Below are 55,439 nucleotides of genomic sequence, written 5' to 3'. Positions count from 1 at the left end.
TTGTCCTTAGAAACACCCACTTGACCATGATGTAGAAAGTCTGAGCCAGAGTTTGACTGATTCTGCTTAAATAAAGCGGATGGCATTACTGCTGAGTCCACTATCATCATGGAATCCTAGTGGTCCGTCTTTTTCTTTATTCTCTCTTTGCACTGACTCCACGCACCCTTTGCGAGTTCCGAACCTCGGCTGGAGCTGGACTCCGGCACTGAGCCATCTTCTTCTGCTTTCCCAGGCCATAAGCAGGGGACTGGATGGGAAGTGGAGCCGCTGTGGCATAAACTAGTACCCATAAGGAATGCCAGTGCCACGGGGTGGAGGATTATCATGCTGAGCCACTGCACCAAGCCGTAAATGTGTTTTTACAGGTGTCTTGGAGAAGCCTCAACACAGGGTCATGAAGTATGAGCCTAAGGCAAGACTCTTGCCTGAGCCTTCATATAAGCCTCAGAAGACTAACAGCTAAAACACTGGCTGAGGTAAGTGGTGGGGCCACAGGAAGAGATGTGGCATTTGATGACAATCTTGTCTCAGTTCCCTTCTGCAATGTGTGTTCATTTATCATGCTTAATCCCACACGGAAGCCTCCTTCCAAATGGTGGCTCTGGTTCTTCCTGACTTGGTGAAACCTCTTCTATACATCTGCAATGCTCCTCCCCTTCCTGGCAATCAAGACCTGTAACCCAGCATGTTACTGTTGCAGGGATGGACACCACACAAAGATCATGGAGAATCCTGCAGTGTGGGGCTATTACTACATTCACTCTCCAGTTCTACCTGTACCAGTTACCAAAGACCTGGCATTGTGGTTGGCTTTGGGTTCAGAACAGGGGCTGCTTCTTGAAGCGCAATTTCAAGCATATATCTGTTGACCACTCAGCTAAGTCATTAGCACTCCCGTGCTGTTTTGGTCTGGCTGCTTCTGAGTGATACAGTGCGTGATAGGACCAGTGGATCCCCTTGTTTGCCCTATAATTGAACCCTTGGAGACTTTGGAGACATGTGAAAATAGCACATGATCTGAGGACACATTCTCTAAGTCCTTGGATGGTGGGATGGCAAAGGCAGCATGCATCTGGAGTAGTAATGTTTCTGCTAAGGTTGGATTCTTTTCCAATGCTGGGAATCCCAGGTCATCAGCTGTCTCCCTGCCTTTTCTGCTTGGGGAAGGTGGTGTCCCAAGACTGGACACTTAATGGCCCTGGTTGGGAGCCACCCCAGAATCTCCTTCCTTGCCCTCTGGACACAATGCTGTGGGGGCTGAGGTGGTTGGTATTCACCGACAGTCATCGTGCCATGTGCTCATGTCCCTGTCTTGCAATGTCTACCCTGCATTGGCTTCCAAGCCCATTTGATGAAGAGCTCTTCTCTACTCAGTTGCATGTGCCGCCACTCAGCAGGTTGTGCTTGTGTGAAGCTGGACAGAGCCTGGGCACAGCTGGTTGCCACAGCAGCAGAGCAGGAGATGGGGATGCTAGCCTGAAAGTGGGGTACAGAGGTGTCTGACTGACTTATTGGATACATATCTGTTCAGCAAAAGGAAACATGAAGAAGTGAATGTCTGATTTCACAACATACTGGCATTTCTTGACCTCTCCCAAATAGGAAACAATTGGCTACTCCCTGAGTCTTTTTTGTTCACTCTTCCTTCCCTGAACTGACAAGATTCCATGGTGACACTTAGTGATCAGGTCAGCTCTATTTGTCACTTAGCTCAGCATAACCAAGGGAGGGCTTTGTGCCTTCACAGGGCTGCCCTCCCACCCCACACCAGAGGTCTTCTGATGCTGCTAACAACAGCTAGTGTTTGCAGGGCACTTTGCACATTCCAGGAACTTGTGAACACCTTCTTACCGCTCTTCATGAGGCATTTAGGGTGGCCTGACTGCTACCTCAGCCCTGCACTTCTCTGTGGTAGTAATCTCATTTCCTTCTCACTGGGCTATATCCCATATGTGCATGTCCCTGACTAGTCATAAAGCCTTAGAACTTGATACTCTCTAGTTTTCAAAGCACCACAACTGATACCACTTTAAGATCAAGCAGTTGGAGAATCCTGCCCTTGGGCACATTGCTTTAGAGGACTCTTCACATCCCAGATATGCATGAGATGGATTTATCAGGAGCACACAGGTGCCTTTGTCTCTTGGAAGACAGCACCCAGAGCTGGCCTGCTTGGCTTACAGCCCTGTCATTCACTCTTGGGAAGAACACTGTATGTGCCTTGCGGAAGTTGTGTCTCCATCTCTCTGGCCTCATGTCCTTCAAATGAGACACACCTGAGTCCACATCCTGGGGAAACTCTCTGGTGGTGCTACCGCCACCCTGGGATACACACAAACTCCTTTGAGCTCCAAGGAGCGTCTGAGCAGCAGAAGTGTCCAGCATCTAGGCAAAGCAAGTCAGTTAACTTGCTGAAATCTTTCCTCCCTGATAGTGTGAACACAACACATTCTTGCAGTAAAAAGGGCTGCTCTACCATTCACTGCTCCTTTTCTCATTTCCTTTTTCCTGTTTCATCTGTGCAGTGAAACTCACAAAGCAGGCTTGCACTCAAAAATGCGCTAGTTGCACACAGTTGCTATGTTGAACATCTCCTTGTGCTTGTAAATGTGTTTTCAAGCTTTGTTTCTAGGCTTAAAATATTGGCATACCTGACAGGGTCTCCTTTTGGTCTCTTTCTGGGTGACTAGAGACAGTGTGGCTAATGAGAGTGGGGTGTCCCTGAGTTGTATCATCTTCAGCTTGCTTCTGCCATAAATATCTCTAATTGAAAATAATTTTCTGTGTCTTTTCCTCATGCATGATCTTAGATGGTTGACTATTGCATGAGAAAATTTTTCTTTTGAAATAATGAGGGAGAATAACAAAGCAGAATCTTCTTGCTTGTGCTGATGTCTATAGGCTAGGCCAGACCTTCCTTAGAGAAACAAAGCAAATCCAAGCATTAGCCCTTTAAAGAGGCATAGCTGGGTCCAATACTGTAGCACAGCAGCCTCCAGCTCTAACATCCCATATGAGCACCTGTTCCAGTCCCTTTGCTCCCAATCCAGTTACCTGTTGATGTGTCTAGGAAAGGAACAAAAGACAGCCCAAGTGCTTGGGCTGTCTTAGGTGATCTGGATGGAATTCCAGCCTCCTGCCTTTGGCCTAGTCTAGCTCTAGCCACTGTGGCCATTAGGGGGAGTGAACCAGCAGATGGACAATCTCTGTCACTCCCTCTCTTTGTAACTTTGTCTTTCAAATTAATAATTATTTTTTTTTCCAAAAAAGGCCCCAGCTAAAGTCTATGTAGTGCCATGCAGTGGAAGTTGCTCTGGGGTTGCTATGGATGCAGTCCCTCAAATGTCTTCTGATTGTTGTTGCAATACCTGTGTCCTGGGCAATTCCAAGTCAAAGAAAGATTTCAAATTTTCATTGAATGTTTGTACAGACTGAAAGAGCTCATGCATTTCTCCTAACTCAACCTGCCTATTTGAAATTAGGCCTTGATTTAAATACTTAACCGAATATATATTGTTGACAAAGCTAGCACAGTAGCTTGTTCTACCCAGCATGCATCCTCTTGGGAAGTCCCTTTTCATCCTGAGACTGGCACAAAAGGACTGGCCCCCTCTTGCCACTGAGTACCAAGTGGGTACTGCCTGAAGGCAGAGAAACCACATGGAGAGAGAGAGAGGTTTCCAGATATTTCAGTTGGAAGGTCATGCAGAACGTTCTCTCGACTCTCAGACTTGCTCAGTTTTTGAAGAATAATAGATGCTTGTTGTGTGGGGCCATTACACTTTGGGGTGATTTGTCATGCAAATAATGGTAAACTGACAGCTCTGGGTCACAAGGATGGAATCATCATCTATGCAAATTTCCTGAGAGCAAAGTAGTATTTCCCCAGGTAAAAAGAGGTTTGGTGATTTTTTTTTTAAATGTCAGAAATCTAGTTTCCTTTTTTACTTGAAAGGCAGAGAAAGAGGAGTAGAAAAAGAAAGGATGAAGGAAAGGGAAAAAGATAAGGGGAAGAAGAAGAAGGGAGAGAGAATTCTATCCAGCAGTTTATGCCCCAAATGCTCAGGCATTGTTGAATTGAGCCGAGGCCAAAGCCAGAAGGTTAGAACTGAATCTGGATCTCCTACATGGATCACAGGGACCCACATGTTTGAGCCACCATTTGCTACCTCCCAAGGGTTTGCATCAGCAGCAAACTGGATCAGAAGAAGGAGCCAGTACTTGAACCAGGTACTCTGATGTGGGTTGCAGGTATCCCTGGTGATTATGTAACTAGTGCACCAGCATCTGTCCTGGCTTGTTGCTTTAAAATCAACCAGCACTTGTTGCATAAGAACAGCATAAACATTAGTAACCATGCTATATTCTAGTTAGGGTGGAAATAGAGGACTGAGGAGAATAGGTTCTGTTTTTTAAAAAAATAAATGAATTTATTTGAAAGGCAAAATTACAGGGAGACTTTTCATCCATTGGCTTACTCCACGAATGGCTACCAAGACCAGGGCTGGACTAGGCCATGGGTGACAGGGGACCAAGAACTTTGGCTATCCTCTGCTGTTTTCCCAGACACCTCAGCATGGAGCTGAATTGAAAGAGCAGTTGGGACTAGAACTGGGGCCCATTTGGGATGCTGGTGTTGCGAGGTAGTTTAACCTGCTATGCCACAATGCCAGCATCTTTGTGTCCCATTTTTCGTAATGTAAAGAAGTCTTGATTTCTCTGGAATAAATATTCAGGAATGCAGTTATCATGCAGCTTTCAGAGGAGGACATATAAATCCTTTTGGATTGTGTTAAGCTCTTGGGTCTCTTGGGTTAAGTCAGTTGTGCTAGGGTTCAAAGATAAATTCAGAGAATAGCATTTGAAATTGGCCTCAGAAATTGGAGGAAGACTCTCTATTAATTTGAAATGCAGAGAAAGGAGGAACATCCTTGTCAGATGTAACTGCAATAATAGAAATAATAGGTACAATGAGACTCGAACCACCTGGTGTTCTGTGTATTTTTTTAAAGATTTTATTTATTTATTTTTTTTTTGAAAGACAACCCATGGTGACTTCCCCTTCTCCTACAAAACCCCCTCCTCTAGGGAAACTGTCCCACTCACGCAGGCGGGGCGACTGCCAGGCAGGTGCCTGCTGCTTTGCCACAGGTGTGCATTCACACCCTAGGCAGATAACTGTGACCTTCCCAGGACTTTGGAGATCACAACCAAGGGAAGAGCAGCTGCAGGACACATAAAACTCACAGCAGATTCAGTCGCTTGCCCTGGGGCTGGTTTGCTCTGAACTTGCCCATGCCAGGCTTGTGAGACACATGAACCAGTGAATAGGTTTTGATTTCGTGTGAGCTTTCTGTCCTGAGAGACTGGGAGCAAAGGATCTTCCTCGCTCCTGGACTCTCCTTTGCTCCCTGCTCAGGGTGCTGTCCACTCCTGTGGTGCTGAGATCCCGACGGTCAGGGCCCTCAGGTTTCTGGCATGTCCAACACTGTTTTCACGTGACACCTCCTGTCTTCCCACCAAGGCTGATGCCACAGCTACCCAGGGGCCTAGGTCCAGAAGGCTGAGAGCTGGTCACAGCTTGGGAAGAGAATGACTTTCTGCTTGTAGAGTAGATCTCAGAGCAAGGGGCTGAGTTAATTCAGAGCAGGGCAACTCCCCAGGCCTGGATGGGGGTGGTGGCAGTGTCCTGGGCTCTGCTGTTGCTGCTCCCTGAGCTGGAATGCCCCCAGGGGCAATACGGTTATGTGCTCTGAGCTCCAGCCAGGGCTAGTGGTCTAAGCATGAGTCACAGAGGGGAGTCCCACAGGGCCCCACTCTGGGTTTCATGCTCTGCTGTGGGCGTCATATTGAAATTCTTAGTAGCTGTGAAACCAAGGATTCCCAGTTTGATTTTCCATGAGGTCCTACTCTGGGACAAAGTGCAGTCATGAACACAGGCTATGTGAGGGTGGCATGGCTATCTGCCCTTTGGACCTGAAGCTGAGTGGTAAAAGGCAGGGGATTGGGAGTTGAACCTCCATTCAGATTCCAGCCTTCTTGGTGAAATTCTAGAAATTTCTGCCTTGGGGCAAGTCTCCCCCAGGGCCCCAGGAAGTCCTGCCTGAGTGGGTTCCAAGTCTTTCAGGGAACCACCATCATTTCTTCCTTAGACTTGACCTTCTCTGCCCTTTGGATCCACTTCCCCTCTTCTCCCTGCAACCTCAGCCTAGTCCAAAAGGCACCCAACCTCCCAGTGTGAAAACCTGACAGGTATTCTGAAGTATGCTTCTCCCATGGAAAGTACCCAGCCCTCCTGCTCCTGTCCAGGTCCTGCTCATTACTGACCACACCTGAGGCCACCTGAGATCACCTGACACTAACCCTCTGATTGTCCTCTGTATTTTGCTCATTTTCCTGGTTTGTTCTTGATATGATAGTACCTACCTTAGTTAAGAGTTAGGACTTACTACATGCTTACTGTGTGCAGGATGGGACCAGGGTGCATTAAGTGAGGCACTGCCCTTGGGTACAAAACTCAAGGGGATGAGGCTTGCAGCAGGTTAAGGTGCCACCTGCAACAGCACCCACATCCTGTATCAAAGTGCTGATTCTAGCTGTTCTATTCTTATTTAGCTTCCTGCTATTATTCCTGGGAAGGCAGCAGAAGATGGCCCTTTATACTTGAGCCCCTGCCACCCATGTGGGAGATCTGGATGGGGTTCCTGTCCCTGGCTCTAGGCTGGCGCAGTCCTGGCTGCTGTGGCCATCTATGGGGAAGATCTTTCTTTTTGTCTCTTCTTCCTCTGCTATCCTGCCTTTCAGAACAAAATAAAATTTAAGGGAGTACCAAAACACTTAGTAGTCAAGATGAATAATAATATTTCAACAAAATATTTTAAGAAAAAAAATCCAAATTGCTATCAGAAATCCACAATGCAAACATAAACTAAACACAGAATTACAGCAGTGCCATGGCAAGCCAAATTGGGACCCAAAGTGAAAAGAAACACTGGGGAGAGGTGTTTAGGGCAGCAGTAAAGAGTCCGCTTGGGACACTACATTCTGTATCATAGTGCCTGTCGTCCAGTTCCACTGGTAGCTACCTGCTGCTTCTCCAACTCCTTGATCATGCTCATCCTGGAAGGCAGTATGTAATGATTCAAACCTTTGGGTCCTTGCTTTCCAAATAGGAGACCCAGACTGAGTTCCTGGCTCCAAACTTTGACCTGGCTCTGCCCCACCTATTGTAGGCATTTGGGGAGTAAAGCCACAGAACAAAGATGTCTCACTGTCTCTCTCTCTCTGTCTCTCTCTGCCTGTTAAATAAATGAAAAAAGGGAAAAATCAAAGGGAGCTTCCTTCTAGAATATCCATCTGTCTGTCCATCCATTCACCCATCCGTCTAATACAAATGACCAAGTATCTAGCATGTGCCAGTCATTCTGCTCAGCACCAAGACTAGCACACAGGGAGCCAAAAAGATTATGTGCCTTTTCTTCAAGTTGACAAACGTGAGTTAATCATGTAACTAAAAATGTGTTTATACACTGTAAAAGACAATGCCTCTTGCAGAAAGCCATTTCTCAAGTGAGCATGCAATAAGCAGTGTTCACTAAGATGATGCATGAGATAAAGGGAAATACCAGGAGGGCAAAGGATTTGTGTCAAGGTCGTGAGGCAGGAAGTCCTAGCTCATAGCAGGAACTGGCTGGAATTGCCTGAGAACAACTGCAAATCACAGTATTTGGTAAATTCCACCCTTGACTAAAGTTATACCAGAAGCAGAGGAAGATCTGCCCTCATAATTATAAACACATCGAGCAGAAGCTGCTGATTTGCTCTCTGAGCTGTGCTGGCTCAGCATATCAGTGACGTGCACACAGAATGCTCTTATCTGTGCACATCACATGCCTCTTTTTTTCCCCTGAGTAGAGTAGGGTGTTTTCCTGAAACTCAGGGGTGGTCCCTATGGAGGCCTCCTTGAGGGTTGTTCCTGGGTCTGCAGTGGACAGAGAAGCCACTTTCAATGCCCCTGAGACCCTTCTTTGGGCTCATTTCCTTACGGGTGTTAGCATCACCTGTAACAGCGATAAGCCTCAAGACCTTTTGATTTCCAACTAATCTTTTCTTTTTAAAGATTTGTTTTTATTTGAAAGGCAGATTTTACAGAGTGTGAAGGAGAAACAGAGAGAGGAAGAGAGAGATCTTTCCACTGGTTCATTCCCCAAACGGCCACAATGGCCAGAGCTGAATTAATCTGAAGCCAGGAGCTGGGAACTTCTTCCGGATCCCTCACATAGATTCAGGGACCTAAGGCTTTGAGCTGTCCTCCACTGCTTTCCCAGACGACCAGCAGGAGTTGGATAGGAAGTGGAGTGGCTAGCACACAAACTGGCACCTTTATGGGATCCCAGCACTAGGAGGTGCCACTGCATCAGCCCCAACTGACCTTTTTTTTCTCCTTCTTTTGTCTCAGTATTTGCCAACATGCCTTCTGTGTTTGAACCTCAAAGAGGAACAGAGTGGAGTCCTTGACTCACTGAGCCCACCCTGTCCTGCCCAGGAATTGGTCATCTCTGGTCCTATGACAACTGGGTAGAGAGTAATAAACGTCTCCTGCTAGGAAGACACATGATTGAATTAGTGCTTCTGCTTTTCCCAAAGCCATAGAATCAAAGCCGAGCCTAGGGATCGGGGGCCAGAAGGGAGGAACAGGTCAACTTCTATGATCTGTACTTTCCCTTTGGCAACTAGGCAGGATATGGGGGAAGAGAGTTCTAAATGGAAAAGGCATGCCTCAAGCATGCTAGAAGGAAGTTGGTGACCACCAGGTGGCCAGGAGTTGGGGACTGCACAGCCTCTGCCCCAGTCTGACTTCAGCTAGGGATAGAATCCACAAAGTGTGCCTGAGTCTCTGCCATACCAGGCCATGAGGGACAGATGACCAATGAGGGGCCCTTCCATCCCTTAACATGCTTGCATTCATCGATAAGTTAGTTTTTTTCTAAAGAATGTATTCGTGGTCTGCTGCCTGCTCTCCACTTTCATGGCTACCACCTCAGCTCATTCTTCTGCGGGGACTGTTGTGGTCTCCTTGCTTCCTCCAAATAACTCTCCATTCTGAAGCCAGGGTGCCCTTTCCAAACTCCCAGATTAGGACTGTCTACTGAGAATCCTTGACCTATGAGGCTCTCAGGAATCTGACACTGACCATCCCCTCTGACCTTCCAGGCCACACTAGCCATTCTGGACCAAGCTTAAAGATATTTACTAAATTGATTGTTACAACAAACCTATGAGATAGGTGCCTCGTATTGTCTTCATTTTTGGCAACCAAGGTGTAGCATGATTAACCAACTGGTCAACACCACATGAGCAGTTAAATGATACCACTGCAGTTTAAGAGCCTTATTTCCACACCAAGCTCCCAATTGTCCTTCCTAGAGTGTCTTTTGCCTTGTGTTTCCAAAGAGGAGCAGCCTGCGGACTTGCCCCTCCTACCCCTGATGGTTTTGGGGGGCTGTTTTCTCAGATCACTTTGCTTCCCTGCCCTGTCTTTGGAACCCTTGTGTCTCCCATAGGGAGCATTTTGGAATTGTCCAATACTAAAGTGCAACTTTGTGACCCCACTCACTGATTTGGGAAGTCTCCCTCCTCAACCTGGGTCTGTCTGACCTACTGGAGCCTTGGACTGCGTTGGCTGGGACAGAGCCAAGGGCTGTGGTCGGGGTATCCCTTGGGAGTTGCTTCGCAGGAGCTCACCAGGTGCACTAACACCGTGAGTTCTCTCACCATTGCCTTTGGCGACAACTTCATAACTTCCTTTTTTGATGTTTTTTCACTTGATCTTAGGTGATGAGTTGTACGAAAACAGATGGTCTTCTATGGGTCCTGGCTGTTGACACCCAAATTATAAAAGTCACGAGTTAAGGAGGGTGAGGGTTCAAGAATGGCTCCAGGTCTTGCCCGAGCAATCACAGGGAGGCAAAATTTTATACCCCAGTGGGGAGATGGAGTAGGAGTCTAGCCAGACTCATGGACAGCAAGTGAACTAGGCCTAAAGCAGCTACTGCCTGTTCGTCACTGAAAGTCTCTATTTTACACGTTGCCCAAGAAATGTTTTCCTTGCTTGTCATAGTTAATTTCCATGCCTGAAGGAAAAATAGGTGCTTAGGTTTTTATAGGTTAGGTATTTTGCAGACATTGTAACCCTGCAAGTTAGGGTCATATTTTACAAGGAAGGAAATCTAGAGGATTGATTTGTTTCTCATTCAAAAAGGAGAGTAAATGGCATGGTTAAATGGGAAACCAGGATGCGTGGCTGTTTGGCCTATCACTTGAATATCTACACTAATGTTACAAATTGGATGGTATTAAGGCAAGGCACCTAACTGCTCTAAAGATTATCTATACTTGTAAGTGAAATAATAATCTCTATCATGCTGAATTTAATTAATGTACTGTACCTAGTGCTTTAATATGTTCTCTCGAGGTCCTGGCTCTCTTAATACCATTCCCTAGGTAGCTACTGGGCTAAGACCCCTATGTGTGGTTTCTGGAGCCTTTTTTTCATGCCTGTTTTCCAGATCTTCTGTAACTCATTCGTTTAAATTTGAAAAGAGATGTTTGATACACACATTCCTGCCCAGCTAATATACGCCTATGAAAAAGTATCAGAAAAGGAGTTATATACCCCTAAAAGTGATAGGATAACAATGGGAAACTTCATTTGTACTGCATTTCCTGTATAATACAAATTTAATGTCTTCTGAGGAGTAGTCCAGAAGCCTCCATTATACCCCCATTTGATGGTTCCCCAGTGAAGCACCAGAGTTACTAACTTTTTCTCTTCTTTCTTGATTACTTGTTGGGGGAGGGATAGGAAGGCACACACCCAGCAATTTACTGTGCAGGCACAAAGCTAGGTCTATGGACAAAAAACTTAGAGCATTTCCCCAAGGTCCCCTCATGCCGTGGCAGGATCAGGGGCCAGGAGAGATGCCCTTCTATACTTCACAGAACAACATACATTGTCCTCCCAGAGCACCTGGCTTGTTGGACTGGCCTTATTTACCCCATTCAAAAGAGAAATGTGAGGTGGCAGAAGGAGACTTGGGGAAGATAAGGGATCAAGGTTTCCTTTTTTTTTTTTTTTTTTTTTTTTTTAAAGATTTTATTATTATTGGAAAGCCGGATATACAGAGAGGAGGAGAGACAGAGAGGAAGATCTTCCATCCGATGTTTCACTCCCCAAGTGAGCCGCAACGGACCGGTGCGCGCCAATCCGATGCCGGGAACCTGGAACCTCTTCCGGGTCTCCCACGTGGGTGCAGTGTCCCAATGCATTGGGCCGTCCTCAACTGCTTTCCCAGGCCACAAGCAGGGAGCTGGATGGGAAGTGGAGCTGCCGGGATTAGAACCGCCGCCCATATGGGATCCCGGGGCTTTCAAGGCGAGGACTTTAGCCGCTAGGCCACGCCGCCGGGCCCAAGGTTTCCTTTTTGTAGCAAAGGATTTGCTTCACATTGGCACATACCACAATGGTATTGCCCAAGTAGATTGTGTCTTCACTTCCTTATTTTGCTATTTCCCTGGCTTAGCCTGGACTTCTTTTGTTAATGCTGAAGTTCAGGCCCTCTGACTCCAGCTCTTTTCATCACACCCTTCCCCCAGACATCCATTGCTGCCAGAGAAGGAAGTGGGATTGTTCCAACTTTGAATGACCCTAGCTACACCCATACTGACTTGCAGGGACCACTTCCTTTCTAATATGCCAACGAACAGTTTCCTAGTAAGTATTGTAAACACGTGAAACCTCTCCCACAACAGAAGTGTGACCAAGTTAACAATCTGAGTCACAGAGTTGATTTACGTCCAGTTCAGAAAAACTTTTTATTGAGTCTAGACCAAGTAGACAACTGGAGGAGGCAAATTTTAACGTGATATGTGATGACCTGAAATCAAGTGAGAAACATCCTATACCTGATCTTACCTGTTTATCTGAAGATACTTTTCAAACTTACCTGAAACCATGAGAAATATTAAGAAGTCTGGGTTTAAAAAACTAACACAAGGAGCCGATGTGATTTAGTGGCAGGTAAAGTCACTGCTTGTGATGCTGGCATCACATATGGGCAAGGATTTGTGTCCTAGCTGATTCATCTTTCTGCCTATGGCTTAGGAAAAGCAGCAGAAGATAGTAGTCCAAGTATTTGGGCCCCTGCCATTCATTCACGAGGGAGACTCAAATGAAACCTCTGGTTCCTGATTTCAACCTGAACCAGCACTGGTCATTGTGGCCGTCTGGGGAGTGAATCAGCAAATGAAAAATTTCTTTCTCTCTCTTCCCCACCCCTCTTCTTTTTCTCCCTCCCTCTCTCCATAACTATGACTTTCAAAATAAGTATAAGTAGATCTTTTTAAAAAGCCAATACCAACTTAGTAGCAGACACAGCCAATAGTTCTACAGGAGCATATGTGAGAGGGATAACCTGGAATAGAACCAGGAAAACATTGTCATATTGAATGCCTAGGTTTATTCATCTAGACTGTCAACAAGTTGGTAGAGGGAAAAACAATGTACCTGGCATGTAAAAATTATACCCATTATAGAATTAGCTCTTCAGGTGCAAGATGCATGTTTTAAATATTCATATATTCTTAGAAGTGTTTGTATATATGGCAAGTGGAGACAAGACCCCCAAATACAAGATGTATAGATATCATTTTGCAACTCCTGAAAATGAAAAGATTTACAAATGAATAATTTCATCATACTTCACCTACCTGGTTATATATTAAGCAGACAAGATGTTGCACATGGATTTGGAACCCCACATCATGAAGATTTTGTTAGAGGTGCATCCATATTGGCAGACAATTTTGACAAGTGCAACCTGGCCACAGGTATTCGTCAACTTTCACAGTCAATTCTTGAGAAAGGCAATGATCTTGTATGTTGGGGCCCTGGACCTAGTTTCTATAAATAAAGTGAAATACAGTCATCACCACTGAAAAAGAGAAATGACTATATATTCAAATTCTGTCTTTCAAGTTAAACAAATCATTTAAAAAAAGAAAATGCTGCATATAGTATCTCTAGGAAATGAGTTTGAAGCCATTTTTTCAGTTGTTAACTCAATGTCCCAACCTGTTATCTTTTGCTTTTGTGATTTTATTTATTTTTATTGGAAAGGCAGACTTGAAGAGAGAAGGATAGATGAATGAAAAATCTTTCATCCTCTAGTTCACTCCCCAAGTAGTCGTAATGGCTGAAGCTGAGCTAATCCAAAGCCAGGAGCCACGAGCTTCTTCCTGGCCTCCCGTGTGGATACAGGGTTCCAAAGCTTTGCGCCATCCTCTCTTGTAGTTTTGATCCCAACATAACCAGCTGTCTGATCTGGGGCAAGTTTTTTAACCCTTTGGAACTGTTTCCACATATGCAAAATGATGATAGCCAGAATATATACCACATAATCATGTTCCAAAGACTGGTCACTCTTTGTTCTTAAGGAAGTGTAATTTATGAAAATATATGAACATGTACAATAGAATGACGATTTTGATGTATGGTGAGGTGGTAATTTCCGTGGTGCCTATCAGGCTGTGTTTGTTGTTAATGTGCTTTTTTCCTGTTGTTGCTGGCATGAAGCCTGTGCCACTGGAATGACATCCTCTGCCTCCTCTCTTGCTTTTGTCTTCCACCTGGATTCCCTTTGTTATTCCTTCTTCCTTCCAGCCCAAGAAGATGATTGCTCAGGAAGATTAAAACAAACAATAGTCAGAAGTTCAAGGCTTGCTTAAGAACATCAAAAGAAATCTTTTCTATTCTGACATTTTTAACAGAGTAGGGGACCCACATCCGGTCAGTGTCTGTCTAACTAGAGGAAGGAACACAGTCATTCACTGTCAGCTTGAACATGATTCAGTCACTGTATGGCTGACTGGGAAGGATGTTAGGGATAACAGGGTTTCATATTGGTAGGGGATCTATGTATCCTAATCTTTATTCTAGATTCCTGCTTCCACAGAGATAAAAATTCAGTACAGTACCCAAGTGAGGGTAAGATTTCTTAGCTAGAGACATTGAATGTTATGAGCCACCCCAATGAGAGATGCCTGTCATGAGTGGGACACAGAGCTGCCTAGGACAGGGAAAATAAAGGGGTCAGAGAGAGTTTTCTAATCATGATCAAGATCAAAGGGAGGGCCCCGGTCCCTCCCACATCCCCAACCTCTTTTATGAAATAGGGGTGGTGCCTAGGTGGAGTTTAGCTTATGAGAGCGTTCCTGGGATTTTCATGGCACCTCCACATGGAGTTTAACTCCCATATGACCATCATGGCATCTCCTCTTTAACATGGAGGAGACACACGTGTATCTGGAAAATTGGGCAATTATATTGATAGGTAATGGGGATTGAATGATAAAGCAGGGCTGGCAGAAATTCCAGATTACCCATACCTGTCTAGCCCCTGCCTGGTACCTCTATATCAATACAGATTTTCCTATGTTTTTTTTAGATTTATTCATTTTTCTTGGAAAGACAGATTTACAGAGAGAAGGAGAAACAGAGAGAAAGACCTTCCATCTGCTGGTTCACTCCTTAAATGACTACAATGGTTGGAGCTAAGCTGATCTGAAGACAGTAGCTACCTCCGGGTCTCCCACGTGAGTGCAGGGGCCTAGAACTTGGGCCGTCTTCTACTGCATTCCCAGGCCAATAAGCAGGGAGCTGAATGGAAAGTGGAACAGCCAGGACATGAACTGGCACCCATATGGATGCTGGCGCTGCAAAGTAGAGGATTAGCCATGTGAACCATGGTGAGGTCCCTTTCATATTATTTTTCATCAAAAATATCAAATGAGTAAATTGGTTTACAATGTTTAAATATCTTGACTGAATTAACATTAAGGAAGATTTTAGAGATGGTTAGTAGAGGGAGATGGGAACCATATGAAAGAGGAGGACTCTGGTTTCCTATCACAACTCTGGTTTCCTATCTGCCCATTTCTGTAATTGGTTCCTTCAGATCATTCAAGGATTCTTCCCCAGACCCGTGATGTGTTGCTGGACCCAGGAATCACTAGTATTGGCAGACATATGCTGATCCTTTCTGACAAGATGGCTATGGAGAGGGCAGAGAGGAAGAAGAAGAAAGAGAAGGAACCTTCCATCTGCAAGTTCACTCCCAAAATGCTTGTACCAGCTGGGTCCAGGTTTGATTCTAGGAATTTCCATCTTGGTCTCCACATGGATGAAAGAGACTCAAGTACTTGGGTCATCATCTACTGTCTTCCAGGTATATGTAAAAACCTAGATTAGAAATGGAGGCAGGACTTCATCCCAGGCACTCCACCATGGGATGCAGACACCACAAATGGAGGTTTAAGTTGCTGAGCCACAACACCTACCCCATAAGAATGTTTTTGACGACCTGTGGCTCTTCCCAGGGCTTCCCTGAATGATTTATGGGATTCCCATTGCCACCTCTTTTCTGCTTCTCATTTTCATCTCACTTCCTGCCAGTTCTGCACAGGATTTCCCTGGCTCCTTGCAGGCCCCAGCCCATGTTAGGAAATAGTCTAGCAGCCTCCCTTTGTGTTTCACACAGAGGCTAGGCCCCATCATTTTCCATGATGACTCCTTATCTGCCAGCTGATGTACTTGGTGAGGGCTCCTGCTGGCAGTCCCCACATTCACCTGTGTCTCCCCCAGGAGGGCAGGAGGACTGCTACATGGCACTGTCCGTGGATCACTTGTTGCTGACCTTACCATAGGCAACCACAGATTCATGGAGTATCTTCCAGGAGATGTGGGGTAAGTAGCAGGTGCATGGGTTAATGCACCATATTTGAAATTTCTTAGAATAGGTAAATTTGAGTCACAGAAACAATAAAGAGAGACGGCATAGCTAGGAGTTGATTTGATTGTTTGCAATTCTCTTTCTCATGAATTTCCATAGTCTCTGGTTTTATCTCTCCAAAGAGGAATTATGAAAGAATCAGGTATCCTAGATAATCTATTTTCTTCCTCTCACTCTCTTTGGAGAAAGTTTACCTAATGTCTTGAATAGTAAGAGAGCTAAGAGAAGTATGGACAGCCCTTCTAAGTCACCCGTTGGCTGAGCTCTTGGAGACCACCAAGGCAATTTTACCACCTACCAGCACCAATGGAACTAAGTAGGCCTAGATTCTGCCTTATGCTGATCATCCAGTAAATTAGATTGCAGTGAACTCACATGAAAATAGGTCGAAACTTCTGTCAGTGTCTGTCCTTTAGGCCAGGTCAATGGCCTCCATTTGGTCCCCACTGAGGAAAACAAATGTGTCATTCTGAAGCCCCAGGTGAAGGTCTATAATTTCACATGGGGGTTCCCTGAACAGATCTCAGGAAAATGTAGTCTGACTTGTGGCCAAGGAGCAATCATGAAAAAAAAAATGGATGACAGACTCACTTTCTGTCTAGAAGCAGAGGACTATGATCTTGGTGCAGATGAGGACAAAAAGGGCAATGACAGGCTAGAAGGCAGGGGAGAATGGGTACTGGTGAGGTGGGTCCTGGGAGCTCACTCTTTAAAATATAGATATATTTATTTATTTATATTGTAAAGTCAGATATACAGAGAGGAGGAGAGACAGAGAAGAATCCGTCCGCTGATTCACTCCCCAACCAGCCACAGTGGCCAGAGTTGAGCCAATCTGAAGCCAGGAGCCCAGAGCCTCTTCCAGGTCTCCCATGTGGGTGCAGGGTCCCAAGGCTTTGGGCCATCCTCAACTGCTTTCCCAGGCCACAGGCAGGGAGTTGGATGGGAAGCAGGGCTGCTGGATTAGAACCAGCTCCCATCCTGGACATGCAAGGCGAGGACTTTAGCCGCTAGGCTACCGCACCAGGCCCAGCGGGGAGCTCACTCTTGCTGACCTCTTTCTAGGATCTGAAAAATCTCCCTTCCTTTTTCACAATTGGCTCTGAGCCATGGAAACAGAAATTATAGAAGCCCAAGGAAGTGATTTTTAGGTCTAGCAGTGTCCTGTGAGAGTTCAGGCTTGCCTGTAGTTACTGGAGAAGTTGAGGGTTGAGTTGCTAATTTGATGAAGAGTTGTGATCTGGAGTCTACATTATTGGTAGCATACAAGGTACTCGTTTCTGGAAGGATGACTCTACTTCTGCTATGAAGAAAGGGCAGGGTGAGAGAGTCTTGTGAACAAGCAAGACTCGGGAGCTGAGGGCCCTGGATAGGAGCTGGTGCAAAGACAGTTGTGGAGACCTGTGTGGTATTAAACCAGCAGAGAAAAGTGGGCAAAGCCAAGGCAGAGCCGAGTACTCACTGCTGCCTGCATGCTCCTGGAGTCCAAGCCAAGGCAAACTTAGATCTGAGGAGATGGAAACTGGTTATGACCCAAAAGGGAAGATGTCAAGTGCTTGGTACCATACCCTGACTCTGGATACCATTGGCCCCATAGGGTTTTTGGGCATAGAAGAACAACACAGTTGCTCACTTGATGGAACTAGTAGGAAATGTTTTTGACAGCAAGTGGAGGTGAGAAATTAATGTTAGAGCCATAAGCGGATTGAGAAACCCAGAGGTTAGCAATTCCCCTCTCCCCTCCAAGGAGCAGATCTCACCGTTGCTGTGACCACATAGGGTGACCTTTATGGTAATGTCACCGCAATGTGGGCAGCACAAGTCACACTTAGATTACACCCTGGGTGAAAAGAACCATGACATCACAAAGATTAGCATGCTTCTAATAAATGGTTAACCAACAACATAAATATCAGGAGTGATTACCAAGTGACCAAGCTCAGCTGGTACTTTCTACCAAGAACAGCTCTAGTAATGACATCATTTGCATTTTCACCTATGAGGCATATACATGTATAATAGTCTCCACAGTTGTTTTGACTGGACAAATGTAACATAAATGATGATTCCTTTGAACTTTTTAAAATTTCATTTACTTACTTATTTGAGAGGTAGAGAGTGTTTCCTTCCGCTGGTTTACTCTTCACATGCCCCACAGTGACCACTGATTGAGGTTGAAGCCAAAAACCAGGAATTCAATTTATGTGGTTGACTGCGCAATTTCTTGAGCTGTCCTTGGTGCTTGCCAGGGTCTACAGTAGCAGGAAGCTGGAGTTAGAGTGGTCAGCTCCCTCAAGACATGTGATCTGATATCAGACATGGCATCTTAGCCAACATCTTATGTGCCATGCCAAATGCCCATAATCTTCACTAACCTGTTTGATTCAAACCCAAATGGACAGAATGGAATAGAGGAAGCACAGGCCACAGAAATGATAAGAATCTGTGACTTATCAAATAGTCACAGATCCCTACAATACAGCATCACTACTAGGTTCATTATAGACAGTAGGAAACAGTGCTGAAACAAGCCCAGGAAAAGACTGCCCGCAAAAGAAAGCAAGGCAATAGTTAAAGGTTTGGCTAATAGCGTTTTTGCCTTTAAGCAAACACATTTACTCCAGTTACACTTCAGAAGTCATGAAAGTGCAAAAGAGGAGCAAGTGCTACAGAAAAAAACTGTCTCCCTCATTGCTATTTGCCCTGCTGCCTACCTCTGGGTGCCAGCTGCTCTCAGATTCTGTCTCTTGTCACAGTCCCAGGTGGGTCTCCATTGTCTACCAAGCTGCCAGATACTGAATCAGTTCTACTGTTTTCTGCATGCAATGCATTTTTACTATTATCATGTACAACTTTTGAGGGTAATTGTTAGTTCACTTCCTATAGTGTATAAAAACAAATCAAATTTATATCACTAGCAATGTTGTTTTTTTCCTCTTCCTGTGAGATCCCCTCTATTGCTTGTGGACAAGATGGTAAAGATGGGAACCCTTGGGGAGTACCAACATGTGACTGTGGAGTGATAAAGCCCCAAAGAGACCCAACAGAACCACGGGGAAAGAGAAGTTCTGTGTCCTTTAAACAGACTTGTTATTTGGAAGGCAGAGAACCCAATGGTTCATTTCCAAATGCCTGCAACCATCAAGGTTGGGCCAGGCCAAAGTTAGGAACCTAGAATCCAACCTGAGTCTTCTACATGGGAGGCAAGCATGCCAGTATTTGGACAATCACCTGTTATTTCAAAGATGCACGTTAACAGAAAGCTGGAATTGGAAACAGAGCCAGAACTGTCACTCAGGCACAGTGATAGGGAATGCAGACATCCCAGGGGATGTTTTATTGTTGGAAGCCTTTTTTTCTTTTCTTTCTTTTCTTTTTTTTTTTTTAAACTGGGGCTAGGCTGGGCCGAAGCCATGAACCAGGAGCCAGGAACTTCTTCTGGGTCTTCTGGGTCTCTCATGTGGGTGCAGGGGCCCAAACACTTGGACCATTTTCTGCTGCTTTCCCAGACCTTTAGCAGGGAGCTGGATGGGAAGCAGAGCAGCCAGGACTGGAACTGGAGTTCATGAGATGCCGCTGCCACAGGAGATGACTTTACCTGCGACAATACTGCACTGACCTCAGGACTTCCTTTTTAAATGCCTTTATTTTCTTGGCTTTTAGGTGTGTTTGCTTATTTGTTTACTTACTTATTTGAAGTGTCTGTAAAGGTCAGAAAGTGATCAAAGAGTGACACCCAATTCAGGCTTGGCATTCATATCAGCTCCTCAGTTAGCAGCTCACCTAGTGACTGGCATAGAATAGGGTCCAATCAATGTTTCTCAAGACTTTGATATTGCCACTAGGGCACAGCGAGGCTACTGGGACAGCTGGACATGGTACCAGACACCCTGTCCATGGGTGAGAAACCTATCTGCTGATCAGCTCTCGTAAGAAGGCTTTGGATCACACCACCATCTCACCTTCTCTCGCTGGAGAAACCAAGTGACATGCTGAGCCATCCTGGCGAGTGGCTGGACCCTTCTGGCAATCCAAAGCTCTGCTGTGTGTACAGTGCATGGCAAGACACCAACACCATGATGGTAACCTGCCCCCACCTTCCTCTCCCCAGCTCCTGATGCCCAAGGCTGCCTATAAAGAGAAGAGAAGGTGCAGACTCCAGGAGGGGGCATCAGCTCTCCCTGGCCATAGCTGGAGCACATGTCCACCTGTCCAGCTTCATGGAGGTCCCCACAGCTGTCCTTGCTGTCCTGTTCCTCATGGGGACCCTCTGCTCTCAGACCTGCCCTTCCTACCATGAGTGCTTCTTGTTCATGCGTCCCCACTCTCTGGCCATGGCTGGGAGCACCTTGACCAGGTGCCTGAGACCCTCCAAGGAGAGAGCTCCAGAAGGATCTCAGGGACTCCTCTGTGAGGAGTCCTAAGGGGGGCTGGCCACTCTATTCTTCCTTCTAGGAGATTGGACTAAAGGCGGGGTGGAATTAAGTCACAGTTTAGGGATGAGGAAATGGAGACTCAACTGGGATTTGGACAAGACGTAGGATCTCGGTCCAAACAATTGCCAGTGATGTGGCCTTGGTTTTCATGAAGTCTCCAAGGGGAGAGAGAGTAAGAAGTGGTCTGCTAAGAAAACTGAATTCCCTATAGAGAGACCTAGAGACCCCCAAATCCAAATAAACAAAAGAATAAGTCACAAAAACAGCAAGGTGTAAGGAAAAGAAGAGGCCAGCTTACTCCTGGGCCTCTTGTCGCCCTCCCCGCCCTGTCGCCACTGCGAACTCTTCTGTGCTGTTCCAGTTCTTCCTGACCCTCGACAGTGGGTACCCGGAACTGCAGGACTGGCTTCTCTTCCCAACAGTGACCAGAAACCTTTCTGTCTTGCCTCTCCTAGTTGGTGCCAACACCCCGACCGCCTGCTGCTTCCTGTACATCTCCCGGCAGATTCCATGCAAGTTTGTGAATGACTACTATGAGACCAGCAGCCAGTGCTACAAGCCAGGCATCATGTAAGGGCCAGTTCCCCGACCACCCCTGGGGAGGAGGCTGGACATTGTGAAAGGAGGCCCCTTCAGGGAAGTCAGCTCTCGGAGGTACAAGTCTCAGGGTGCAAGTCTCTGGGGGCAGAAGAGAAGGGGTGCTGGTAGTGCTTCCTGACCTGGTTTGGAGCCTGCAGAGTCCCTCAGGGCTTTTTGAGGGACTCCTCCCCCAGACACCCAGGGAAGGTCTGTGGGCCCCAAGATCAAGAAGAAATGCACAGAGCATGTGGCCCCTGGCCCTGAACCAGCTGGAGTGGAGAAGGACAGCAGGGCCGTGGGTCTACGCTGCTGGCTTCCTCTGTGTGTGATCTTTCTATCCTCCTCCACAGCTTCCAGACCAAGAGAGACTGCCAGGTCTGTGCTGACCCCAGTGAGACCTGGGTCCAGGAGTACATCTCTGAACTGGAGATGAATGCCTGAATGGCCAGAGCTGCGCGCAGGCTGGATCCTGCTCCCTCAGGCCCAACCACACCCTGGGGCCCTGCTGGAGTTTCAGTTTCTGTGCTGTATTTAGTGTTCTCACTCCTGGCCATTGCTGAATGGGGGTATGCAGGACAAGTGTTCTGTGGCGTCCCATGACATCCTCTGGCTTCTCCCTCCCTCCAACTCTTCTTGCTTTCACTATATTCACTCTTTGCAGGAACTATCCCAGGGACATCAAGGACAAATGCTTACTGGATGCTTTTGTCCAGCTCCATGTCTAATTATTAAAGGTATGTGTATAAAAGACAAACCAGCATTTCATTTGTGATGTGTCTGTTAATTTTGTGTTCCTTAGTGATCAGAATCATAGATGGATAGGGAGAGTAAAAGGAAGGTAGAGAAATCTGAACACAGGTAGAAACCACACAGTACTGTCTGCGAAATTTTTCTAGTTAAGTGAATGCCACAATGATGCCAATTTTTGTGCATAAGTTGAAGGGAGTTCTTCAGTGAAATCTTCCTCAGAATGGATGGCTTGTGGCTGTTGAGGGATTTCCAAGGGCTGCCTCCAATGGGTGATAAGCCCCTTTTTATAAGAGATGTACACTCCCAGGTTGGACATCACATGCATTCGGGGTACCCAAATAAACTTATGTTTTCAGCTATGTTGTGCCAACCTAGTGACACCCTAGCAGACGCCATCCACCTTCTAATAAGGACTCCCTATGTGGCAGGTGGCTGAGAGCTTTACTCAGGCAGATCCTCTGTCATTCTCCACTCTGTTTTTAGGGAAAATGTTCCCCATGGCCATCTTTAAGGTGAGACTTAGGAGTTGAGTTACCAAATAAACACACAGAGTAAATTTGTAGGATGAGTATATCCCATGCAGCATCTGGAACACACTTATGCAGCAAATTACGCATTGCTTATCTGAAATCTGATATCCCTGGGTATCCCATGTTGCATCTGGAAGCCTTCCTTACCACAGGTGTCTCCTACGGAGGTGTTTATTTGCTGTTGGGGATGGAGCATCCAGTGAGCTGAGCTTTTCAACATCAAACTTACATCAGAATCACGTGGAGGAAGTTTCATAACTCCAGTGCCAGGGTTTTCCCTCCAAAGTTACATTTTTTTAAGATTTATTTATTTTTATTGGAAAGTCAGATTTACAGAGATAGGGAGATACAGAAAGATCTTCTGTCCGCTGGTTCACTCCCCAAGCGGCCACAATGGCCAGAGCTGAGCTGATCCAAAGCCAGCAGCCAGGAACTTTTTCTAGGTCTCCCATGCAGGTGCAGGGTCCAACTTTGGACCATTGTCTGCTGCTTTCCCAGGCCACAGGCAGGGAGCTGGATGGAGGTGGGGCAACTGGATGGAGGTGTGGCAAGTGATATACAAACTGATTCCCATATAGGATCCTAGTGTATGCAAAGCAAGGAATTTAGCCTCTAGGCTAGGTATGTCTATTTGAAAGAGAAGAGTTACAGAAAGAAGGAAAGACATAGAGGAAGGTCTTCTATCTCATGGTTCATTCCACAGATGGCCACAATTGCTGGGGCTGAGCTGGCCTGAAGCCAGGAGCCAGGAGCCAGAGAGCCAGAAGATCCTATGTTGAAGCAAGGCCACAAGCACTGTGGCCATCTTCTGCTTCCCCAGATCATTAACAGGGAGCTGGATCAAAAGCGGAACAGTCAAGACTGGGACCAGTGCCCATGGCAGGAGCCAGGCACTTCTTCCAGGTTTCCCACGTGGGTGAAAGGACCTAAGGAACTGAGCCAGCCTCCACTGATTTCCCAGGCCATAAGTAAGGAGTTGGATGGGAAGTAGAGCAGCGAGGACATGGACTGGTGCCTATATGGGATGCCAGCACCACAGGTAAAGCTGAGCTTACTATGCCACAATGCTGCCCCTCTTCCCAAGTTACAAATTTAAAATTTTTCAAAGATTTGCTTATTTGTATTGGAAATGAATATCAAATTTATGAAGAGAAGGAGAGACAGAAAGATCTTTCATCTGTTGGTTCCCTCCCCAAATGGCCATATAGACCAGAGCTTAGCTGATCTGAATCCAGGAGCTTCTTCCAGGTCTCCCACAGGGGTGCAGGGTCCCAAGGCTTTGGGCCATCCTCTACTACCTTCCCAGGCCACAAGCAGGGAGCTGGATGGGAAGTGGAGCAGCCAGGACACTAACAGTGCCCATACGAGATTCCGACAATGCTTGCAAAGTGAGGATTTAGCCACTGAACCATCACACTCTTCCCACTTCCCCCTCCACCAAGTTGAAAATTTAATTTGCCTTAGGTGGGACCCTGCACCAATAGTTGTAAAAAGCCCCAGGTGATGCGAATGCAATGTCAAGCATTTATCCACAACCACTGTCAGGTGTTTGGGACCAGCTTTGGGAGTTAGGATCTTCAAAGGCTTCCCACCTAGTTGTTTTTTGTAAACTTCACTGGTTAATCAGAAGCACACATTCTGTCCACTGAGTTCTGGATTTCTCTACAACACAGTGTGGGGCGCTACAATAATAATAATCCCTTGTACCACACACACTTCCACATTGCCCTCTGCTGGAAAATGATGTCAGTACACCGGATATCCCCGTGAGGCTCACTGCTCCTGATGTGTCCCAGCTGCCCTCTCATAGAGAACATGGTTGTTCAAGTCAGTGGTTAATTTCTGCATCACCTGATCGGGCGAAGGCACGAACAGAGAATGATAAAACATGACTCCTGTGTGTGGCTTTGAGGTGTTTCTGGAAGAGGCTAGCCTTTGGGGCAGAAGACTGAGTCAAGAGCTACCCCTTGAGGCACAGGTGGACATGGTTGCGTTCATGGAGCACCTGATTAGCCAAACAGGCAGAGGAAGGGCAAACTCCCACTGTGAGCAGGGACGGCCGTCTCCTGTCCTGCAACATTGGTGTTCCAGTGCTCAAGCCTGGGGATTCATGTGGGACTTGGACTGTCACCCACCCACTCTCCACCTGACTTCCATTCTGGACTTAGAATAAAGCTGACACCACCAGCCCCTCCGGTTTACAGGATTTTGAACTTTACTGGGTATTTAGCTTGCAGATGGCAGATCCTGTGGCTTCTTGGCCTCCATAATTGGGTAAGTCAGTTCCCATGCTAACTCTGTGCATGTGTGAGAGATAGAACCCACAAGTTAAAGAGAGCAGGAGGGTATTGGTTCTCTCTCTGGAGACCCCTGAGTAAAGCTTTAATTTTAGCAACCAGACATGGAAAAGAAGGGGACTGAGGACAGTGGTCAGGAGGCTTTTGAAGCACCTGGGTGCCCTGCCTGGTCACTTCCTTATTTGTGGTTATACTCCCGTGAGTGTGGACTGGAGAACTCTGCCTTCCATCTCCTGCGCACTCCACATGACTGGACTGAGCCTTGCAGGCAGGAAGTGGCCCTCTTAGACCTTTGTTTCCCTTTTTTGCTATTAGATGAGTCACTTCTGCAGTAGTTCGCCTTTCTTAAAGGGCCTTACTGACTGACGCTTGACGTAACTCATCAATATCCTGATTTCATATTTTTTTGTGAAACCTTGGTAGGAAATCTTCAGAATATTTGACAGATCATGATGGTAACCAACATTTTACTAACCAGAGATGTCTCATGAGCTCCGCTCCTGCCCCCTGCAAATTGTACTTTTGGGGTCAGTTGCAACACTACAATTTGTATTAGGGGTATTTTAGTCATAGGATCAGAAAAACTGACTCAGCCTGGTCTAAAACATAACAGGAACTTGTTAGCTCACGTTACTAACACTTCATGAAGTAGCGTCGGCTTCAGGCAAGACTTGATCCAGTGGACCTAAAGTACCAGCAGTTTGAAAGTTTCATGATAGGATTTGTAGGCCAAGAACTCCTAAAAAAATATTGGATTGAGAAGAGGACAAACCAGGAGCCTGGGGTTCACTATTGCTGGCACAGCTTAGTTTAGGAACCAAACCCTTACCTCAGAAGTCAGCAAACAACAGCCTGTTCACCAAAAGTGACCTGCCTGTTTTTGTGAGGCCTTCAAACTATTGAGTGTATACATGTTGGAATGATCAAAAAGAACCAAAAGAAGAAAACTGCATGAAATTCCAACTGCAGTATCCATTTAAAAAAAAAGTTTTACTGGAACAAAGGCAAGCTGTGTTTAGTTAGTTGATGGCTGTTTTTACCCCACAATGGCAGAGGGATAAATTGTGGCAGACTGACCCACAAACCTTCAGTAGGTGCTATTTGAATCTTTACTGAGCAAATTGGCCAAGCCCTGCCTTAAACCTACTTTTGTGCATAGGGAAAAAAAGTCGTTAATTGGTTTGAATTAATGAATTAATGTCTTCAACCTGAAATGCCTGGTTTCAAAACCACACAAACTGTCAGAGGGGACAGTTATTCAAAGGATTGCTTAAGGATAAAAGTGGAAGATCTGAAGGCCAAATAGTGTGTCTAACTTTCTTCTGTCCTTAAGTGTGAAGAGACTAATGGCTTTTCTCTGGCTTGTATCACACTACATATTTCTATTCTAAATTGCAGGTTCAATGTAGAGTGGTAAGAAGATACTTGTAAGTGCAAGTATCTTAGAGATTTTCCTTCTTCAAAATGCTACTACACTTAACAGGATGAAAACAGGCTTTTTTTTTTCCATCTATATTTTCCTAAATTACTTTATTGGATATAAAAGGATTTGGATTGGGACATACTTTCTTGGCATACAAAGGCTACTTCCCAAATATGAGGCTAAATTGCCATTAGGACTCCATATTCTAAACCAAGTCTCCAATAGCTAAGACGTAATCATCCTTCTAGGATATTCTAGACCTAGAAATAGGGAGGAGTGTGGCCAGTCTAATGGTGTCCGTCTTTGTGGAAGAGAGGTCATCCCTTTCAGTTCCTCCTGAAGTCCCATAAAGGAGTCTCACCATGGTGACCTATGAAAGTTGGAGTACTCACCAGCACGATTACTTATGCTCCAGTCAAATGGCTGTTTGCGCAGTGCATGTGTTTCACCTGAGCCAAACCGAAAAAGAGAAAACAGGAGATAGTAAAGACAGAGTGCGGCTGAGCCTTCCACTGGAAAACTGGGGGAGAGAGCTGACACTGAGCCTTCTGCCCAGGGTCACTCCACAAAGCTGGGAAAATTCTGTGTCCCTCTTTGGGGAAGAAGCAGTGTACACTGATTGAGCCGCAGTGATTATGGTTGTTAGGATCTTGTTTGGAAGATAAACATGAACAGAGATTTTCTATTTGATAATTTTGCCTGTAACAGCCAGCGCTGGGCCAGTGTGAAAACAGGAATGGGGAACTCAGTGCAGGTGGCAGGGACTCAACTTTCTGAGTCACCCTGCCTTTCCAGGGTGCTCATTAGCAGGAAACTGGAATCAGGAGTGGGGGCAGGGCTCAGAGCAGGCACTCTGCAATGGAGCCAGGTCTTGCAAGAGCTCGCTCTTGCTCCCGTGCCTTCTCTCTCTCCATTATCCTTCCCCTCCCTCCCTCTCTCTCCTTCTCTGCTCTGCTCCTTCCACCCGCTTTCCTCTTCCTGCCTTTCAAATAAGTTAAACTGATCAGTTAATTTAAGAAGAGGGAGAGGCCTCAGAACCAAACTAAAACCTAGGTGCACTCCACCTCTCCTGAACCCATTCTGAGTAGGGGATAAGTCTTATCAAATCTGAGGTTGGAGTTTGAAACTGAAGATTGTAATAACTGAATGCAATCAGAAAGTGATGGCTCTACCCAAGACCTTAACGTGGAACCAATGATAGGAGGAAAGTTAAGCATTTTCTGTTTATCAATATCAGAGTAAATTAGGATTACACCCTCATAACAAACCCTGAATGAATTAGCAAATTCTTTCCATTTGCATAAGATCTGGTGCCACATTTATCACATCAAAATCCTCTGTGGGCTTAAGAGAAGCTTCCTGAGCCCCACCCAGGAGCTGAGTCTACAGTTCTAGGTGGGACTCAGGCATCTGCTGTCTTAGTGAGCTCTCAGGGTATGTTGATGTTGCTGCTGTTAGTGACACTTTAAGGAGAACTGGTCCCTGGGGGCAGGGAGGGGGGGACTTGAAATTAAGGCTATTTCCATCTCATAGCTATAGTCCCTGGAATAAGAAAGAAGACAGAGGAGATATATCGCTTTCAACTGTTCCAGTTTGTTTCACATTTGCTTACAGTCCGTTAGCCCGAATTAGTTGTACGAACCCAACAAAACCACAAAGTAAGGGAACATACAGGCTATTCAGTGAGCATCACCATCTCTGCCACTTACTAACGGCTAACCAATGAAAGAGACCCAACCCAGGCAGGCGGACAGGCTTGTACTCAGAAGCCTTTGCTTTGGCCTTCCCCTGCTTTCTGTTTGAGGTCAGTTTAGTGTTTAGTATTCATCTAACACATCAAGCAGTCGTGCACTGCTCAAGAGCTAAACCCTAGGTCTACTGGAAGCATTTTAAATATTGCTAGCCAATAGTGTGCTAGCCAATCATCAGATGTTGGGAGTTCGTGGAAGAAAAAGAATGAGATTCTGGCTTTTAGTCGGGCTAGGGATATCTGATTCGCCTGTCTGGTCACAAGGGTTTTCTCACAGTGTTAGGAAGGGAGGAATACCTCAGAATGGGGAGGTGTATACGATGGTGCATGGGGCAGCTCTGTGTTCAGATGTATGTGGGGGTGGCTGGATGGTGCAAAGGAGAGAATCATGCCCCTTGGGGGCTTTCTGCCTTGATCTCTTGACAAAGTGGGTCACAGGGCAGCCATACACATTCCTAAGGTTCTCTGGGCCAGACTGAAATCTAGATCACTTGAATGAGGGCCATCCTCCTCGTGAAGGGATCCAGGTCTTGAATAAGTAATTCAAACTATGTGGAGTAGCACATTTTGTAATTGCAAGTGGGTTGTGGGAAGATAAGAGAACAAACAAAACCAAGATGGAGACAGTTTTTGGAGTAAGCCTTCAACTCTTAATATCTTATCTTTTGAATTAAAATGCCAGATTACTCACATGAAAGTCAATGGACAGAGTAGAACATCTAAAACAGAGACCTGCATGATTTAAAATTCCTATTTGCCGGGCCTGGTGCAATAGCCTAGTGGCTACAGTTCTTGCCTTGCTTGTGCCGAGATCCCATGTGGGCGCCAGCTCATTTCCCAGCTGCCTTACTTCCCATCCAACTCCCTGCTTGTGGCCTGGGAGGGCAGTGGAGGATGGCCCAAAGCCTTGAGACCCTGCACCCATGCCTGAGAGACCCAGAGGAGGCTCCCGGCTACTAGCTACGGATCTGCTCAGCTTCGGCTGTTGTAGCCACTTGGAGTGAACCAGCAAATGGAAGATCTTTCTGTCTCTCCTGTTCTCTGTAAATCTGAGTTTTCAATACAAATAAATAATTTTTTTTTTAATTCCTATTTGCCACAAGAAAGTGTGCTTAATAGGTTGGGGTACATCAAATTACATTCTTGTGTTTATATAAATAGATACCACTTTTACCAAAGCAAAATATTATTACATGCCCTTTCATAATATGTGATCCTACAGATATTTGAGTGGCTAAGACACATGTCCTTCTCCATCAAATGGGGATCTTAGTCGTACTTAAGCTCCCAATGGAATTATTACGGTTTCTAAGGCAATGACTAATTCCTTAGGAGGAAATGTGTATACAGAATGAGTTTACCTAGTACAGACACGCTTACACTAGGTGCCCAGTGCTTTTGAGGGTATCACTGTTGTATGAAATACTGCCTTTAACTCTCAGGAGTATGTAGCCACAGGCATTATTGTCATCTCCTTCCTGTTGACTTGCCCTCTTCAGCTTTTCCTACTCTTCCCCCTAACCCCCTACCCCATCATTTTTCCAACCAGAGTTCTAAGCTTGTTACAAAATAAAGACAAGAGAATCACCAAAATTTTAAGACTGGCCTACTTTAGAAAAAAAAAAAGTTTCACACAGCTGAACACAGAAATGATAAATAACATTCTATAAATATTTTCTGGTTGGGTGGTTTTGAAACAACATCACCTAGCATAAAGCTTAACAGAACCATTCACACTGAGTAGGTGTCAACCACTGTGTGATGGGAGAGGCTTAGGGCAGTGGGTGTAACATGTGGTGGGATCCCTTCCAGCAAGTGGTCAAAAACACACAGTCTGTGTTCCAAAAATTAAGCATTCTAAGTCAATGCAAATTCACGTTAAGAAGAGTATTGGAATATGATTCTTGCACCTAGACCATGGCACAGGGAAGAAGGAACCTTCCTGGTGCTCTGCTCCTTAATCTACCCACAGATATAACCGATTTCTTGATGCTTTGGGGTCATTCAGGGATTCAGTGATGTGTTTGGCACCAGAACATGGAGGGATTGGCACAGACCTGCTTGCTTCAGAAGCAGTAGAAAGACAGACTTACAAAAAGTAAGGAGTCAGCCATGTACTTTTTGGTCTCATACCACTCCCACTTCTGCATCTTAGGGTGCTGGTGATCAGATCTGTAGACTTTCCTGCAGTGGTCTAGGGGAGTATACTCTATGACCTCCTCTCTGTCCTCTGCCAGGGCAGCTGTTCCCTGGCTGCCTGCAGCCCCCAGGCTGGGAGTCATTCATGTGTCCTGCCACCAGATAGAATCTCTGGGGTCTGGGCTCCCTATCCACCTGCTGGTACCCTTGCAGGCTGCTGCCTGCTCTGAGTCCTGCCAGCTTGCCTCTCCCCAGTGTGGGCAGGAGCACCAGCCCTTCCCTGTGATTGGCTGATGGTTTTATAAAAGTGATCTATCATGTTGCCATGCACTGCTGGGGGCAGTAGGAAAAGCAGCAGATGCCTGGGGGCCTGGGACAGCCCTGAGGGAGGGGGCAGCATGAGCAGAAGTCACTGTTCACTGGAACAAATGAGCCAGCTCTCATGTCCAACAACAGCTAGAAGTAGCATCATCCAGGAGTCAGATAGGGGGTGGGAACAGGAAGGAGATAGGGAGTTCTCATTGCACCAGATTTTCCCCTCTATATTTTCTGTGTTAATCTTAGCTTTGGTCTCTACCTCTGTATGCAGGAATTGGCACTCCTTGAACAGTCTGCCTCCTGTTCCAGTGTTATTGGGTAAACTTTAAACAGTCCTAGAAGAGATTCTTCCAGCAAGAGATCATCTCTGTAAATCACCTGGGAGGTGGAAATAAGGTAAGTTTATTACTCTGCTGACCACCCAGAAGCAGCTGTGGCTGGAATCTGCCTATCATTGGAAACTTGTTCACTTGTCACTTTTCTCAAATAGGACAACACTGAATTCAAAATATAAAGACTAGAGACCAAAAACTCTTTTAGAAGCCAAAGCCCATCATTGAGTGATAAACACTTAGATTGTTTCTGATTCATGGTTGCTGTGAGAGTGCTGTAGTGAACATGGAATCCAGGAGTCTTCCCTGAGCATCTTGGAAACCTCCTTGGGAATTTTCTGTATCACTTGGGCACCTCTTCCCATCACCTCTAGTAAAGACAAGAGAGTTGGGGGAACCATGGCAGCAGGCAGCTGGAGGTCCAGGAACGCAGGGTCCTCACAGAGAAGAAAGCAGGGAGGGTACAAGGGTGGGGACAACAAGAGACCAGGCTTGGGCACTCGCTGTTGCCTGCTTCCTTTTGGGGTTGGAGTTAGCTTTCTTTTCCTTGATGAATAACTCTTGTGCCTTGGAGAGGTGGACATTTGGGGTGATGGAAGAGGAAATTCTTAAGCACTGTAGCATCTTGTTGATTTGCTGCAGGACAGGGGTCTCTTGGGAAACCACAGGCATCAGGATGTTTGTAAGTTCAAGGGCTCTCTTGATTCGGGGCTGTGCACTGTGGTTTCCACAGTGACAGGAGGTGAGGTAGTGGTGTCATCCCAGGACCACACTGAGCTGGTTCCGTCTTATTAGAACTCTGTAGTCATAGTTTCCCCTGACAGAGCAGGAACTTCTGTGCCATTCACAGTTGTCTCCACCACACAAATGTGCAAATGCAGTGATGCTGCAAGGCTTCAACAGGGCAACCCAACTTAGAACACACACAGGCAGACAGAGCTGTGTGAACGAGACCTGGTCTCCAAAAGGGATTTGAAACATCTGCTTCAAGGGCCCCAGGATGCAGCTGTCTTGGCCCCTTTGCTGTTAGTAATGACACAAGGCTACAATTTGAGTAGAAAGGAAAGGGATTTACTTTGGCTCCTGATTTTTTTGTCCCACAGTTGAAAAGCCATGACTGATGCTGGTCTCCTTCCTGGCAGACTCCTGGAATAGTTCAGGACACCACATGGCCAAGAAAGGGAAGCTGTGTGTTCTGGTCACTCTCCCTGTCCTTACAAAGTCACGGGTGTTCAGTCATAAGGGCCCCACCCAGATGACTTCTAATCCTAATTACCCAACTCACAACCACCACAGATCTGTCTTCTTAATAGCACCTCCCAACAGAACCTTTGTGTTGATGAGGACACACAAGCCACATTATACACTTAGTAAAGGATGTGAAGATGTGTTTGATATGGGTGCCAATGTGCATAGGGGAACCTTAGAGTGTTGTTAGCCCTTCATGGAGAAATTCCATGTTTGGGAATCTGCTTTACAAGTAAAGAAATCCAAAAATCAAAGAAAAGTTTATGCATAAGCATATTCAGTCTCCAGCATGTTTTTGCAGCAATATAAAATTAAGCCTAATATAAGTCATTTACAATATGGAAATGATCAGGACAGTTATGTTATTTTCACTTGATTGGCTGTTAGGCTGCCTTCATAAACAATATAATGATGAGAAATGCTCATGCTATAATGATCAGTTTTTAAAAATCCAGTGGTGCAAACTGTGTTTGGCACAGTAGTTAAATTGCCACCTGAGACACCTGCATCCCATACGAGTGAATGGTTGGAGTCTTGACACCTCCGCTTTCAATTCAGCTTCCTGTGAATATGTGTACTGGGAAACAGCAGAAACTTGAGCACCAGCCACCCATGTGACAGACCTAGATAGAGTTCTAGATTCTTGGGTTCAGTGGACATTTGGGGAGTAACCAGTAGACAAGTGAGATAAATTCTCTCTCTCTCCCACCTCTCCATCTCTCCCAAATCAAAAAAATAATAATAAAATATTTTTCAAAAAATAACAGCCTAAGGTACCAGTTGGCTTATTTTAATTAAGACCCATCCAGTTGTGGGGACAAGGTCAGTCCCACATGATCTGTTGTGTGTCTGCTGTTCTAAGGACAGAGAGAGAGAATGGGAGGAGCAAATGTGAGATATATCCTTGTCATCTACCCCCTTTGTCTCTACAACTTAATTTTTGCTAAAGATTAAATTGTTTAATTGAAAAGCAGAGTTGCAGAGAAATCTTCCATCTGTTTGTTTACTCCCCAAACAGCCATAGGAGCTGAAGCTAGGATAGGTCAAAGTCAGGAACATAGAACTCCATCCTGGTCTCCCACACGGCTACAGAGGCCCAAGCACCTGGGCCATCTCCCGCAGCTTTCCCAGGCACATTAGATGAAACCCAAATCAGAAGTGAAACAGGGCTCCTGTGAGATACCAGTATTGTTAGCAGCAACGTAACCAACCTGATACACCCCGGGGGCTCTGCAGCTTTACAGCTAGCCGCCCCTCCTCAATATTGGTGATCGCTGCCAATGGCTCCCTGTTTTGGATGATCACTTGGTTCCCCCCCACCCCTAGTCTTCTGCTGATATGAAGGAGGATGGACAGGGCTGCACCAAGGCCAGTGCCACCCTCCTACTGTGTGTCTAGTTTTCTGGTGCTCACCTTGATGCCTTGAAAAGCCTTGTGTTTCTTTAGCCCCAGTTTGGGCCATAGTCATTGTTAGAACAACAGGAAGTACACAAGTCGGCATCTTCCTAACAACAAGTGTTTGCCTGATTTTCATCTATGGTTTTTCAATTTCTCCTCTTCTTGCAAAAGGACCCTAGTTCAGTGTGCATTTATTCTATCTAAACCTCAGGCTGTCAATGTATAACCAACTGAGCCTTTCCCAGTAAGCCTTTGGACAGAGTCCGTGTTCTACATAAAGACTGTCTTTATTTTCCTTCTCTTATAATCACCATTTATTTTGTGGAACCTAGAGTCTAGAGAAATAATATGCAATATGCCTGCTACCACATACAGACAACAATGGAGAATCCTATTGATTAATTTAGTGAATTTCAGCCATGAGCATACATGCCGAACATCTGACAGTCTTGGTAAAAATATCAATACCAGGGTGGCTTTAGGGGTAGTGATTAGACTAATAGTTAGGATGGCTGCATCCCCTATCAGAGTGCCTGAGTTCTAGCTAGCCCAGCTCTGCTCCCAAGTTCAGCCTCCTGCTAAGGTACTCAGCTCCTTGTCACCCTCTTGGGAGACCTGTGTTGGGTTTGGCCTGGAACAGCCCTGACTATGGTGTGTATTTGGAGAGTGAACCAGTGAATGGAAGAGTGTGTGTGTGTGTATGTGTGTGTGTGTGACGCGTGCTCTCTCCCTCTGGCCTTTAAACAAACAAGGAAGCAAACACCTAAATCAATTTCTAGATCCAATTTTAGAGATCCTGTCATGAGTAGCCTAATCCACCATTGCTTGTGATTTGGTTATAGATGAATCAAGTTTGGGGAAAGAATTTGGTCAGTGGTTAAAAGCAGCATCTACAATTGAAACAAGTCTAGTCTTACTTTCATGCTGTAGAATCCTTTTGTGTTACTTGCTGAGTCCTAGCTCACATTTCTACACTATTGCATACAGGATTAATTAGACAATACATTAAAAAGTACTCAGCCTATAAGCCTAAAAGTCGTTAGCACTTGTTATTAAGAATGCTCAATATATTGTAAATGTGCACCACAGAGCGCTCTGCCAAATGGTATCCATTCAAGTGGTAAATTTCCCCAGAGCAAGTGCCTGACAATTTGACTCATGAAATATTCATGGTTTCCATGTTCCGCAACTGCATCTCCAGTGTAAAGTGGAGTGACTCTGTGGTCACCCTTTCCCCCATCGCTCTCAATGCCTCTGTCTTCCTTTTATTTGTTTTTTTTTTCTGCCTGCTATTCTTCTCTCTTTATTTTAAAGTTTATTTTTATTTGAAAGAAAGAGTTACAGAAAAAGAGAGAGACAGAAAGATCTTCCTTCTACTGGTTCACTCCAAAACGGGCTGCAATGGCTAGGGCTGAGCCAATCCAAACCCAAGAACCTGGAGCTTCTTCTGGGTCTCCCACATATGGGGTTCATGGTCCCAAGGACTTGAGCCATCTTTCATTGGTTTCTCAGGCACATTAGCAGGGAGTTAGATCAGAAGTGGAGCCGCCAAGACTCAAACCAGTGTCCATAATGGAGGATTAGCCTATTACACCATGGCACCAACCCCACCTGTTATTCTTCTTAATCAGTAACTCTGATTTGCTAGCAAAACAAGAACAAACTCAATACGAGTTTACTTTTCAAAACAGCAACTTTATTGCATTACTGGGCTGAACACAGTGGAGATCAAGAGAGCCGACCACCTATTGTTCAGTCTGGTGGCTGTTCAACTGTCACCAGTCACAGTGTGAGCAAAGGGGAAGAGGCACAGACCCCAAAGGTCCTGGGATCACATGGAGCTGGCAGTCGCAAACAGTGTGACAACAAAAATAAATTATAACATTAAATAGTATAAATAATTAATACTTAAATTAGGAGGGGTTCCCTGAGTGTGGCTGTTTGGTAACCACCAGCATGTAAGAGAGGTAGCTGTGGAGGTTGCAGAGCCATTTCCGAGACCTAGGCCACTCCAGGGTCACAGGACTCCTTGCAGCTTCTAGCCTCTCAGGCTTTCTGCTTCAGGTCAGCCATGTATTTCTGGACCCAAGCCTCATTGGGGTCAGCACACACCTGCCGGCCTTTCTTGGTTAGGAAGCTGTGGAAAGAGAGCATGAGGATGTCACACTGAGGGATCTAACAGGGGGTGCTGGGCCCCCAACCCTCTGTCCCGGTTTCTCTAGAATCCTTTACAATTTCTAGTCTAGACAGTGTCTTCCGCTCCCTGCTCTGTCCTGCCCGTTCCTTATGACTTCCTCACCCTCATTTTGCATCCTCATGCCCCATGAGTCCATGCCACCAGCTTGGCCTTCCTGTGATTGCCCTGTGGTGCTTCTCTGCCCCCAGCCCAGCTTCCCCTCCTCCTTAGAGCTGGACAGAATTGGCACTTACATGACACCCGGCTTGGAGCACTGGCTGTTCGTTTCAAAGTAGTCAGTTATGAATTTGTAGTTGATCGTGTGGGAGACGTAGGAGAAGCAGCAGGAGCTTGGGGTGTCGGCACCCACTGTGGAGGAAGCGACAGAGGGAGGCTGAGTCACAAGGAAAGGCCCGCTGACCTCTGATCCATGGAAGGGAGAGGGGGTTGGGAGCCTAGGCCACCAGAAGGCATTTTTACCTAAAAAATATCTGTGTCTTTATCTTCATGTTTGCCTGTATTCTCCCTGTGAGCCTTATAGCAATCTGTTTACTTGTCTGAAGTTGGGTTTAAGAATACAAGCCTAAATCCTCTCACTCAAGATAGCTAAAGGGCACAACTGCTGGGACCCTCTGCCTAGGGCTGGCTGATGAATGAATGACCCCACCAGGATGTAGCCAGATCAGGATTCTGCTGCTTGCACATTCCATTTTCTGTCTGTGCTGAGGGACGTGACCTGTTTCATCCCACCCAGACTTGCAAACCTGGGGACAAGGCAAGCTAAGAAAAGGTCTTGAAGACAAAGACCACAACAGTTTGCAGCCCCTTTTAATAGTTTTCTTTTCTTTCTCTAGGAGACCACAAAAGACAGATGTGATCTGATGGTGGCCAGAGACACCACCAGTAAACGGACTCACGTGGTAGAGAGAAGACTTGGGTGCTGAGAGCTATGGCACACAGGATCACAGCGAGGGCGGCCACAGGGATCTTCATGATGCTTGGCAGACAACGAGGTACAACAAGGTGTGCTCAGGGGCCAGCAGAATGCAGAGGGGATGAGGTGCTTGCGGCTGCCCGTGTCCTTCTGGCATCTGAAGCCATTCCCTCTTCTCTTTATAGGCAGGCCTGACAGATGGGGAAATGGAATCTGGGGGTGTCGGGGAAATTCTTGAGCATTGCGATGTTGTCATGCCACAAAGTTGCACAACTCAGGGTCTCTGGTGCCCACAAAGGTTCAGGATATCCAAGAATAGCATTTCTGAGCTGTAAGTCTCAGCTCCCAGCTCGTGACTTGTCCTGGCTTCTTGGGGGAAACAGTTTCCCCAGCAAGCAGTAAAGGGTTATGTGCCAACTCAGGGCTATTCGTAGCTGGCCGCTTCTCAGAAGGATTGAGCCATGAATGGACTGACTCTCTGGCATTCTCATTGCTTTCCCTAGAACAGAAATCTGGGTTTCCTCAGCCATTGTAACCACAGACTCCCCTGTTCCCATGCAAGGACCCGAGGGAAGAAGTCCTGACTGGGAGGAAGCTGAGGTCACAGTCAGTCATCTGTCCATTCATCAAACAGTCACAGAGTGACTGGGACACTAGGTTAAACACTTAGAGAAACTTTAGATGTAGGCGTTGATCTGTCAGGAACTTACAGATATTCTTAGATAAAGCATTTCTAGGAAATAAACAACCCAAATAGGGAAGCGTCTTCCAACATAAGCTTTCTGACTCAGCTTCGTTTAGAACCGAGATTTGGGGACTCAGACTGTCCTCTATCAGGGCATGCGAAGCCAATTAGATTATATACACTGGTTTGTTGCTTTATTAATGTCCTTCAAATAAGCAAAGTGGCATGAATACACTCATAACCAGACAGTAACCAACAAGATCAAGTGTACAGATTGTATCAGATGACTATATCTGCTCATCATTGCTGAAGGACAGGAACATGCTCTAAAAAATGTGTTGTTAGGCAAATTGGTCATTGTGCTCACATCCTGGCATGTGCTGACACAAGCTGAAAGGACTCCCTTGTCACCAAACGATGAAGTCAGTGGGACCATCATCCATTTCATCATTGACAGAAACTGTTGAACAGTAAATGACTCTATACCAAATATGCTTTTTTTTTTTCCATGATGATAGTGGACGACGCAGTAAAGCTGTCCGCTTTATTTATTTATTTATTTTTAAATTATTTATTATTTAACTTCATTAATTACATTGTATTATGTGACACAGTTACATAGATACTTAGGTTCTCCCTACCCCTCCCCAAACCCTCCCACCATGGTGGATTCCTCCACCTTGTTGCATAACCACAGCTCAAGTTCAGTTGAGATTCCCCCATTGCAAGCGTATACCAAACATAGAGTCCAACATCTTATTGTCCAGTCAAGTTCAACGGCTTCTTAGGTATACCCTCTCTGGTCTGAAGACAGAGCCAGCAGAGTATCATCCCAGTCCAAATATGCTTTATAATCCAACCTTGGACATGAAAAGGAAAAATAGCATTGGGAAGAAATGCCCTAAGGACGTCATGGTGCTTATATTTGTGGGACAGGTTTATGGGTGCTTAATTTCCTTGTTTTATTTTACCCCATGATTTTTCTCTTTTTACTTAGACCATTAAAGATTGATTAATTTATTTAAAAGGCAGAGTGACAGAGATCCAGAGAAATTTCATCCTCTGGTTCACTCCCAAATGGCCACAGTGGCCAGAGCTGGGCCAGGCTGAAGCCAAGCGCTCAGAACTCAGTCCGGGTCTCCCACAGGGTGGCAGGAACCCAAGTGCTTGGGCCATCTTCTGCTGCTTTCCCAGGCAGGCACAATGGCAGGGAGCTGAATGGGAGACTTATCGCCTTCATGAGAAGTCCACAAATTTGTGAGCAGATTTTATTTTAAACATTGAAAATGTCATACGTTGGGAAGCAGATGTTGTCAGTAAAATACTTTCTATTAACTTGTGAGCAAAAGTGCTCTTGTCTTTTAGTTGACCACCCAAATGCCCAAAACAGTTGGGGCTGGGTCAGGGCCAGAGCTGGGACCCAGGAACCCAATCCCGGCCTCCCATAAAGGTTCTGAAAACCCAGCTGGGCCAACACTACTGCCTCCCCAGGTCTGCATTAGTAGGATCCAGAGCTGGAGTCCAACCCAGGCATCTCAGGCAGGACCTGGGCTTCCTAGCTGGTAGGCCAAGTGCCTACCCCTAAAGAAATTCTTGTTAGCTAAATCTATTATTAATTAATTAATTAATTAATTATGCAGACATGCTAAAGTTTCTTCCCAATGGCCTTTTCTAAAATGAAGTCTTAGGATCTGATTTTTTTAAAAAAAGATATATCTAGTTATGTGAAATTCTGAGTTAGACAGACAGACAGGCACACAAAGGCAGACTGGTCTTCCTTCTACTGCTTCATGCCCTAGATGGCCACAACAGTCAGGAACTGGCCAGGCTGAAGCTGGGAGCCAAAAGTTGCTTCCAGGTCTCCCACATGGGTGTAGGGACCCAAGTGCAGGGTCATTTTCCATTTCTTTCGTAGCCACATTAGCAGTAAGCTGGATTGGAAATGGAACAGCTGGAAACTGAATCAGCACCCATATGGGATGCTGGCATCACAAGTGGTAACTTTATAATCTATGTCACAATGCTGACCCAAGTGTCAAATTTCTCTGAATAATTCTAGCGATTCTATATAATAGTGAAGGCAATATTGCCAGACTTGGAACAGTTCTTTTTATATTCATTGCAGTATATCTTTTCAGTGATGTCAGACAGAGTTTTTGTTTGTTTGTTTGTTTTTACTTTATTTATTTGGAAGGCAGGGTTTCAGAGAGAAGGAGAAAAAGAGAAAGACAGAATGATCTTTAATCTGCTGGTTCACTCCCCAAATGGCTATAATGGCTGGAACTGGGCCAATCTGAAGCCAGGAGCTTCTTCCAGGTCTTCCACATGGGTGCAGGGGAACAAGGACTTGGACATGTTCTTCTTTTTAATTGCTCAGAGTTTATTAATTGTGAGTGATAAGAGAAGTAGATGGCAGCAGGAAGGTCAGGCTCCCACAATAACAACAGCAGTAGTAGCAGCAACAGCAACAGAAAGGTGTAGGGGCATTCAGCAGGTAGAAATGTGGGCAGTATTGGGAGGATGCCTGGATGACTGGGGGCAAGGTGGGTCCTTTTGGTTGCAGCAGGGAAGATATGCCCTCTTCATCCGCCACTTGTTCCCAGTAAGGCTCTCCCTCCTCTTGGTATGTGACCCACATAGCAGTTGCTTTTCCTGACCATCTTGAGGTCTAGTTTTGGATTAACTAGCAAGTTTTATTAGGAAGCAGGGAATTGTCTACAGCTCTTATTGTGGCACCCCAGATGGGACCAGCAGGCAGGTCATCACTCAATGTTGAATCCATCTTCCCTACATGGAGTATTTCTTTCTCTCTGGCACTGTCCCCAGAGCAGGTTGCACCCGGCCAGTGTACAGCCAGGCATGTGACACCAGAAGCCTGGCCATCTTCTGTTGCTTTCCTGGGCATATTAGCAGGGAGCTGGATAGGAAGTAGAGCAACCGGGACTCGAACAGATACCCATATGGGATGCAATCCCTGCCCCCAGGCACTGACTTTACTGACTATATCATAACATTGGCCTCCAGACAGATTTTTTAAAGCGTTTTCTGTTTTTATTATTTTGTGATTTCATCATTAATAAGCATCCACTACATTGTATAATGAGAAGCAGATTTAGTAGTCTTGGTGCCCCAGATGCCCTCTGTTGGTAGAGCAAGTGTGGAACAAGTCACCCCAGCACTCCATGGAAACTCCTACAGAAAAAGCGATAAAGCTCAGAACACCAAGGAGGGAAGTCTTGCCCCAGAGGCCTAAGGAAGACCTCAGGGAATAATAGGGCTTTGACTGAGTCTTGCAAACTGCATAGAGCTTGAACATACATGGCTGGTACAGGGAAGGATGGAAGTCTAGTGGATGCAGTCACAAGAGGGAAACTGTGGAGTTCAAGTGAGGAGGGGAGAGTCTGTGGAGCCATGGAGCCTTGAGGGTATCCACTTGGATGATGATGCAGTTGGTCGTGTTAGATACTGGAGAGCATGGAAGACATGAAATGTGACTAAACAAGACACTATTGAAATTCTGTCCCTCCCAGGAGCCTGAAGAGAAGTTGATTCTTCTCAACCTCATAGGGTGGGCTTCCGTATTGCCCTTATAATGACTGATGCTGGCCCTGAGGGAGGCAATCAAAGACGGGTCTGGGATTCCAAATAAGGGCATCTCTATTGTTTGTTTCATTGTAAACTCTGTGTTGTAGACAATGCCTCCTTTTCACTGCCTCCCACTTTACTGTCTCCCCGCCCTCAAATTTGATACACCAAATTTGATGTCCCTACTTCTTGGGGAACCCCCTTCACACTTGTGATTCCATTTTTGAGAGTTGGTTTCTATGAGCAGGGGAGAATGAAACAAGGAAATGGAAACTGCTGATTCAGCCACTGTTCTGCCAATGGACCACATGAAAATAGGGCTTGCCCAGTGTTTGGCGATGTATGTAATTTAATTGTCTGTGTAAAATTTCTCTTTAAAGATGTGACCATATCCTGTTGATTTTCAAGCCAAACTCAGACCACATCCTGTGGGTTGAATGAAACCAAAGTCCTAGCACATAATGAAATCTCTTGACATAGTCTTTATGTTCTTACAATCATGTTCGTTCTAATAGAGGTAATTTGTGGAATATATAACTCTATCTTTGTGTTTATATATTTGTAAGAATTTTGGTATCAGTCTCAAAACCAGGAAACAGTCCTCTGCCATGTGTTTATACTTGAATTGGAAAATGAGCTGCTTGTATATGTTTGAGTTTGACATACTGAACAGATAACTTAAGGGAACCTTGGAATGGTTGAGTTGCAAGTGTCTTAGAAATGTCTTAGGTGGTAAATTGATGTTCTCAGGGGGAAATGACTTGTCTGGGATCACTCAAATGGATTTTCTCAGATTTGCATTTTACAGCCTGTGTTATTTACCGGTGTAGCTTCAGCAGCAACTACAATGCCTGAAGGATGGTGAGGCTTGAAAACATATATACTTAGTGAATGAATGCATTGCTGATTTGACTATGTATCTTGTGCCTCAAGTCTCACCATGGAGTTAGAATACTAATGGGAAGGGGAAGCCAGAAAGGCTCCGGTGTCTAGGTCCTGATCTTGAAGTGACCACCCAAGGTCTCAATAGTAATAGTAACAGAAAGTGACCAGCAGCCAATGTCCTGGCTCCTGCAACATGGAGGACTGGATATGTGTTTTAGCTTTTTGTGACCTCTCAGAAGCCCCGCCTGGATCTAGCACAGGATCCTGGCCATGGGAGCAGGGAAGCCTAGCTGATGGTCATCTTCCCTCCACCACTGTCCTGGACTGCTCTGCTTACCGCTGCCACCTGCTCTCATGCTTCTGACCTCCCAGGCTCTAGCCCCTCCCCACTGGTTTCCCTTCCAGTTTCTGACACTTGGGCTCTGCTCCCCAGGGTCAGCCTCACCTATGTCCTTTGGCAAGAGAGGCCCCATGGAAGGGTTCTCAGGGAAGTGGCACCTACATCTGACCTAGGCTTAGCATCCTTTTCTCAGGTGAGAGCCAGGCGGCAGCAGGCAGGCCCCTGGCTTTTCTGTGGTGGCAGGAGCCAAAGGCTGAAGTTCCCTGCAGGGATGAGGTCTGCTAGGTGCAGGTCCTCTGTCTGCAGCCTGCCCCATCTTTTCTGTCTCAGGTTCTCCTGAGTCTGCATTGGCCATGTCTGTATGCAGTGGATTGAGAAGAACATCTGGTATTGGGGTTGATCCTTTCTCTGACACCCCGTTCTACCTGTGTGTTCTCTGCCCAGTGAAGAGGGCTCTTCCCATGGAGCTGCAGTCCAGATGCCTGTGTGTCACTACTGTCTCCCTCCTTCATCTATGTCTCCTTATTCAGCAACTCCAGTGCACATTAAAAGCCAAGTGAAGCAAGGCTCTCCTCATTCCCATTGCTGCTACTCGAGGCTGAGCCCCCAGTGTGGCTCACCATGACCTCTGTGAGAGTTTCTGGCCGCTGTGCTTTCCTCCTGTCTGGCTTCTCTCCATCTACCCTGCTGTGTAGCAGCCAGTGTGGTTCTGCAGAAGCTCACAAGAGTCGTGGTTCAGTGCTCTTCAAACCACTGGCTTGTTGCATGAGCTAGAAGCCTCTTTGCCATGACCTGACCCCAGTGGCCTCTTGGGCCTCAGGGTTTGCTGCATTTTAACTTTCTGGAAACCAAGACACAGCTCCTCAGAGCCTCCCGTAGTTCCTTAAACATGTAAGCCTCTTCCCTGCTTTGAATGAATAGAGTGTGGACTGAGCAAAGCACAATTCCCATTTTGCAAACCTCAAGGCAGAGCAAATACTAGAAGCGTGGTCACAGCCCGTGACAGCTGCAAGGTTTAGTATTTACAACAGATACAGAAGGCCACTGTCACATTCTCTTCATTTATTACAAGAAAGAAATCCATGGATTCTGTCATTGAGGGACACACAAATGCACGCTGACAGAACCCTGCCTGTCAAGCCTGTCACATACGTTTGTAGTAAGGCACATTTCTCTTTTCTGTTTTCATTCTGCAGCCATTTTTCCTTGGTTTCCTTTCCAAATCTCTGTGTAGCAGCTATGTGTTCTTCAGTAGGTTCCCTCCCTCTCTGGGCTTCAGTTTCCTTGTGTGTCAAAGGAGATTAGAATGAAAGACATTCATATTTACCAAGGGCTCAGAACATCCCTGGCTCCTGTTATGTTAGGGGCTAGCATCTATTTATCAGTATTACCCTTTTTTCTTTAAAGTTTCTTTGTCTTTCTATTTCTTAAATTATTTTTAAAATAGACACAAAGTTATATATATTCACTAGAGTCTTTTTTTTTTAAAGATTTATTTATTTTATTACAAAGTCAGATATACAGAGAGGAGGAGAGACATAGAGGAAGATCTTCCATCCGATGATTCACTCCCCAAGTGAGCCACAGCGGCTGGTGCTGCGCCGATCCGATGCCAGGAACCAGGAACCTCTTCCGGGTCTCCCACGCAGGTGCAGGGTCCCAAATCCTTGGGCCGTCCTTAACTGCTTTCCCAGGCCACAAGCAGGGAGCTGGATGGGAAGTGGAGTTGCCAGAACTAGAACCGGCGCCCATATGGGATCCCGGGGCATTTAGGGCGAGGACTTTAACTGCTAGGCCACGCCGCTGGGCCCGAGAGTCTTGAATGATTCAATCTGTGTACACATTGAATGAGGTGTAAGTCAGGGTAAGCCTATGTATTTCCTCCGTTGTCATTCCTTTTTAAAAAAGATATAGTTTATTTATTTGAAAATCAGAGTGACAGCAAAAGAGAAAATTTCCATCTGCTCGTTTACTCCCCCAATTCTGCAATGTCTCAGGGCTAGGCTAGGAGAAAACCAGCAGCCAGGAACTCCACTCCACCAAGTTTCCTATGTGGGTTATAGGGACCAAGGACTTGGGCTATATTGTATTGCTTTCCCAAGATCATTAGCACAAAGCTGGATCCAACATGGAACAGCTAGAACTCAAGCTGCTGCTTTAATCTTGGGCACCAGTGCTGCCACAGTGCCAGCCACCCTTTAAGTTAGTGTCTTCACTTCCACTTTGCTTGTTTGCCTCACTAATCAGCCTTGAAGTCTTGGCTGGACTGGAAACCCAAATGGACTGAAGTAAATAGCTGAATGTAAAATATACATTTTGATATATCCATGTGATGAAATATATATTTGTTAATGGTATGTTTGAATAATACTTGAGGCTTTATGCCAATAAAGTTAGTTAACATAGTAAGATAGTTCAAGAGAGAATATTAAATACCAACAGTAGAATATGAAATTAGATATAAAAGAGTGGGTAATTTTTTTCTTGTCAGGATTTCCTGTATTTTTAGAATTTGGTTCTGGAACCCTGTATGTTTTCTATAAAGAAAAAAACTAACAGATTTCTTTTTAAATTCAGCTCCTCACATTTTCTGCAAGACTTTCTTGATGCTTCACTACCACTATCAGTGTACTCTCAGCATTGGACACAGTGCCTGTGACTCAGGGGTTGCTCAGTGAGGCTTTACTGGGTTCTTTCTCAATTGTTTACTTGAAATGGGGGTGGGGACGGGACCTAGAGCCTCCATCTGCTAGTTCACACCACAGGTACCTGCAACAGTTGGGCTCTGCCGGGTCAAATTTAGGAGACTAGAACTCAGTACAGGTCTTCCGTGATGGTGACAGAGACTGAAGGACTTGAGCTGTCACCTGCTGTCCCCTGGGAAGCTGGATCAAAAGCAGAGCCAGGGTTTGAGCCCAGGTACTCTGATGTACAGTGTGGGTATCCCAAGTGTCTACTGAACCACTGTGCCAACCCCTACGCCTACTGAATGCTTTTCTCCTCATCCTGGGCTGCTCTCTGTGGGCTGCTGGAGACAGCGATAAAGGCACAGGGGCAAAGAAGATGCTTCACAAGGACTACTGAGAGGCTATGAACTTGCCAGATCTTGGTGAGAACTTACCCTTGAACACTCCCTAAAGTTACTACTGTCTACCCTTGACATCCCAAGGGCTGGCACTGGCCAATGACTAAGGCTCATTTCTGCCGTGAGCAGCATGGGGATGTCTTGCTTAGGGCTAGGGGTATAGCAGGCAGTGAGGAGCCACCTCAGCCAGTTCCACCCAGCAGACTCCGTCTCTTAACTACCATCCAGTCTCTCCCCTGTTTCCCCCAAGTCACTGGGAAACCATATTGACAAAACCACAGGCTTCGCAACTTCTTAGTTGACTATTTTGGCAAAATGACTCATCCTGGCTTTCTAGTTTCAATATTTGTCCTGGAGTACTTTTCTTGATCCAGGCCCTCTCAACCAAGGGCAAGGAACTCTTGGCCCCAAGACTCAACGGTAGCCCTGGCACTCATGAATCTGAGCACTCCCAGGAGCAGTCAGAATGTTCAAATAGACTGTCTCTATGTCCTTGGGAGTTTAGAGACTGTTCACATCAGATATCCCCTTCATGCCTACTAGGCCTCCAAAACTAAGAGTTAACCAGTGACAAAAGCAAAGCTTTCATTGGAGGGCAGACTATCAGCTCTGTTTCTAACTGCCAATGTAAATGAGCCTCCCTTCTTCTCTGTGCCTAAGTTTCCCCACAAGTAGTGCAAAAGATGTGAGATACATGCTGAGACTAGATCCAGTTCTGTTTTTCCAGCATTCTTTCTTGTTCTGTGAGGACTTTCTGTTGAGATTAAGACTCCTGCATTACAGGCTAATCCCTCATTCCCATTTGCCATCATTTCCCTGATGCCCCAGAAAAGGTGCCTTTATAACCTCACCACTGATCAAAGAGCCCACACGGCCTGTGGAGTCAGAGCACTGCCTCAGCACAGGGGCTGAGACTTGATTTGGAACTGTTTGCCCGCAGTTGGGGATGACTTGTTCCATCCCCTTGGGCAGCCAAAACTAGCAGACTGGGTTGAAGGAACACACTGCATCAAAGGACATTTGTGTGGTTCCAGGGAACACAGAGGCAGCATGTTTCCCTGAGGGCAAAACTTCCATTCACTGGTTTTCTCCCCAAATCCCCTTGGCAGCTGGGGCTGGACCAGATTGAAGTCAGGAGCTTCAGTCCAAGTCTCCCATGTGGGTGGCAGGAATCCAAGTACTTGAGCCATCACTGCTGCTTCCCAGGTGTGTTAACAGGAAGCTAGCTTGGAGGTGGAGCTGCTGGGACTTAAACCAGGCACTCTGATATGGGATGTAGATGTCCCAAGTAGTGGCTTAACGCACTGTGCCACAGTGTTTCCCATTCCTACTGATTTGCTGCTCTTATTCTCTTCTGGTCCAAGTGAAGATCCTGAAATCTTTCATTCTTTTCCATTCCAGCCTTGTTCTAGGACACATTAGCCTAATCCCTCTCCTGAAGGAAGCCCTAATGCAATGCATCTCTGTGGTCATTGTTCTGCTTTGTGGTCTCTCTCTGTTGATTGTGGAGACCATACCGGGGCAAGGGCATGGACTCCAGCAGCTGCTGGATCTCAGTTCAGATGTTGGCACTGCCACTTGGCAGCCCCAGAGACCTGCTCTGGGACCCCTCACTGCCTCATCTCTGGGATGGGACTCACCATACTCCCACTCAGGGTTAGGGAAGCATTAGATCGAGTGTATATGACAGCTTGTTCAACACCAAGAATATGATAAATGTTCAACAGGAAGTTCAAATGTTCCTGAGGCACACTGCAGGGCCCCTGTCTGTCCAAAGCTAGACTGGTAATGGACAAAGGAACTGCAAGGCCCTATTGCCACTCAACCTGGAAGAAGGCATGGCAGACCTGGTTCCCCCTCCTTCTAGGGGCCAGACTTGAGGCCAACCTGGAAAGAATGACATTAAGCATGCAGTTCCTGAAAGGACCAACCGCTGAGCAGCCCACTTCTTGTCTACAAATCCTTGTAGAAGGTGTGAGCATGTCACCCTCCGTCTCTGGCTGCATATACTCCTATTGACAATCTGGCTGCTACCTTTGGTGTACCACTTCCCCCTGAAGTACAGCCCACTTCTCCCTGCCACCTCCCTCCTCTTCCTCCATGATGACATCTTGCTGGTGAAGAAGTGTTTCACTCAGCTAGTTCCAATTTCCTCACTGGCACCATGACATCATCGCTACCATGGAAATTCCACTCCGCCTCCTCCGCCACCACCTCTGTCCTGGGCCTCCGAGTCCCTATAAAGAGGGACTCTCAGACCTGGGGCAGCACAGAACACAGCCAGCTTCTGCAGCTTCTGCACCCAGCATCCTTGAGAAAGCCTCGCCTGCAGCCAGACCATGAAGTTCAGCGTGACCACCCTCTCTCTTCTCTTGCTGGTGGCTGCCATCTGCCCTCCAGCTCTGTTGGCACCAAGTAAGTCTGCTCCTTCAGCTGCTTCTCCAGGGTTCAAGTGTAGGCAGAGTCCACTTTGATTGTGGGAGCTGGTCCAACAGTGGGAGCTGGGGAGGGTCCCCAGAAGACAGCTATTGGGAGCAGTAACATCTGATGGGCATTCAGCAATGTTCAGGTTCCTGCTTCCTTAAGAATGAGCAGCCAGAAGAGGGGCAGCATGGGCTGGAAGTGGGGCTATTGCCAGGACTGTCCCTACTATTTATTTCAGAGAGTCCATGACCACCTCTGTGCCTGCTGCCCCCTAAAATGTGAAGAGAGTAAGATGTTTTGGAGTCTGAAAACAGTTCAGTCCTCTAGAACTCTTGTTCTTTGTTCATAATGAGACTCCCCCTCAGGGTGGGTAGGAATGGATGTGGGGTCATAGTTGGGGTTCTAGTGGCTCCAGGGGGATGCTCAGTGAGCTCTTAGAACTAGAAGCTCCATCCTAGAACATGGATCTCACTCCAACCTTTCCCTACAGTGGGTTCAGACCCCCCGACTGCCTGCTGCTTCTCCTATACCCCGAAGAAGCTCCCTCGTCAATATGTGGTAGATTACTTCGAGACCAGCAGCCTGTGCTCCCAGCCAGCTGTGGTGTAAGTATGAACCCCTGAGCCAGCCTGCAAGATGAGGGCAGGGGGAACAGGATTGTGAAGTGGGAGCCTGCTTAGGGCAAGGCTGAAGTCCTCACAGGCAGCAGTGAGGATGTGGGCCATAAGGTTAGCCTGCAAGTCATGAGGGTGGCTGAGTGGGAGCTGAAAGAGATGAAGGGGATTCTTGGGAAAGAAGTGATCCAGAACTCAGAAAACCAGTGAGTCCAGCTGGTCACATACCATGGGCCAATTTCTTAAACCACATGTGGGAGAGCCATTGCTGGGGACGGTAGAGAATGGGGAGATACATCCATAATAATTCAACCCCATTGGTTAAAAGTGAACTCTGGGGTCAGATGGATGTTCTATGGAGTTGGGTCCTAGCAGCCACCCAGGAGGCATGTCATGCCTTGGCGCTCCCAACAGGAACCATGGCCAGGCAGGGGGAGATGTCCACTGGACGAGGGCTAGAAGCAGATATCCTCTAGCACCCCATCAGACTCTCATGTGAGAATTCTTTTTTTTCTGCAGATTCCAGACAAAAAGGGGAAAGCAAGTCTGTGCCAACCCCAGTGAGCCCTGGGTCCAGGAATACGTGGAGCAGTTGGAGATGAGTTAAACTAAGCCACCCTGGGCAGGAAGTCTTCAGGGAAGCTTGCCTGAGCCTGGATGCTTCTCTGTGAAACTCACCTGCTCCACAGTCATGACATCTCTCAAGAGTCCCCAACCCTGTTCTTAATTTAAGCTGCATCATGCATTGTACTATTATATCTATTATTTATGTCTGTTTTGTCCAAGGATATGTGTCCCCTATGGGGATGGTCCACCACCAAACTTTCTCTGCTGTTGCGGATCTGTGAATAAGTAGATTCTGTGTATTCTCACAATAAAACCTCAAACAATATAGTTGGTTTCTTTGTGGTTTTAATTTGGTCTGGGAAGAGGGGGATTGTCTGGTTTGATTCGTAGAAACGTATCTCAAAACATTAAGAAGGAGCAATGGTGGGGGTGTTGCAGTATAGTAGATAAAGCTGCCTATATAGGTGCAAGTTCAAGTGTTGGCTGTTCTGCTTCCAATCCAGCTTCCTGCTAATGGCCTAAAAAAGCAGCAGAAGGTGGTTCAAGTGTTTGTGTGCCTGCTATGTGTGTGTGTGTGGAAGACCTGCATGAAACTCCTGGCTCCTAGTTTTCAGCTTGGTTTAGCCCTGGCTATTGCAGTTATCTGAGGAGTGAACTAGTGGATGAAAGATGTGAGGAGTGATTTGGACATGCCATCTTGGACCCGACGCCATTTCCTGCCTCCCCTTCCCCACAGCTCAGGAAATTCACACCATCCCAGTTATCCACCAGTCAGATGTAACCTGGCGCCTTACCTGAGAATCCCACGCCCCAATCTCTGACCCCTCCCCCTGGTCTTCACCCACCTACCTGTGGCTCAGATAATCTCAGCACACAGCCCACACAGCCCCTCTTCTCCTTCCCCCTCTCTCTTCCCTTCCCTTCCTACCTAGCTCTTCCCTGTCCCCCTCCATCTTGCCCCTTCCCCTGCCCTGGCAGCTCCCATCCTGCTACCATGGCAGGAGATGTGTCCCTTCCAGTTTTCTCCCCTTCCACCCCTGCTCCCATTCCTACCCTGCTGAAATAAAGGGCCTACTAAGCACCTTGCTGTATCTGGGATTTTGGCTTGGGGTAAACATCATGAATAGAGGACTTGGCTATGGGAATTAGCTGCGCGTAACAACATAAGAACTTTAAGTGTGTTCAAAACCTAACGAAAGATCTCTCTCTACCTAACAAAAGATTTCTCTCTCTTTCTCTCTGACTTCCAATAAATAAATACATTTTTACAAAGGGGCAGTGATTAAGTTCTTTTTTTAAAAAAATTAAAATTGGAAAGAGAGAGGGAAAGACATCAGTTGTCCAGCGGCCACAATGGCCAGGGCTGGACCGGGCCAAAGCCAGAAGCCAGGAGCTTCAGTAGAGCCTCCCACAGGGACCCAAGCACTTGGAGCATTTTCCACTGCAGGGAGCTGAATAAGAAGTGAAGCAGCCAGGACTTCAACTGCCGCTCACAGGATGCCACTGTTATAAACAACAACTTAACCCGCTGTGTCACAATGACAGCCCCAGTGACTGCATCCTTAATTTGTACTCCAGGCTAAATGCTCTCCATACGTGACCTCCCTTAACACTTCAACAAAGATTTTAATGTCCAAAGGGCTGCACTTGTATCTTCGCAGGGTTGTCCTGAGGATCAGGTTACAGTAAGTCAGCCCTCAGCAGCCTAAAGCCAGTGTGAAGGATGACTGTAAGGATTGAGAATGCACTCTCGCTTACTCCCCAGCCATGCCTTGAACTGCCTGACACTCAGGACTTCCTCTATGTGTGCCGGAGAGAGCTCGGCTGGCATATAGTGAAACATGGCCAGGCGAAGCACAGCCTGCTAAAGCTAGGGGCCCTTCTGCCCCCTGGTCCAAGGCTTTCGGGTTAGGGAAATGGAGGGTCAGGCATGAGAAGGTAGCTGGCTGCTCACTAGCATGTGGCACAGCAGGAAGCTGCCCAGAACCACCGGTCATGCCCCCCTCCCCTGGGAGTGCCCCTGGGCTCCCCTGGAGGTGGCCATGGAGTAAGCAGGATAGAGAAGACTGCTTTGAAAATCCTCTCAATGTTCTTAGTTCTGTGCGAGGGTGGTATTGAAACTCTCTGCTCAGGGCCCAACAGACCCAGTTCCCTTCCTTGATCTGCCCTCAGTCACCTTTGTCATCCCCAGGACCCTTGTGGGAGCCATTTTTAGACTCTGCAGGAACAGAGAGAAGAAAGTGAGGGCAGGTGGATGGAGATCCTGACTCTGGCTTCAGCCTGGCCCAGTCCCTGCTGTTGTGGGTGTTTGGACCCAGCAGGTGGAAGATCTCTGTGTCTGTCTCTGACTTTCAAATAGGTTCTTAAAAGTAGCATGAGCTACAATGATTAAGATGCTACTTGAAACATCTGTAGTCCATAGCCGACTGCTTGTGTTTGACTGTCAGCTTTGCTTCTGGCCCAGCTTCCTTCTAATTCCCTGGGAGGCAGCACTGGGGGCTCGAGTTCTTGGGTCTCTGCCACCCACATAAGAAACCTGGGATGGGGCCCCACCTCCTGCCTTCAACCTGGCCCAGGCACAGTTGCTGTAGGCATTTAGGGAGAGAACCAGCAGATGAAAGATCTCTCAGCTCTCACTCTGCCTCTGTGCCTTTCCAACATATATGTGAAAAATAGGTGTGAGAAGGAGCCAGCAGCAAAGCACCGACCTGGTCTGAGCTTCTGGCTTCATCTACTGAAATCTAAGTTAGCTAATGTGCTAATCCCTAGTCACAGAGGCTATTTATAGTTAGGTAAAATTCAAACTGCAGTTCAGCAGGTTCACTGGTCACATTTTCAGTGTTCAATAACCACATGTGGCATGCTTGTGGCTACCACAGGGGACAGTGCAGACAGAATTGTCCATCATCACAGAAAGCTTTTTATGGCATGGCACTGTTCTAGAATATTCTCACGGCCTAAAGAAAGTAAAGGGAGAGGAAGTGAAGTCTAGAGCGTGAAGAAAAGATAAAGTGAAGGTTGAGTTGTTGGTTTGCAGAAGGACAACCATCCTCTTGGGAGGGGAGGAAAAAGGAGATGAGAGGACAGGAAAGAGATTATTGCCAAGCCAGGGAAAATAATATAGATCACTGTGCCTCTGGACAGCAGCCCTCAAGATGTCCGCATCTTGGGCAGGATTTGGAGCGTGGTCAGGGTGCAGTTTACATGTCCTACAGAGTGCCTGCATCATGATTCTGCCCGTTTCCAGGTTCCTGCTGATCTGGACCCCGGGAGGCAGCCACGGTGGCTCTGGTGGTTTGGGCCCTATTGCCCACATGGGAGATTCCTAACGGGTTCTGGGCACTTGGTGTCAGCCTGGCTGCTGCAGATGTGGGAGGAAACCAGCAGTTGAAAGATCTCCCTCTGACTTTGTGTCTTCAAACAAAAGAGATAAATGGATTACAATGAAAAAGAAATTGTCTATATCCTAATCCCTGGCACCCGTGAGTGCTGCCTGCAATGGGCAAAGGACCTTGTAGATATAATCATGTCAGGGGCCTGAGACAAGGCGGTGACCCTGGGCTAGCATTGTGCTCTGGATGCAGCCATGTGGATGAGCGAAGAAAGAGGTGTGGTCACAGAAGAGCAGGCAGCCATGTGACCACTGAAGCCAGAGGCCAGGCTAGGAGTCCACGAGCCAAGGAAGGCAAGGACGCAGATGTGGGAATTGGAAATGCATGAGGCTGTTGTCAGACCTCTGTGTGCCGGAGCTGTAACGGCATCACTGTGTGGTGTTCAGGACAAGTTTGTGGTAATCCATCGCAACAGCCACCGAAACTCACAGATTACTAACTCAGACATCATGCAAGAAGGAGTGGAACATTCCAGAGCCAAACTTGCCTGAAGCAGAAGCCCAGGGACAGGTGGCCCCACTGCAAGGAGGTGGAATCACAGGGGCAGGTGTCGCCAGGGGAGGTGCCCCGTCAGCAGCTCAGTGCGAGGGCCGGGGATTTGCCAGAGATGAGACCCTCAGGAAGTGGTCCCTCTCTCTCTCATTTCTCAGCCAAAGCCCACAGCAGAGCCCTGACCTGCCTGTGGTTTCACTATCGGTAACAGGACAGGGTGCAGGGCTAGGTCTCACAATGGAGCCCCACTGCACCCCAAACTTGAGCTGAGAGGCCAAGTGGGCATCTCCCACTTGTGGGGAAAGCTGCAGGAGGCCTGGACACATTTATGAACAAGTGCTGCATTTGGGGAATACCAAAGCCCGTGTAGAGTCCTCATGGTGAAGCAATGCGGGGTTTCACCTTTGCATAACCGAGACTGTTTTCTCTTTTCTCTTGTCACACGACTTCCTCCCACTACCCTGGCCCGACAAAGTTGGTCTCTGCTTTCTCAATTTTTTTGCAGCTGGGGCTCTCCAAATTTCAGGGTGAAGACTGGAACCAAAAGAGGTGAAGCAGAATAAGAAAAGGGAACCATGCTTTTAGGGATCAATTTCTGGAAGCCAGGGTGGGGGGTGCTCCCTCCTCTCCAGCAGTGTCTCTTCCCCACTTCCCTGCCCCAAGTTGGGAGGGAATCTTTTCCTCCTGCATTGGTGGGTACAAACTTCTGGTTCTCCTGCCTGCCCAAGTCAAGAACCTTCTGTAATGCTCCCATGGACACAGGCATTTTCTCCTAGGATGCCAAGAGCTGAGCAAGCTGAGAAAGGGGGCAAGGAATCAAACTGAGGAAGCTGAGGATAACAACAAAGCCACAGTTGTTCTGGTGGCTCTCACCAGTGGCTGTGGTGTAGTCCCCAGGCTGCATTCTGCTCACCTGTCCCAGCCCCTGGGGGCTGTCCCTCACTCTTTGCCACTTGTCCTGCATTCTAAACCTCTCTCCTCCTGAGTCCCCCAGGGGGTGGTCACGAGGTCTGCTTGCCCCCTCTTCTGCCCAAAAAGTACAAAGCAGGCTTCCTCTTCACTCCCATCTCTCCCTGTCACTGTGTCTCTTTCTGTGAGATTCTGTCACTGGAGTATGGAAGAGACCAGCCTCCCACTCGGGCCCTACAGGGCCTTCAGGGTTTTCCTGCCACGTGGCTCGCTGCTATGCTCATCCATGCAGTGTTCTCTCCAGGAACCACTCAGAGCTGAGCAGGGTTGGTCAGAGGCCACCAGCTGCCAGAATGGAGCTTACCCCTTCACTGCCAGGGCCTCAGGCAGCTTGCAATCTTTGAACATTGGGGATTTCCCTACCTACTATGGCCAAGGGATGGCCAGCATGCCAGCAGCCTCAGCCCTAGGGCTGGTAAGTGGCTCCAGAGACACGCTCCCCTCTGTCCCAGAAGCGCTTTGATCCTTTCCTAACTGGACTCCCTGGATACCCCCAGATAAGTCCTAGCAGCCTACACTTGGCTTCCCCACTTCAGCTCTCACTCTGGGATTCAAAATTGCGCAAGGACAGTTCTTCCTTAGGTCGCCGTTACTCATGGCAACAGGAAAGCCAGTGTTGAGTTGTGAAGCAACGATAGTTGTCCTATTGTTCTGTCTCTTCCCTGTCTTACAGGGAAAGTGACTTTAGAATGATCAATCCACTTCCTGATTTTGTTTCATCCATTTTCCAAGCCCTTCTCTATGTATAAGGCTGACTTCATTCAGAGCATCATCCTGTTTTATGAAGTGTTGGATTCTAAAATAGAAACAAAGCAACAAGGATGGTTTAAACTTAAAGGGCTCCAGATGTCTCAGGGTTGGCATTTGATTCTGCAATGAAGTGCTGGTTTAGAGAGAAAGCAACTGTGGAACACCATGCAAGCCCTGATGCCCTGGGGACACTCCTTGTGGGTGGACTTGTAGCTCTACCTGCTGGTGGCCCTGAGAATACTGATGGCTCCATGGGTGCAGCACAGCAGACAGCAGCATGGAGACCAGGCATTGCCTCTGTCCCCCGAAGGCTCCCTTCCTCATGGGGATGGACATGGCCTGCACCTGGTGGCCTCCTTCCAGAGGGGGTGTGCTGATGGCAGAGGAGGCTTGGAGACCAGCTCAAAGCTGGGGCTGGCCTGCACTGAAGCAGAGCTGGTGAACTGTCCCTGCTTCCTTGGGCCCCCTGCCTTTCCTGACCTTCTGATCAGACTGGGTTGGGTCTGAAGGAGCTAGGATCTGATCGATTGGGGGTGCCTCCAGTTAGAGGTGTCACCTGTCTCCCAGGGGGACAGCCCCAGGAGGAGTAGAGAGCTTCCGTATATGGTAGGGAAATCTGGGGCCTGTGAAGCTGAAGCAAGAAGCAGCGGTGGTGACAAGTGCAGGAACAGGGAGAACGTTATCCCAAGGTCCAGACCACAAAAAATGGGAGCTGGTGAGGGAGAGTGGAGTTGAAGGAGCTGGCTGGGGAAACAGAGGGACCAGGAGGGCACTGTAGTGACAAGGCCCTCAGATCTGCAGCATGAGTTCTCAGCCCTGTCCCAGTGGCTATGCCACGTTTAACAAATAACAATGACCAAAACAAAAAAGACAACAAAGACATGGAGCCTGCTCTGAGTACTAGGGGGAGGCTGTGGGATTGGTCTTGAACAGGGTTCAGGAGATGATTTGTGTCACAAGGGAATGAAATGCCACTGTGACACCTGTGACCATGTTTGCAAATATGCAAGTCTCCTCTTTGGTGGACAAGTGCATAGAAGACTTTGCTGGGCACGACTGATGCTACTGTGGGCATGGCGTGCAGACATCTGGATAACTTTGTTATTGTGCTTCTCCAGAAAAGGGTCCACTTGCCCCACCTGCAGCAAGTCAGTGGCTGACCCCAGGGTAGTGGTTGTGCATAGCAAGGAGTTAGGCTGCTGGAGCTCCATTCTCAGACTCCTGAGGGATTAAGATAGTGAATCTTTTTTTTTTCACTTTTATTATTATTAGTAGTAGTAGTATCATCATTTTATGATACATTTCCATAGGCCCTGGGATTTCCCTTTCCCCCTCCCCAATATCTCTCCCCCTCCCACTGATTTCCCCGAGACTATAGTTATAGTATAGTTCTTCATACACAGTCATATGTCCATCATTGCGGACATGGACAATGGCAGAGAGTCCAGCATCCTATTGTCAAGATATAGTTAACAGTTTCATTGAGAGTC

The 55,439-nt window shown here is 46.7% G+C and overlaps 3 protein-coding genes and 1 long non-coding RNA gene across 4 annotated transcripts; 3 read left to right on the top strand and 1 right to left on the bottom strand.

Moving 5' to 3' along the window:
• The first annotated feature begins 19,726 nt into the window (after positions 1-19,726).
• LOC101523213 (C-C motif chemokine 3-like) lies at positions 19,727-21,603 on the top strand. The gene is made up of 3 exons (XM_058676441.1): positions 19,727-19,751; positions 20,581-20,857; positions 21,217-21,603. The coding sequence occupies exons 1-3, from the start codon at positions 19,727-19,729 to the stop codon at positions 21,305-21,307; spliced, it is 393 nt and encodes a 130-aa protein (XP_058532424.1). The 3' UTR covers positions 21,308-21,603.
• A 2,590-nt stretch (positions 21,604-24,193) lies between these two features.
• On the top strand, positions 24,194-36,206 carry LOC131482349 (uncharacterized). Its single transcript, XR_009246914.1, has 3 exons — positions 24,194-24,420; positions 30,345-30,469; positions 36,082-36,206. It is a non-coding gene; the product is annotated as an uncharacterized LOC131482349 (long non-coding RNA).
• Positions 34,734-36,284, bottom strand: LOC101534565 (C-C motif chemokine 3). The gene is made up of 3 exons (XM_004591179.2): positions 36,145-36,284; positions 35,482-35,596; positions 34,734-35,188 (listed from the first exon to the last, which is right to left on the bottom strand). Exons 1-3 carry the CDS (start codon positions 36,218-36,220, stop codon positions 35,098-35,100), a joined length of 282 nt encoding a protein of 93 aa, XP_004591236.1. The 5' UTR covers positions 36,221-36,284; the 3' UTR covers positions 34,734-35,097.
• A 10,453-nt stretch (positions 36,285-46,737) lies between these two features.
• On the top strand, positions 46,738-48,671 carry LOC101523454 (C-C motif chemokine 4). Its single transcript, XM_004590935.3, has 3 exons — positions 46,738-47,156; positions 47,656-47,770; positions 48,299-48,671. The coding sequence occupies exons 1-3, from the start codon at positions 47,081-47,083 to the stop codon at positions 48,384-48,386; spliced, it is 279 nt and encodes a 92-aa protein (XP_004590992.2). The 5' UTR covers positions 46,738-47,080; the 3' UTR covers positions 48,387-48,671.
• The last annotated feature ends 6,768 nt before the right edge of the window (positions 48,672-55,439 follow it).

This window comes from Ochotona princeps, chromosome 17 (genome assembly GCF_030435755.1).
Source record: "Ochotona princeps isolate mOchPri1 chromosome 17, mOchPri1.hap1, whole genome shotgun sequence".
NCBI lineage: Eukaryota > Metazoa > Chordata > Mammalia > Lagomorpha > Ochotonidae > Ochotona > Ochotona princeps.
The sequence above is the reverse complement of the archived record's forward strand: the minus strand, read 5'-3'. Positions and strand labels throughout refer to the sequence as shown.

Coding starts and splice junctions, on each gene's coding strand:
- LOC101523454 (XM_004590935.3), top strand. CDS start 47,081: ATGAAGTTCAGCGTGACCACCCTCTCTCTTCTCTTGCTGGTGGCTGCC. Junction 47,157..47,655: donor TCCAGCTCTGTTGGCACCAA/GTAAGTCTGCTC, acceptor CTTTCCCTACAG/TGGGTTCAGACCCCCCGACT. Junction 47,771..48,298: donor TGCTCCCAGCCAGCTGTGGT/GTAAGTATGAAC, acceptor TTTTTTCTGCAG/ATTCCAGACAAAAAGGGGAA.
- LOC101534565 (XM_004591179.2), bottom strand. CDS start 36,220: ATGAAGATCCCTGTGGCCGCCCTCGCTGTGATCCTGTGTGCCATAGCT. Junction 35,597..36,144: donor CCAAGTCTTCTCTCTACCAC/GTGAGTCCGTTT, acceptor CTTCCTCCACAG/TGGGTGCCGACACCCCAAGC. Junction 35,189..35,481: donor TGCTCCAAGCCGGGTGTCAT/GTAAGTGCCAAT, acceptor CTCTTTCCACAG/CTTCCTAACCAAGAAAGGCC.
- LOC101523213 (XM_058676441.1), top strand. CDS start 19,727: ATGGTACCAGACACCCTGTCCATGG. Junction 19,752..20,580: donor ACCAGACACCCTGTCCATGG/GTGAGAAACCTA, acceptor AGAAGAGGCCAG/CTTACTCCTGGGCCTCTTGT. Junction 20,858..21,216: donor TGCTACAAGCCAGGCATCAT/GTAAGGGCCAGT, acceptor CCTCCTCCACAG/CTTCCAGACCAAGAGAGACT.